The sequence below is a fragment of the Sus scrofa genome, chromosome 1, assembly GCF_054392235.1.
Source record: "Sus scrofa isolate SSC_HxYL_T2T_F1_AM1 chromosome 1, Sscrofa_HxYL_maternal_Yorkshire_Landrace_v2.0, whole genome shotgun sequence".
Taxonomy (NCBI): Eukaryota; Metazoa; Chordata; class Mammalia; order Artiodactyla; family Suidae; genus Sus; species Sus scrofa.
The window spans coordinates 51,282,166-51,354,254 of record NC_139383.1 but is presented as its reverse complement, the minus strand read 5'-3'; the positions used below and the strand labels follow the sequence as shown (position 1 = coordinate 51,354,254).

The 72,089-nt window shown below is 40.6% G+C and overlaps 1 protein-coding gene and 1 pseudogene across 6 annotated transcripts; both read right to left on the bottom strand.

Annotated features, from left to right (window-relative positions):
• Nucleotides 1-12,032: 12,032 nt before the first annotated feature.
• On the bottom strand, nt 12,033-31,442 carry OGFRL1 (opioid growth factor receptor like 1). 6 transcript variants are annotated; one of them, XM_021089526.2, is made up of 9 exons: nt 30,961-31,442; nt 28,559-30,016; nt 28,088-28,164; nt 26,865-26,951; nt 26,628-26,706; nt 23,626-23,704; nt 23,462-23,528; nt 23,212-23,357; nt 12,033-19,090 (listed from the first exon to the last, which is right to left on the bottom strand). In XM_021089526.2, the coding sequence occupies exons 3-9, from the start codon at nt 28,112-28,114 to the stop codon at nt 18,424-18,426; spliced, it is 1,152 nt and encodes a 383-aa protein (XP_020945185.1). In that variant the 5' UTR covers nt 28,115-28,164; nt 28,559-30,016; nt 30,961-31,442; the 3' UTR covers nt 12,033-18,423. The 6 variants fall into 6 exon arrangements, with proteins under 6 accessions (XP_020945185.1, XP_084872628.1, XP_013848091.1 ...); XM_085016502.1 differs by having other exon boundaries at nt 28,563-30,016; XM_013992637.3 differs by having other exon boundaries at nt 26,628-26,709; nt 30,961-31,099.
• Nucleotides 31,443-58,972: 27,530 nt separating this feature from the next.
• On the bottom strand, nt 58,973-59,860 carry LOC146406069 (coiled-coil domain-containing protein 112 pseudogene; annotated as a pseudogene).
• Between the last annotated feature and the right edge of the window lie 12,229 nt (nt 59,861-72,089).

Here is a 72,089-nt window from a genome sequence, read left to right as displayed (position 1 = left end):
CAAAACAAAACAAAACAAAACAAAACAAAACAAAACAAAACAAAAAAAACCACCCCATCAAAAAATGGGCAGAAGATCAAAACAGACAGTTCTCCAAAGAAGACATACAGATGGCCGGGAAACACTTGAAAAGATGTTTGACATCACTCATTACTAGAGAAATGCACATCAAAACCACTCTGAGGTACCACCTTACACCAGCTAGAATGGCCATCATCCAAAAGTCTACAAACAGTAAGTGCTGGAGAGGGTGTGGAGAAAAAGGAACCCTAGTACAGTGTTGGTGGGATTGTAAATTGGTGCAACCACTGTGGAAAGCAGTATGGAGATTCCTCAGAAAACTAAACATAGAACTACCATTTGACCCAGCAGTCCCACTCCTGGGCATCTATCCATAGGAAACCACGACTCACAAAGACACATGTACTCTGATGTTCATTGCAGCACTATTTACAATAGTCAAGACATGGAAACAACCTAAATGTCTATGGACAGAGGAGTGGATCAAGAAGATGTGGTACATATACACAATGGAATATTACTCAGCCATTAAAATGAACAAAATACCAGCACTTTTAGCAACATGGATGGACCTAGAAATTATCATGCTAAGTGAAGTCAGCTATACAATGAGACACCAACATCAAATGCTTTCACTGACATGTGGAATCTGAAAAAAGGACAGACAGGAGTTCCTGTCGTGGCGCAGTGGTTAACGAATCCGACTAGGAACCATGAGGTTGCGGGTTCGGTCCCTGCCCTTGCTCAGTGGGTTAACGATCTGGCGTTGCCGTGAGCTGTGGTGTAGGTTGCAGATGCTGCTCGGATCCTGTGTTGCTGTGGCTCTGGTGTAGGTCAGTGGCTACAGCTCTGATTGGACCCCTAGCCTGGGAACCTCCATATGCCGCGGGAGTGGCCCAAGAAATAGCAAAAAAAAAAAAAAAAAAAAAAAAGACAAAAAAAAAAAAAAAAAAAGGACAGACAGAACTTCTTTGCAGAACAGATGCTGACTCGCAGACATTGTAAAACTTATGGTCTCCAGAGGAGACAGTTTGGGGGGTGGGCAATGTGCTTGGGCTGTGGGATGGAAATCCTGTGAATTTAGATTGTTGTGATCATTATACAACTACAGATGTGATAAATTCATTTGAGTATTTAAAAAAATAAAAATAAATTAAAAAAAAAAATTGGAGCTGTAGCTCCCAGCCTACGCCACAGCCACAACAACGTAGGATCAAAGCCGCATCTGTGTCCTACACCACAGCTCACAGCAATGCTGGATCCCCAACCCACAGAGCAAGGCCAGGGATCAAACCTGCCTCCTCATGGATACTAATCAGATTCCCTTCTGATGCACCACAATGGGAACTCCAAATTTTTATGTAGTCCATATGAATGTTAGAAGGTAATCACACTTGAATGCAATCCTGTACAATTTTGTATGACACAGTGCTTCACAAGAAGCTATAATCCTTGTAACATAAAACATGGGAGATTCAAGATTATAATGAGAAAAGTTCTGACACTTCTGAGTATTCACATATGTGGTTAAGAAGATTATTTGTCCATATTTTCCCTTTGTTCCATTGCTTTTCAGATTACTATATTTTTTGTGTGAGAAGCAGAAGCACCTGAAATATAATATGCTGTCATATTAACACATACCCTGAATTATTTGCAAGTGTCTGCAACTGAGATGTTTATTTTTGAGCACAGAGCAGTGATCTGTTTTCATGACATGGAAGAGTGGTACTTGAATAATACACAGCCTGATTTTGAGAGAGCCAAATTAATAATGATTGAAAGTGAAAATTAACTTTAAAGTTATTCTGAGGCACTACAATCATGATCAGAAACATCTAAAACACAAAGAAAAATTGCTAATTTAACCTAGAATAGGTAATGATTTTCCAATAGCTTTTCCTCATGAATAAAAGTCTAGATAATAAAACAAATATTAATTAAAAACTTGCAATACCCTTTTCTTACAAAATTTTCAATGAAATGACTGGGAGGAGGATTATTTTTTATTATTGTAGTGAATAAAATCATAATAGGTAGTAAGAGTGACAAAAATCTGATACCTCAATCATGCTGAGGATTTTTAGTTGCCTATTCTTTGAAGAGTACTTGAAAATAGATTATCTTAACATATTCCATTTTCTAGGCTGATAAAAAGGCAAATATGACTATCCTCAATACATACTCAAGGAAACTGGAGCACAAAATTTTAATAGATTCCTCAAGACCACAGTCAACCATTAAATTATTCATATACATGTATACTTCAGTGCCTCTATGCTTTTCTTTTATCATAGGATTTCTTCCTTTATCCTCTCTCCTTCAAAATGTTATTTATACCCTAAGACCAAACTGGGAAAATAAATAAATAAGTAAAAATCCCTCTCTGATTCTTAGGCAGAAGTAACTGACCAGGCTGAGTGTTATTCACCAGTTTCATTTGCTTTAATAACTGAATCTCATCCCTTTGGATTTTGAAGTGTTTGCTTAAATTATGCCTAAGTAGAAGACAACAATGAATAGAAAATACACCAGAATTGTTAATAATGACTTTGTGTGGGAGTTGTACTCTGGGTAACATTTTAACTTTATATTTTCCAAATGTTCTGTAAAGGTCATATAGTTTGTGATTGGAAAAAAATGAGACAAAAACAAAACAAATGGGAAAAAAAAAGTCTTACGAGAAATCACTGTGATTCACAGCTAGGAAAAGGCAATGCTCCCAGGCTCAAACATAGAAGGGACTTTTGAGGAGAGGACAGAGGCCCTTGGATAGAGGAGGGACCAAAAATGCTCCCTGCCCCTCCCCAAGATTCTACCTCCTTCACCTATTATATCTAGGTGTGACTCTGTTCACCAGGCAGCTGTGGAGACAGAAAGCCCCTGAGAATATGCGTCAGTTTCAAGAAAGTGTGAGACAATAGGCCAAATGGACAGATGGCGTCTGAGGACAATATTCTCTCTTCCTTAAATAAAGTGGATGGAGGGGGAGGAATGACTTAGACCCTTCTTGGGAGAAGAGGTAGTGACGAGTTCATCTCAAAAGGCTGGAGCTCAGTTAAGGCTTCCTTGAGAAGTGAGTCTGAGGAAGGATGACATGGCCTGCTCGTGTGCTGGCTGGGGAAACGCCAATAAGAGGAGAGGTCTGGTCTGCAGGCAGACCCTCAAAGAGGAGCATTCAGGCACCTCTTTCTTTCCACACAGTCTTCACCGTAGAGCAGGTGTTAGAAAACTTTATCATCTTTGGATGCTTCTATACCACAAGGCAAAGACTGATCAAAGCTGGAAATGGTACTATTTGGCCACTTACAGAAAAGACACAGAACCAGATCTCTATATGCCATTTTAGATTGCTCTTTGCATTTTCTTTAGAGTTGGATTCCTGATTAGATAATAACATGTACTTCTTCATTATCTAATTTCAGTTTCTTTTCTTTTTTTCTTTTTTTTTTTTTTTTGTCTTTTTGCTATTTCTTTGGGCTGCTCCCACGGCATATGGAGGTTCCCAGGCTAGGGGTCCAATCGGAGCTGTAGCCACCGCTATGCCAGAGACACAGCAACGCGGGATCTGAGCCGCGTCTGCAACCTACACCACAGCTCACGGCAACACTGGATCATTAACCCACTGAGCAAGGGCAGGGGTTGAACCCGCAACCTCATGGTTCCTAGTCGGATTCGTTAACCACTGTGCCACGACGGGAACTCCTAATTTCAGTTTCTTAGTAGTAAAAATGTATCGATTTTTATGGATATGGTTATGTTCTAGCTACAAAATCTTTGCCTACCCACAAATCTTAAAAAATGTCTGTTTTCTTCCAGAAGTGTCAAATGTTTATTTATTTATTTATTTTTTTTTTTTTAGGGCTGCACCGATGGCATATGGAGTTTCCCAGGCTGGAGGTTGAATCAGAGCTATAGCCGCTGGCCTGCTCCACAGCCACAGCAAGGCTGGATCTGAGCTGTGTCTGTGACCTACACCACAGCTCAGGGCAACGCAGGATCCTTAGCCCACTGAGATGGGCCAGAGATCAAATCCTCATCCTCAAGGATACCAGTCAGGTTTGTTTCCACTGAGCCATGAAAGGAACTCCAAAGTTTCAAATGTTCAGACTTTAGGTCTATGATCCACTTTGAATTTGTTTTTGTGCACAGTATGAGTACTGTTCAATGTTTCTTTTTTTTTTTTTGTCTTTTCTATTTCAATATCCAGGTGTCCCAGCACTATCTATCGATAGTACTATTATTTCCTCATCAAATTACCTTGGCACCTTGTCAGAGATCAATTGACTGTATAAATGGTGGTCTATTTTTGAACTCTCCCTTCCATTCCATTGATCTATTATTTGCTTTTCCTTACACCAAGACCATAGTCTTGATTATTTAGCTCTGAATAAGGCTTTAAAATCAGGAAATGGAAGTCCTCCAAATTTATATTTCTTTTTAAAAATTATTTTGGCAATTCTAGGTCCTTTATATTTTCATATATCCATTAGGATCAGTTTGCCAATTTCTACAGTGAAGTCCTGGGACTTACGTTGAATCTATAGATCAATTTGGAGAGAATTGACATCTTAACAATGTGAGTTTTCTAGTTCCAGAATATCTTTCCTTTTTATTGACTTTTAAAATTTCTCTTAACGGAGTTCCCATCATGGCTGAGAGGTTAGCGAACCCAACTAGCCTCCATGAGGACACAAGTTTGATCCTGCCTCACTCAGTGAGTTAAGAATCTGGTGTTGCCTTGAGCTGTGGTGTAGATCACAGCTGTAGCTCAGATCCCGAGTTGGTGTGGCAGTGGTGTAGGCCAGCGGCTACAGCTCTGACTCAACCCCGAGCCTGGGAACCTCCATATGCTGTGGGTGTAGCCCTAAAAAGACAATAAATAAATAAATAAATAAATAAATAAATAAATAAATAAATAAAATTTCTCTTGACAATCTTTCCTAGATTTCAATGTAGGTATTTCACACGTTTTGTTAAATTTATCCCTAAGTATTTCCATCAGCCTGCCTTAGAAGCTGTCTGCTGCTGCAGAGAGTAATCTTATTATTGATTAGTTTATTAGTTTAATTGCCAGAATAAAAGTTTCTTCAAATTGGTGGTAGTGGAGGAGGGGTGGTAATGGGGGAAGGGTGATTCCCAATTGGAAGAATTTCCAGTTACAAAATAATTCCCCACTCTATTAGGAAAAGATATCTCTGGATGAAAACTCACTGCACCCCACTTGTAAGAATGTCAATACTTACAAGTTCAAGGCAGAATGCAGATGTGAACAAGTCTTGCTGGTGTCAATAATGAAGCTACTTGTTAGGATAATTAGGTCTTTAAAGGTGAAAGCAGCTCTTTTATGGATCACCCCCACCTGCAGAGCGATGTTGCAGTCACCACTCAAAAATTACCTGATTTATCATGGTAATGGGCACTTCGAAATTTTTTTCCCAGAGCTAGATATTTCTTTCCGCAGAATTCCCATACTTTCGTTTGAATCAGCAGTACCATTTGTGCAATTACAGAGCGCTTGTAAGAGGCCTAAAGTTTAAGAGCAGAAAGAAATATTTACCAGCGGAGTTTTACCTAGATGGACAAAATTCTCTTGAAAACACTTCTGGGAGGTTTGACTACCTTACTGATCTTTTTGCTTTCCACACAAAAATATTGATGACGGAGACAAAACTAACTTTCTGAACCATCAAATACTATATATTATTTCCCTCACCAAATGCCCTGACAGTTGTGTTATAGATTTTCCTTCATTTAAAAAGTAGATTATTCAAGATTCCTGAAATAATTATAATACAATGATAACATATTAACTTACATAGTGCTTCTTCTATGATATCAATTTTTGTCTCTTAACCATCAAATTAGATAAGGAAGGAGTAGGTGTTATTATCTAATCAGGAATCCAACTCTAAAGAAAAGGCAAAGAGCAATCTAAAATGACATGTAGAGATCTGGTTCTGTGTCTTTTCTTTCTTCCCTTCCTTCTTTCTTCCTCTCTTTTATTTTTTGAAATTACTTTTATTAAAATATGGTTGAATCCTCCTCTCTTTTAAATGTTGGGCTTTCAAAGAAAATCTCAGAAATACTCAAGAAACACCAATGACAATAACAGTTGTAGTTAATTGCTGTGTATTAGGAATAAACATTGCAATTCTATAACTTCCCGACTTCTCAAAGGTGAATATTCTTCTTCTCACTGTACATACAAAGAAACTAGAGCTCAAAGAGTGTTAGTCACCTTCCCCAAGGCCACAAGGCCAAGCTGCTGAGACAGAAGTCAAATCATAGAACCAAATCTCTATCACACAGATGCCTCCCAAACTAAAATAATTACTTAATTAATTCAACCGGAGGGTGCTGTTTAGCATTTCCAACCTGCATCAATTTAGAAATTATACATACAAAGAAGGCAGTACTGCATCACGAAAGAGCACAGAGCTAGGGGCTCAGACATCAAGACTTGAGCTAAACTCAAGAGAAAATTATGACGAAATCCAAGAAAACTTTTTTTCTTTCCAAGAAAACTCTTTAAACCTGTTTTTTATGAGTACATGCAGATGCCGTTGGACTTAATGCCTTCTAAAGTCTGTTCCAACTCTTGATTTTACTCCCCCCCCACCAAAAAGTGAAAGATTAAAAAAAATATCTAAAAAAGGGCAAACAAAATGAGGAATCACCCTTTTCACAAAGTCTAGTTTATCTCAAGTGTTTTTCTGAGTATATAACACACACAAGCCTTCCTTGGAATTGCTTGTAAAAAACGTTCATGGGGGTTAAAGGAATTTGGATAACCATTTACTTCATCCCTGAAAACGTCCATAGGGTTCTCAATGAAACCTTAAGGTAAATGAGTTTTTAGTTTCAATTTGGTTGTCAACTTGTAGAAAAAAGAAAACCTCACATCAAAGAAGCAATACAATTGGAAAATTAAATATTAAAGGAAATAGCCATTTCTTAAAGTGGAGCCTTTACTGTCAATCAGAATTTTGGTCTAAAATCTGAGTTCCCACCTAAAAGCAGGAGTTCCCATCCTGGCTCAGTGGAAATGAATCTAAATAGTATCCTTGAGGACATGGGATCGATCCCTGGCCTTGCTCAGTGGTGAAGGATCTCACCTGAGCTGTGGTGTAGGTTGCAGACGTGGCTTGGAGCTGGCTTTGCTGTGGTTGTGGTGTAGGCCAGCGGCTACAGCTCTGATTTGACCCCTCGCCTGGGAACCTCCATATGCCGCAGGTGCAGCCCTAAAAAGAGAAAATAAATAAAATGTAAAATCAGAGGAAACAAGTCAGCTCTGCTGTGAATTGCCAAAGCAATTACCTTCTGCCAAATGCTCCAGATGCTTTTCTTACAGAAATACTTCTGGCTCATACTCGCCCTTGTTTATTTCCATGCGTATAACTCAGCCAGGCACGGAAACAGGTACTCTGTTAATCCACTGAATGTGGTTTTTAAATTACTTCATCTTACTTCAAATTTTAAACCAAACACAAAAAGGAAGGACCGTGTCCTTCCTTTTTGTGTGTGTGTGTTTGTTTTTTAATTTTTTTATTATAGTTGATTTACAATGCTCTGTCAATTTCTGCTGTATAGAAAAGTGACCCAGTTATACATATATACACCTTCTTTTTCTCACATTATCCTCCATCATGTTCCATCACAAGTAATTGGATACAGTTCCCTGTGCTGTACAGGAGGACCTCATTGCTTATCTGCTCCAAATGCAATAGTTTGCATCTACTAACCCCAAACCCCGAGTCCATCCCACCCCCTCCCCCTTCCCCCTGGCAAATGCAAGTAAGTCAGAAAGAGAGACACCATATGATATCACTTCCCTTTCTCTTTTTAACCTCATATTTGAAAGTTCTGTTAAATCAGTTTAAAACCAATGAATGATACTTGCTACTAAGTGACCCAAGAAATCAGAAAGAAATTATGATCTAGGTTTGTCTCACACAGCATTTACATATTTATGAAATGTTTCAATATAAATCTTTGTACTGTCATACAAGTTACTCAGTTTGAAAGCTATTTGTCTTGTGAAAGACATTTCAGAAATGGACCCAGAAATAGATGTCCACATACCTATGCATCTTGTTCCAAGATATCACCGCTATACATTATACATCCTCTTTAATTCAGTGATGGTTGATTGAGTGTTTATTGGGTGCTGGGCCCTATGTTTACCTGAGATACAACATACACTATGGAATCTTGTGAAGGCTGCATTCTCTCTGAGGACAAAGGGAAAATTATGAGTCTTTGCACCAGATAAAGGTCTATGGAAGAAATGGGAATGCAAATGAAGAGGGGGACTGGAGACAAATTTAAGAAGCAGAATCAACTGAATTTTTGTCAGTCTGGTTTCCAGTTCAAGGGACTAGGTGATGTCACTTAATGGGATTAGAGGGGCGAGGGTGCAAGCAGTCCAGCCAGCCGCTCGTTATCCCAGAGATGAAATCTGAGGGAGCGGCTAGCGCAGAAAGGCCAATGGTCAATGGGTTCTTACCAGATGGAAATGTTGGAATCAATTTCAGAATCTGTGAACGTGAACACTGGCCATGTGGCAAATTACAGGGAGTGGTAGGAAAGCCTCTTTCATGGACGGGACTCTAGCCTTGGGGTGATGATGTTGCTTGGGTTGGCCCACTGTCCAGGCCAATGCTTTTGAATCCATTCTCATATCAAAGGGGTAGGTGTTCCCGTCGTGGCGCAGTGGTTAACGAATCCGACTAGGAACCAAGAGGTTGTGGGTTCAATCCCTGGCCTTGCTCAGTGGGTTAAGGATCCGGTGTTGCCCTGAGCTGTGGTGTAGGTCACAGATGCAGCTCGGGTCCCGAGTTGCTGTGGCTCTGGTGTAGGCCAGTGGCTACAGCTCTGATTAGACCCCTAGCCTGGGAACCTCCACATGCTGCCGGAGCGGCCCTAGAAAAGGCAAAAAGACCTAAAAAGAAAAAGAAAAAAAAAAATCAAAGGGGTAAAGGGAAGACATATTGAGAAGCAAGAGCCGAGGGCTTGGGCACCCCCCCCACACACTCTTGCATCTGCAGCATTTGAGGGAGGAAAGTCCTATCACTGCTCTTCATTTTCTATAACATTAGGATCCACAGGGTCTAACTGTGAAAGCCTATAGCAACCCTTCCCCCTTCTGACATTGAAACAGATGAAATGAGGGTGGATGGGTTGAAGTGAATGTTAGAGAAAAAAAGAAAATGTTTTCTTCTACTTATATTACTGAGAAGTTATTTCACATTTTACTTAAAGTATGTAGGGAGCACTCTAAAAGGATGAAGGGTTGAACAAAACATGGCCCAGGAACTCTGGTGACCCCATTGTGACTTCATAGTGTGAAGATACCTGCAAGTTAGAATTCTGAAAGTTGAATATATATTTAGCAGAAGATTATTCACCTTCCTGGTTCTGATTGTAAGAAAACAATGCCAAGTTAGTCGCTGAGTTCATAGGAGTGATTATATACACACACATTTTTAGTGTTAACTGTTAAGTGGCCTTTTGTTTGGAGGATTTTAAATTAAAATTTCCTGCCCTCAATAAGAATCTGTACTGCTAATGTCCTAAAATAAACTAAGATCGCTTCCTGATCCTGGTCAAAAGGCATCAGCTCTGCCCCCACACTCCAGCTCTTTCTTGGCAGAGAAGATAAACAAATTCAAACAATTATTCAGGAAGGAATAAAGGACCATTTTGTTTTGTTTTTTATTTTTGTCTCTTTCTGGGGCCGCACCCTCGGCAAATGGAGGTTCCCAGGATAGGGGTCGAATCGGAACTATAGCCGCTGGTCTATACCACAGCTACAGCAACGTGGAATCCAAGCCACGTCTGCGACCTAGACCACAGCTCAGGGCAACACCGGATCCTTAACCCGCTGAGCAAGACCAGGGATCGAACCCGCAACCTCATGGTTCATAGTTGGATTTGTTAACCACTGAGCCACAGTGGGAACTCCCTAAAGGGCCATTTTGTACATCCATTATAGTCACAATGAAGGAAAATTTCTATCCTATCAGTGTGTCTAATATAAAACCAATTCTACACAGCTAGCTTTTGCAGTTAAGAACTAAATTAAAATAATAAACAATGCCTAAGATGTTTATTTTGATCTATAAGCCTGGTAAACACATTAAATTGATTTCCATTGAGATAAATGCTGCACAATGTTGTGACCAAACTTCTCCTTATTTTTTTCTAGAACGCCAGCAGCCACTATAAAGAAGTGTCTTAACTACATCCCTGACATTTCTCACCCACAATCTAATCCTCCCAAGAAAATCACAAAGTAGACATTATTACTAGTGGGAAACCAGAGACCTGAGAGTTTATAGGACTCACCCAAAGCCACATAGCCAACTGTAAGGATGGTGCCATATGGACCCATCTATCCTCAAAGCCAGCTCTTCCCAGGAGTTCCCAGATGGTGCAGCAGGTTGAGGATCTGGTGTTGCTGCAGCTGTGGCTGTAGGTCACAGCTGCAGCTCAGATTTGATTCCTGGCCCAGGAACTTCCATATGCCTCAGGGGCAGGGGCAAAGGGTAGGGGAAGTCAGCTCTTCCCAGTTAGACAAATTGCCTCTTTGCTCACTCCTTTCCCTCCTTTGGGGCTCTTTCTTAAACCTTTCTTCCTGCCGACAGTGAAATCATCCATTCTGGGCTCTTGGACCACCTCAGGGTTCTAAGATGAGCTGTCAGGCCTCACTTGGGTCATCTCCTCCACCACTTCTCTGTTTCCTCCTTCCTCCAACCTCTTCCTTTTCTCAAGCTGAGAGTAGAACAAATAAGCTATTTCAGTCATAACAAATTATGTTACAACCACTTGAGAGAATCTGTATATTCCTTGGTAGTGCTGAGTATACAGTAATGTTATCGAAATAGTAGAATGCTAACTATTACAGCAAAATCAATAAACCCAGCCTTCCCGAGCAAAGTCAATCTCTCGTTAGTAACCTACTTTAAAATGCTCTTTCAGTTAATCTCACGAATTCACGGGGATAATCCCGAGGGCAGGATCATCGTTACTGTTCCCTATAATGTCTTTGTCACAATCACTGGAGCCTAAACTCACCCATGAGAGCCATCCTGCTCTTTCTCCAGGCTGGGATTTCCTTCTATCCCAGGAACACCAGCTCACCCGCTGCTCTGCACCCACTTGAAGCTTAAAATGAGGAACACGCTCTAAATCTCTTTTGCAAACTCTCTGCGTACTGGATTTTATATTCTTGAAGAAATGCAGGCTCAGTCCTGTCTTTTTCACTCTACTGAGAATCTCCATTCTCTAACGATCTTACGTTGCCTTTGGAAATTCAGCCTTTGGGGGAAAGCAAACTTCCCCATTTTCTGTTACCAGAATGTGTCTTCCCTTCCCTTAGGATGGTAATTGCTTATGTGTGTTGCTCTCTCCCTAAACAACTCATCCCCAAAGGCTGAAGTTAAAATCATGCTTGCTCACCATGTGGCTGTGATTTTCTGAGTTTCTCAATTACACACAATGTGATTTCATTCTGACTCTCACCACAGTTTATTCTTAGTTCTTTCATCTGCACCTTTCCTGCCTTGATGTATCAGTGCAGCCAAGCTCCAAGGGGATGCTTTTCCCCACCTTCATCCACACTGTCTTGTGGTCTCTCAGGCAACCTCCTCATTTGCACCTCACAATTGCATTTTTCTTAATCAAAAAATCATCGTTAAAAGGCTAGCCCTATTAAGTGAAGAAAACTGTCCCTTCCATTAGTTATGTATTTTCATCCATCTCTTTGAAACATGCTTTTAAAACTTTACAATAGAGAAAAGTAAAACAGAGAACATCCCAGTATTTACACGTGATCTGCCCTCCAAAATCTTGCAACAAAAATAACTGCCTTTATAAGTATGATTTCACCCTTCAAGTATTTAAGTATCCTCTAATACTTACTTTAGAGGATATAAGGAAATAATCTTGATCTCATACAATAACATTAAAAAATATGTCTAATCATAGGAAAACAGCAAAGTCACTTGTTCCAGCTCTTTAAAAATATTTTAATCATGCAAAATCAACATTATGGACTCTAACATAATGCTAGAATGTTAACTAAGGTGAAGTGGCTTTTATTCACTTTACAGGATGTGTATTTGGCAATAGTTATTAAAAATAATTACTTTAAAGGAACTCTACATATATTATTTCAGAAACAATATTTTTAAATACAGCAGTAAACAACAGAAACTATTGCTCTTTGTACATTTTTTGGCATAACACTGCCATACAGTTACAGAATTATAAAATAAGTGTCTCATAGTACCATACAGATCCAGAAACTGGTTACAACTCCTACCACATACACATGGTATTGGTGCAGACAGACATGCACAGCATTCTGTAATTCACCCTGCAGGAGACGACGGAGCCCAGAAAAGGCCCAGGGCCACCGGAGAGTCTGAGCTCATGTAGGAAGTAAAACACACATCTTTTTAAGAATCATATCCATTTTCCCAAAATACTCAAAATGGAAAGGACACAAGAGTTTCCCAATTGAAATGGACCCAGCTGGCAACCCCTCTTCTTAGGTAACCTGAAAAAAGACCAGATAACTTAGGAACCAAATACACTTTTTATAAAAAGGAAAAGAAAGAAAAAGCTTGTCACAAGATCTAACATTTTGCTCTCTCTCATCTGTTGCTTTTAATTGTGATGCCTCACAATGAAGACGCCATCAGTCTCCATGGTGTGGGAGATTACAGTCCTTTCATTACAAACCACCTACCACTGACCTCCTTGTACCTGCAGCCAGTCCCTCCACTGAACTTCTTTTTAGGAAAACCACCACTGGCAGAGGAACTAAACTTGGTGCCTGACCATTTGGTTTTTTTCCCTCAGTCTATGAAAGGTTTCAGCCTGCAGTGGAGTAAGTGGGATTCAGGCCTCAAGTACAAGCATGAAGGGGGACCATTTCCACACCAGTCCTGATCTCCTTGGCACCTACAACACAGAGCTGGCTCTGAAAGTGCGTCCCCACCATAGAGCTTTTGCAGACCACTGCTCATCTGCTTCCAGTAATTCTGGCATTGTACCAACCTATAATTGGTTATGAATATCTCTATAATGAGTTTCTAGTTACTGTTTCTAATTTTTTGTTTCATGTGTATCTTCCTTCTCACATGACACTAAACCCATCAGCACTGAAAAGTGTTCATCTGACTAATGAGTGCAGGACTTGGACGCTTCTTAGGACCAAAGCTCGCTACATAACCAGTCTCCCTAATCCATGTAACTGTTCCGCAAACTCCATTATAATTTAAAAACGAGGCTATATAAACTTTATATCTTCAATATGTTTTACATATTAAAATCTATAAGGTTTCTGATTTTTTAAAAAGTTCTTTCAGCATTAACAACTGAGCACTGACTGGTGTCCTTTCCTTTTCACTTCATCTTTAAAGAACACAGGATTCTTTTATGGAGACTTTTGTATAGATACCTCTGACAAGTTCTGATTGAAGATCAGAATTTTTGAACTGGGAGGAGGGGGAGTCAGAACTGATATTTCAGTGTTTCCCAAGATAGTTATAAAGATTCAGCTATAATTGAACTGGCAGGTATCCAATTGCTCACAAATTCTTAAACAGCTACAAAATGGTGGCAAATGAATTATAACAGATATTTTATGAAAATTGATACCCAGTGGAACTGTGTATGAAGTCCAAGGTGGGCCACCTTCCTCAGAAGTCAGCGATCAGGGAGCCTGACATCCTCATCATCCAGACAAGGCCTAAGGACCCCTCCTGCCACTGGGGAGGCTGTAGCCCAATGTCAGCCCCCTTCGCCAAGATCCGCTCTGGTTCTCAGTCACCTCCTTTCTCTGAACTCAGCCTCCAGGCAGAGTTCCGGCCATAAAACAAAGCAGTTAATTCTATCCTCCACAAGAAAACTTTAATTCAAGGAAACAAACATTAAGAAGTTATTTCCCATAAGTAACTAAAATAATAAGCTCCTCAACAGATGAAGAAAAAAAAGCAGAAGACGACAAAAAAAAATTCTAAGGAAAAATGCAAGAATGGTACCGTTTAAAGGTTTCTCATAAAACTATAGCAGAAAATTTTTCAAATTAATTTCAAATTCCCCCATCTACTAGATTTAAACTTTTAAATAATTTATCTAACACAAGTCTATTTTCTACATTCATCTGCATCTACAAACAAAAGTAAAACAGATAAATATTACTCATGGTAACTGAGAGATGTTTACAATGAAAATTGTCACAATTAGCAAAATTAAACAGAAACATAAATGTAACAATGTAGTTTATCTTTCTTATTGTAAACACTTTTTGTCAAAAAAGAACACATTTTTGAACATTGTGGCTAGAATACTTCCTTCTAAAGGGATGCTATTGACACAAATGGAAATTTCTCCAAAACGACAAAGCACCAAAGTAAATTTCATTAAAATAACTGATCTTCATGGTTTGGAATGTTCCTTAAAAGGCAAGATTTTATAATGGGGTGAAAATTTAAACTTCTGAATGAAAATCATTTACATCAGTTAAGGCACATCTGGATACCTCCAGGCATTCATAACTCTATGATCTTCTGTAATAAGAAATTTCTAAAACATGGTCTGCCCCCAAGCACAGTCTGCTGGGTGGGCTGGAACAGGGAAAGAGGCAAGGTTGTACTCACTGCTACCCTAGAGAGTCCTCACACAAATCTGTTCATGGTATAAACACTATAGGATTCACAGGTGAAAGAAGTCAATATACATACACTCCTAATTTTCCAGATCCTGCTGACCCAGGCCATCATTCTCTACAACTGCGCGTACATTTGAAATGCTTCCAGCATGTCTAACTCCAGCCTACCTTACATTGCATGGATATATCCCAAAAGAAAAAAAAAAAAAAAAAAGGGAGACAGAACAGAAATCTTCAAAACTATTCCTATAACTAAGAATCCCCACTCACCCCAACTAAACACAAGAAACTCAGAGGTGCAATCATAGTCAAGCAAGATTAAGACTGTCCTTCTTGTCTAGGGTTAGAAAATAAAGCTTGTAAATGAGCCTCAGTTATAGAAAGACAAAAAAAAAAACCCACAAAAAACAAACAAAAAAAAAACCCTGCCTGATTTAGTTACTTAGTAGATTATAAACTCAACCATAATTCTAGCATAAACTGGAAAAATTTAACTTTAAACAATTGACCAAAACTCTCTCTCCATCAGTTCAACAAATTTTTGAGCACTTGATAAGGAAGTTTACTTGCTAAAATTTTTTAAAGGGTGACTCAGATGTAACACTGTACTGTTTTTCCTTTTACATCAGATCATTTCTTCTTTCAGATTAAAGTTTGAAATCTAGATACAAAAGTAATTTTATAAACATGTTTATATTTATAATACTTTGCAAAAAAAAAAACCCAAAAAGACAAACAAACAAAACCCTGACAACTTCTTTAGTAACTCCTGAGTTATAAATTCTGTTTTCTCCTTGAGGCTGAAAAAAGGAGTCTCTCAAAACTAAAATTCAAAATAAAATTATACAATGTAATTTTTAAACGGAGAATTGGACCTGATTTAGAGAAAGCAGACACATTTTCACTTCTATCATGATTCTGTGAGTTTCTTACGAGATGAAGCATGAGAATGTATAATGGTACAATATTCTTAATGTTATAAATTTTTTCTCTACTGTACAGAAATATATCTTATAATTATATATCACATAATTATATATCACTTCATAGTATTTCAAAATATCTTCACATATAGTGTTTCCTTTGGGATATGAAAGCACAAAATATTAGAAATATATTAGACTAACCAAGCAGTATAACATTATATTTGCCATGAAATGCAAATGTAATATTTTTTCAATAGCCAATACTTAGTGTCCTTGCAGCTTACAGTACAACAATAAAGTCTATATATTTGCAAATATCAATAATGTTTTTAGTTACCTGGCCATGCTCCACTGCATCTTTATAACAGCTTCTCGGTAAATTTCTGCAAGCACATGGTAGTTTTTAAAAATATAAAACATCAGAGTCAAACCCAGAGGGCTATTTCATGTCGAACACACACATAAATACATACCTGTAGATTTACTTTAAAACTACTGAATGTATGAAGTATTTTTAATAGAAAAAATTCTCTATGTTCATATTTTTATCTGCAAAAGAATGTCATCCTTTCACTTGTTTCCACTGAACAATTTTCTCATAAGTTATTTACAGATTGAATGTAGGACTAATACTGTTATCTGTGAATATGCATTTAAAAAACAACATGGTGGAAAAAGTCCACTGTTTTACACGGAAACCAGGCAGTTTTTCCTCTTGAGACTAAATACTCTCCAATTAAATGCCCACAATCTAATCAAATCCCTAATTAGGAATAATAGTCTAAAAGTTAAATTATTGAATGAAACATTTTTACTTCTAACGGCTCTGAAATACTACTCATTTCTAGGTAATTTAGGTTATATCCACTTTTTTTAGTATCTGTCCACTGCTTATTAATATTTTTATATATGGTCACAAAATTTTAATATTATACACTTAAGAAGCAGTCTGAACACTTTATCAGGTATGCAAAGTTGGTAAGCTATTTTGAGTTAATCATATTCCTACAATTCAGCCCAATATGACAATCTACTCACATGTCCAAACCCTGTAAAACTGCAAGCTCAATGGGGACATTAGAGGGTCCATGTGAAAAAAGAAATTGAAATGCAAAAAGAATTATTTCCCTAAATCCTAATGTTAACTTCACAAAACAAGAGAAAGCAAAAACTGGTATATTATGAGAAATGATAAGGCAAAACTATTCTCTATTTATTGGAATACAATATATAACATGAGTGTTACCAACATTCATATAAAAAAGTCAAATTTGAGCAACAGTGATGTTTTATGTAAACTTCAAGGCAATAAAATCATACTTCTAAAGGAATACTATTGGTGTGTTTATTTTCTAGAAATCCTCTGCCAAAAATCCTCTGATGAATAAGGGTAACAGATGATGATATGATGTGATTAAAAAATAGGATAGAAAAATTCTCTGGAAGTCAAAGGTAACAGGACTTCCCTTCAAAGCCTAAGAAACACAAAAGCCAATTCCTTTCTAAATGAAATGTAGTGAAAAAAAATTTTTCTATTAATTGCTTTAACTCTATTTGTTGTATGCTTTGAAGTTCTCACCACAGCATTTGATTGTTTTCTAATGTGTAATAATAACTAGTAATATTATAGGAAAGAAAGTTATTTGTTCTTACCCGATATTAACACATTAAGTGCTTACTAAAACTGAATATATGGAATGTCAACTCTATTCCTAATTTTAAGGTTTGTCGACTTAAAAGACACAGCAAATTGTTTTGGTTTTTTTTTTTAAAAAGATACACTGTGGACTAAGCAATATTAATTTCATAGTCCACCTAACACTGAGATATTCATAGTTTTAGGGACCACTCACTCCCTTGCTGCCAGTACAAGGTGCATATCTTTTAAAAATGAATAATTTCCTTTCTTAGTTTTTAATTCTTTAGTCATTTGCATTCATAAACAAGCACTAAATTTATATGGCACAGCCACAGGAGGCAAAATTCTTTTCTTGGACTTTTGCATCAAAATTTGTTTTTAACACAACACAGAAAAACATTTTCATTATTTTAAACAAAACAAAGTTTCAAAATCATACAGTTGAAAGTCCCCTCTGTTTCACTTAAATGTCACTCTAGGAGACCATCCAAATGCAGGCTAGAAGGCTAACAAAAGTGGTAAATCAGGGTAGGGTGGAGAAAGGGGAGGAGGAAAAAGCATCACACAGCACAAGTGACAGATGGGGAGGGTCGATGACAGCTCCCCGGGAACATCCATCCCACAGATCAGAACTTAAAAATAAACAAGCTGAGGTACTGTAATGAAAAAATCCAAATTTCTTTCTGTATACATCTGAGAAGACCAAATTCTTTCTTCCAGCTTTTAAAAAATGAATCCACAAACAGGGCAAAGGTGTGGCAATAGAACAAAATAATCCTCTTGATTTTCTTCATGGAGAGTGTAGTCTTTCCAAAGAATTTATTGAATATACCAAATACTACAGATTATTTCTGGATACACTGAAAATAACTTAAAAGTGATTGTTGTGTTCAGAATGTGAAAACTCATGTCCTAAAGGTATTAACAGAATACATTCATTCACGGGGTCTTGTCTTAAAACTTCTTATTAAATATTACATTCGTTGTCAGTCCAGAATAAAACTCAAGCGACAAAACTAAATGCTGACAGCAGACGTCACAAACAGCTGGCTACAACTGGAGGCGTGACTTTCGTTCTTCAGGATCAATTGTACCCCACTGTACCGTAGCTTTATCCTCCCTGATCTCAATGGGTTTGTGGGCTTTCTGATGATTCACTGCAATAGTGTGTCATCCTGGGAACCTGTATCTCCAGGACTTTCACAGTCTTTGTTATGATTTTCACTTTCTTCATCTTTTTCAGAGGAAGAGGCACTCTCCCTTTTCTCCAAGGGATGAACAACTGTTTTTTCTGGCTGAGAAGTGGACCTGTCAGCATCACGGTCCACCTCTGTGTTTCCGGGCCCAGAGGCCTCACTGCCCGGCTCTTCGCTGGGCCCGTCGGCCTCTTCCCCAGGCTCTCTTGGTGCCACTTTTTTGTCTTCAGGCGTTTTGCTGTTTACATGCACAGCTGAGGAGGAAGTTTTGGAGTCCTTGGATTTTTTGTGCATAGACATTTGACTGTGATGCCCAGAGCTGGGCGGGGCAGGCGTTTTTGGAGCCTTGATGCCCTCGGACTGTTCTTTCCTCGGTGGTCCCCAGATAAAATTCTCCGAGGGCGTGTAATGTTTCTGGGCGAACCGTAGGAGCTTTCTCCTTTCTCTCCTGTCTCTAATTGTATAAACAAAATACTCCAGCGCACTCTGTTTGATATTGGGAATAGTATTTTCCACAAGAGCCTCATGAAGAATGAATTTTACAAGAGGAGATTTAAAACTTTCATATCCAAGCTCACCGAGGCTTTTCAGAATACGAGTGATTCTTAAATAGTTGTGCTGGGACCTGGAAGATGATTGAATAAAATGAAAATGGAAAATTAGGTGGGGAAAAGCAGGGGAATAAAAACTACTGGGAAAATATTTTTGATGGCTCTGTAAGCCATGGAAACATGCTCTGTGATGACTTCACCATAAAAGTCATATTAGACACACCACAAAGAAGAACAAAACAGAAGGTGTTAAGCCTCTAGGCCTCAGCAAAATGCCCATCTCTATAAAATTCAAACATATAACTTCTCCTTATTTCTCTAGGTTCCCATATTTGAAAAATATTTAGATTTTTTTTTTTCTTTTTATGGCTGCACTTACAGCATACGGAAGTTCCCAGCCTAGGGGCTGAACCAGAGCTACAGCTCCCAGCCTACACCACAGCCACAGCAAAAGCAGATCCGAGCCACATCCGCAACCAATGCTGCAGCTTTGCAGCAACACCGGATCCCTAACCCACTGAGCAAGGCCAGGGATCAAAACTGCATCCTCACAGACATTATGTCAGGTTCTTAACCTGCTGAGACACAATGGCAACTCCTGAGGAATATTTAGATGTAATACTTATTCCCACTGATGTCGAACTATTGTTTGTTAAATGCACTGAGGATTAGTTTCTAGCACACACAGGCATCACACCCATCACGGGTAACCAGTGCCAAGCACCAACACGTTATTAGCTAACAACTGAATGAGTGATTTATAGAGTCAGCTGGGCAGCAAAACCCACCATATTAATTAACTCAGAAGAAAAGCAGCAAAAATCTGCCTATCTAGAACAATTCTAACAAAGGAAGCAAAACTAACTTATTGAGTAGAGCAAAGAGCATGGTTTTACAGTCAGAACTGAATTCCCACCCTGGCTCTGCCACCTCCGGCTATGTGAAATCAGAGTATCTCTAAAGCTCATGATGCCCATCTGGAAAATGGGAGAAATGGCCCACTGGACTTGTAAGAATCAAATTAGCTGAAGTGTGTGCAGAGCATGTGGAACTCAATATATTTAAGCATCATTTAACATTATTACTAGTATTGGTATTATTCAGATTTGGTACTAAGGACTACCATATTTATACCTATCCCAACCTAATCATCTATTCTCTGCCATCTGTGGCCTTTCTCTCATCCTCTTTCCACATCACCAAATTTTAAATTTGGCATTGACTCATGGCACAGACTCCAAAGATGCCCCTTTTCCCAGATTGCACTGACATCTTTTTTTTTTTTTGTCCCCAAACTAACACAAAAGCTTTCCAAAGCTATTTTGCCACAATTTATAATCTTACCTCCTCAACCTCACTCAGCCCAACAGTTGTTTTATTACAAATGCCTGGCTGCATTCTAAAGGAATCTTAGGTGTATGTGTTAATTGTGTGTCATCAACAGCCCAGGTTAGTTATTTACCCAATGCTGCCACACAACCATCACTTGCTTCTAACTTCCCCAAATCTGTTTATACCTTAGAACTTTATACAAGCATCCACAAATACCAGGCTGGCTTCCACAAGTGCTTGAGGCATTCACTTAAGAATAACTAGCAATATACTGGGGAAAAGTGGAGAAGTATATTGAATTATTTGAGGGGTGAAAGGGTGTGCTTCCATAGCCTTTTATCTTATTTTATTTTTATTTTTGTCTTTTGTCTTTTTCGGGCTGCACTTGTGGCACATGTAGGTTCCCAGGCTAGGGGTCGAATCAGAGCTGTAGCTGCCAGCCTACATCATAGCCACAGCAATACAGGATCCCAGACACATCTGTGAGCTACACCACAGATCATGGCAACGCCAGATCCTTAACCCACTGACCAAGGCCAGGGGATCGAACCTGCGTCCTCATGGATGACAGTCAGATTTGTTTCCACTAAGCCCCGATGGGAACTCCATAGCCAGGAACTGCAATTAAACTCCTATTTAAATAGGAGATTTTGTTTGGAGTGACCAATGATTCGGGCTAACCAACCACTGGTAAAAAGACAAGTCCTGAAGTTTTCATTAACTCCATCCTTCTGGGTGAGGATGGTTTTTTTTTTTTTTTTTTTTTTTTTGTCTTTTTAGGGCCACCCCTGCGGCATATGGAGGTTCCCAGGCTAGGGGTTGAATTGGAGCTGTAGCTGCTGGCCTATGCCACAGCCACAGCAACACTGGATTGGAGCTGCATCTATGACCTACACCACAGCTCATAGCAATGCCAGATCCTTAACCCACTGAGCAAGGCCAGGGATGAAACTAGTCAGTTTCGTTAACCACTAAGCCATGACAGGAACTCCCCATGGTCACCTGTTCACTCAACTTTATTTCATTTCACTTTCATTCAATATTTTTTGTCTGCAGGGCTATATAAATATATTGGGTTTCTGCTTACTGTAAAAAACTCAAGATGTCATACAGAATGAGTTCTCTTTGTGGTTCAGTGGCTCAATGACCTGACATTGTCAATGTGAGGATGTAGGTTTGATACCTTGGGTGTTGCTATGGCTGTGGTGTAGGCCTCAGCTGCAGCTCTAGTTCAACCCCTGGCCTAGGAGCTTCCATATGCCACGAGTGCAGCAGTAAAAAAAAAAAAAAAAAAAAAAAAAGAATAAAAGTTGTATGCAATAACCATAGAAAGAAAAATGGTGGTAGAAAGAAAGGGAGTGGGGCGGACAGTAAGGATCAGACTCCTCAGCCTTTCCCAAGACAGATCATTAAATGAAAGCCTTCAGAAGGGCTGTTTCCAGCTACCAATTAGAGGATCCGACAATTAAACCCCAAGGAGGATTTAGGCTGATAAACCTGTTTTGTTCCTCATGTATTCATTCAACAAACTTTTACTAAATAAAATCGCTATTCCAACCAAAAACAAGTTGGAAATGGAGATTCTCTGAAATGACACTTTTAAGTACAGGGAAGATGAGAGGCTATCAGATCCTCTTCAAAAATTGATTTTTTCCATCCTTCGTGTCAATAGGCTACCTGCACCCAGCTTTCTTTGACAATATGACAATATTACATAGGTACTTTGAAAATTTGTCCAGAGATAGCCACCTGCATTGCTTAGGCAGAGGCATCTATATTTCTGCTATAAGTGCCCTATATAAACCAAATTATCTGGCATTATGAGCTAACGGGTCTTCTAGACAAGATCATAAAGCTTTATGCCCATATCTTGAATGTTTTAGTACAAGCTATCACTTTAATAGTATTGATTGTAAATAAAGTAAAAGGAAGGCTTAAATATTAATACTTATATTCATTTTTACCAAACAAGATAAAAGTTCTAGAAAAACACAAAAAATTTAGTCAACTGATGCACAAAAGTCTGTTTAGGGCAAAGAAAATTTTCTTAGGTTAACTTTAATTTTTTTCCCCTTGGTATTTGCCCAGTTCAGCTAATTACAATGTGCTAAAATGTTTTAAAGTTGTTGGTTTTACAGTCCAGCACCCATAAATCACCCTATAATTAAAAAGAAAAAAAAAAAGCCAGTTTGCATGCAAAGGAAATAACAAAAAAAAAAAAACCTCTGAGTATAAATACTAATGAAAGTTATAAATATCTAAGCAAAAAGATACAGCAAATCAATTCCAAATAAACTGTTAAAATTTTCCTTACAGGTCTTTGGACTTATTAACCAAAAATGGATTTTCGTGTTTTACCTAAATGGCAAATATTCTAATTTTCCCTCTTTCTTAGTAAAATGTATGAGTACATCTCAGTCTTATAAAATGATTTTTATTTGTTATAGGCTTAATTCATGGATTTAATCTAGGAAGGCTCCACGCCTGAGGAAAAACTGAGCTACAGAAGCCTACAGCTTAGGACAGAGAATCTGGAAAATTGTATACAAACAACAACTGTAAATGCCAAGAAACATAGTATGAAGAGAGGAAGTGAGCCTACACATGGCTGTGGACAACAGCAAGGTTTCAGGAAGAAAGAGCTTTGAAGCTGAGCACCTGTATTTCTACCTGGAATCTTACTCTTTCTTCTTCTTGCTCTGTTTTGTTTTAGAATACAGAATAGGGAATAAAACGCATTTCAAACTAGCTTTTGACTTCAAACTCCTGGGTCCATTTGCTGGTCTTTCCCATGTGCCATAGCGAATTCCATCCTAGGAAAACAACATGCCCATCCGGGATGAACTGCAGAGACTCTACTTACTCGTTCAGATGCTGAAACCTTTCCTGCCAGTTAACAGCCCGGGCAACATTTCCAGTTTTATCTATCAGTTTTATTCCAAAAAATTCTAACATCATTTTATAAGCCAGAAGGAACCTTCTAATTGCTTCTTTTGTTTTCTTGAACTCCTAATGAAAGAAGAAAAGTCAGCTGAGTGACTCAGAGTTACCAGGGCAATCAAAAGGCAGTATTATTTGGCTTTCTCACATTAAATGAAAAGAGCCTGCCTTACCTCAATTTCATACGTAGTTAGTTCTTTAGCGTAAAAGTTCAAGCCTTGTTCTCTCAGGGGGAAAAGCCTATGTTTTAAAAAAATAACATTTTTATATTGACGTTGTCTGGGAAGCACACATGTTTAAACAGGCCATGGTTCAAGAGAGAGTGCACTCAACTGACCATTGGATGTAGGTGTGGTTGTGCTCCAGCTTCTCATAATCTCCTTTCCACTTATTGAGAACTTCTTCAATGTAAACACCTAAAGAGTAAAGATTCAGAACATGAACTAGATGTTTAAAACATCGTTGAAGGCATCTTAAGATGAAATCACCTACACTTTACATTAAAACTTTTTAAAATTTAGTAACAGTACACAAGAACAATGCTTTTATTTATTTATTTACTTATTTATTTGTTTTGTCTTTTTAGGGCCGCACCCACAGCTCATGGAGGTTCCCAGGCTAGGGGCTGAATCGGAGCTGTAGCCGCTGGCCTACACCACAGCCACAGCAATGCCAAATCCTTAACCCACTGATCGAGGCCAGGGATCAAACCTGCATCTTCATGGATGCTAGTCAGATTCGTTTTTGCTGAGCCACGATGGGAACTCCAGAACAATGATTTATAAGTTGAATACCCCATGTTCAGGTACATAATAAGCCTAATTAAAATAAAATGTATGGCATCTCGAATCACAGAAAACTCTACTGGATAATTATTCTGAAGCAAAGGCTGGCAAACTACTGCCTGCCAAATGTTTTATAAATAAAGCTTTATTGGAACACAGCTGTGCACATTCACTTACATCGTTTATATTAAAACAGTAGAGTTGAGTTGCTGCAACTGAAATCATATGGCCCACAAAGCTGAGGATATTTACTATCCAGGCCTGTACAGAAAAAGTTGGCCAATCCCCACCATGGAGGGCCACAGAGTTTTTTAAAATACTAGATGGAATAAAGATGAAATGAATCCCAAGCAAAAAAGAAAGGAAGAAGACAAAGGTGGGAGGAAGAGAAAGATGAGAGAAGTGGAGAAAAGAAGGAAAGAGGAGAAAGAAAGAGGAAAGGAACAGGTGGTTAAGTGTCTCCTAGCTGTGGGACCCTTATTACGCTCTCACTGATTCTGCACAGGACTCTCAAACCAGAGTTATTAGCCTTATTTTACTACTGAGGAAATGATGTGATTTGCTCCAAGTCACTCGCTAAGAAAATTAGGAGTAAAACACAGGTCTTTCCGGTTCTAAAATGTTAGCCCTCTTCTTTACCACATCCTATTTTCTCCTGTAAGGACTTATTATAGCAAAATCCTCCTGCTTCCCAAATCTGTCTAGATGCTCACAACAGACCATGGGGCCATTTAGTCAATTTTATAGAAAAAAGACACAACAATGTACTATTTCTCTAAATATCATTCTTATTTCCTCCAGAGACCACAAAGTTTGTACTAGAGGCCTATTCTCCAGGTTTGGTAAAAAGGCTGTTTTTTAATCATCATCATGTTGAAACCATTATCTCCATAATTTCCCATTTTTTTCCCCTTCCATCTACCACTTCTCCTACTTAATAAGTAAAATACATCATTGCAGGCTTATGCTTACCGGCAGGAGAGTGTGTGTATACTACTGGGAGAAAGTGTGAGTTGACATAATTTATACAATAAACAAGAGTAATATTTTATGTAATCTTAACTAAAACTTCTGACCCCCACCAGTCTCATAAGATTTCCAAGTAAAGATTACCAAAAAAGTAATGCATTTCTTTATTACTATAAATTACTATCTTAAAAATAAATTCATTGTTAGAAATACAAAAATAATTCAGTTAAATACTGTCATTAGCTCTATGTTCAATGTTTTTAATATTTGAAGGCATTCATTTCTTTAGGTAAATTTTATTAAATTCATATCAGAGTCCAAGTAATAATCTATCATTGCATTTCTTCAAAAAGTTTTCTTATCCTCAAGTCCTAAAAAATGAATTTAATATTATTTCAATTAGTAAATAAAGCAGTTCATTTCCATGATTAGTAAAAACGACAGGACATTTTCATCTAAAGGGTTCTTAAACAGGGCCAACTTCTGGGCTACCAGAAATTAATAAAAGACAAGTGGATCTGGCCATTTCAGCAATGTTCTTAAGTCCTAATTCCCAACTGGTGCGTCTGCCAGTGCACACCAATACTCCATCCAAAATTTAGATACTCTCCAGCCAGTTAGTTCATCAAAGAAGGCAAAGTCCTACCATTTGGAAAGCTTTGCAATCGATGAACCTCATTTCCTAACTCACACACTGCTGCAGATTTGGCTGAGTTTCAACCGAGAGCAAAGAGCAGCAGCCAGGGCCATCTAGTTACCTTGTAGAGATAAGGGCTCCAAGGAGAGCAGCCAGGCTTGTGGTTTGACCTGGATAAAATTACTTTAGGATGACCACCATGAACCACAGCATGGTGCCGTGGTGAAACATGAGTATCATCATGGAGGCTACATCCTTTCACTATAGGTTTAGAAAAGATCCTAGTGGGGCAGTTGTAGAGCTGTGGAGGAGGGCAAGTTTATTCAGCAGAGCTGAATGGAGATCTACAGTGTATGCAGCTCCCTTCCTAGGATGTGGGGACACTGAACTGGGGCTGCTGGAGCTCCCTGCCCCTGAATCTGAAAATCAACAGGAATGGTTATTCTAAGTATGGACATCACTTTGCAATGACATTCTAAATATTTTTCAGGTTTGGCACAGTGAAAAGAACACCGAACTCTGGAACCCAGACCCAAGCCTACAATCAAGTGACCCAACAAGTCAGTCACTTAGCGACTTTCTCTTTAAAATGAGAAAGCTGAATTTGATCCCCTTAAAATTCCTTAATAATCTAATATGTTATGGTTCTAGAAATCTCCTCTTTTCCTCTCACAAAAATGACCCCCACTACCTTTTTGGATAGTAGTAGCCACTGTAAACAAGTAATGGGAAGGAATTGCTAATCCTCAACTTATTCCTTCAAAATTTGCAAGTAGATGCTCACAGCTCTAGGGTCTAGAATTTTGGGGGACACTTGGACTGCAGAGCAGAGTAAAGCCAGACAATGAACCAATGTGCTAAGAATATAATGACCATGGAATAAACAAAGAGTAACTAGCAATATCATTATTTAAAGTTTGCTTTTTACCAAGGTAGCAGATTACTCACCATCAGGCTTAAATGGAATTTTATTCTTATAAAAACGAAGATTGCTCAAGTCATTTTGATATCGGATATCTTTGAAGTTCTGCTAAAGGAAAATGACATAAATCAGTCTCCAGCATACGGACATATAAAAAAAGCCCAAGGACCTTTCTTGCATGTTAGCTCATTGGCACCACAAGATAACAAAAACAGAAGGAAAATATTTTACATTTTAGGAAAAAAAAAATACTTTAGTCTTACCGGGTACTGGTGCCGGTATTTGTACAAATCCCTTGCAGCATAAAAACTTCTCTTTGGTTTAGCAGTTGCTTCAGTGGACTCACTTCCCTAAAATAAAAAATGAAATTCCATTTGCACGTTGAAGCAAGAGAGTTCCACTGAGAAATTTCCAGAACAAACCTAGTGAATATCCATAAAGAAAGCCTAAAAAGTACCAAGCTGTCCAGATTAATGAAAACATTATAAATGTCCTTTTAAAATGTTTGCTAGCAACATTTGTTGGCATTCTTGTTTCTTAAGCTGAAGCCAATAATAACATTTGTCCTAAGGTATTTTACTAAATAAAAAACTTCATTATTCACCAAAAGCCTACAGAGGCCAAATATTAAGGACCAGTATCCATCAGAAACCGAACTCACAATGAATTCAAGACCTATATTTTACCAGAGGTTACACAAATGATTCTATGACAAAATTTATTTTCAAATACTTTACACAACACTAGAGAAGTGTTAATAAATCAATTCTACAAAGAAAATTGTCATTCCTTTTTGCAAAGCTTAGCTGTACTTAGAAGTCATATAATATTTGTGAAAAGAAAGGAGGCTTTTAAAATGAACTAAATAACTTTCTAAGCTCCATCCTTTACATCACCACAACACATACACCAATAAATATTGGTTAATTCAGGAATAATACAATGTGACATCAATTAACAAATTTAAAATATATACACACAAAGCAATACAAGCACTTCACTGGAATGAACTCCATATTGTAGTAACTTATATGTGGCAGTTTACTAGCACTATTTAAATTCTCAGCACAATTCCCACCCCCATGACATAATTTTTAACATGTAAGGCACAAGTCAATGGAATAAGTCTGTGTTCTCTAACTACATGTACTATTATAATGCATAAGAAAGTGGAGAGTTCCCGGGTGGCTGGCATGTTTTATACGTGGTGTGATTCTCACTATTACTACAAGCACAGAGATACTGACTTCAACAGCAAATTCGCTGATGTTTAACATTAGCTACTCCGTCACGTTACATAAGCAAGGAAAAGCTTAAATTCTGGTCCTTGTCACACGTTTCAAAATAGCTCTGCCTAGCAAGTTTCTGAATCTATTTAGCCTGAGCTACAACCCTATGAATCATCATCCTACATGTGTACAGAAAGCATTTTTCCATTTACAAAGCTCGTACACATCTATTATTTCATTTGATTCTTATAACCCACCTGGCAGGCAGTTAGGAGTGCTTCCATCTTAGAAACCAGGTAACCCAGGCTTGGAGAAGTTCAACAAGACCTAGTGCCTAGTGATAGGGCAAAAATGAGAATCCCAGGCTCTGGGCTCTAAATCCAGTCAATAGGGTATGAATCAATTTCAGCTCCACTAAACATGAAGGACCATTATAGAAACAGTGGTGTAATGTCAACAGCCCCAAAATGGGAGTCAGGATCCGTGGGCTGATTCTTAACTCTGCTACTGATTTGTGAGGCTTCTAACTGAATCTTAGTTTTATCCTCTGCAAAATGAAAATGACTCACGCCCACCTATTTCCCAGGATTATCACGAGAACGCCTGCCTCCTCCATCCTCTAAATGTGTCAACCTGCCAGCACCGTCCCAGCTCCTCCCACTTCCCATTCCTTAATCTCTCTGTCCCACCCCCTTTCACCTGCTCAGCCAGGGAATTTTGTTCCTTACATACTATTCCTAGTTCCTGGATCACCAAAATTTTCCTGTCTTCTGGGTCATCTCCTTCAGCAAACATGATGTAGTAACTCTAATCTTAAAATAAACATACAAAAATTGGGATCGACCCAAACCCCCCTCAATTACAGATCCATAGCTCTGCTCCCTTTTAGAGTAAAACATCACCAGGGCTCAGAGCCCCTGTCTATCTCTCTCTCCCATTCTCCTACGACCCACCCCAGTCAGGCTTTCATCCTCTGCATACCATCAAAATGGCTCTTTGTGAATGTCACTGACAAGTGTCGGTCTTACTAAACCATTTCTCAGTGCTCAACTCAGGCGACCTCCCTGCAGCCTCAGGCCAGCTGATGCCTCCCTCCTTCCTGAAACACTATCACATGCCACATTTGCCCTGGTTTTCTTCAGATCTCATTGGTCACCCCTAGTCAGCCTTATCTTTAGCTCCTCCTTCTCTTCACATGCTCTCAATAAAGGCGTGCCCAGGGCTTTTCCACATTTCTCATACTCCCTCATGACCCCATATCTTCCCATGTCTTTTTATACCACCAGTTACATGCTGATGACTCCAGTTTCAGACTGAGGCTCCACTCAGAGATATAACTAACTACCCACCAACTCCACTTGGATGTCTAATAGGGTATTAAACTCAAGAGGATTCTCACTTTAACCTCTGATGCTGTCTGCTCCCTAGACTTCCCCATCTTATTTAATGGCACTATCACTTATCAAATATTCAATTAGACTAGGAATACAGTGATGGTGGTGGTAAGAAGCAGTCAGTCTGGGATATCCCTTTTTTGGGAGGGCATGGGCTGCACCTGCTGCACCCAGAAGTCCTGGGGCCAGGGATCAAACCTGCACCACAGCTGTAACCAGAGCCACAGCAGTGACCACACTGGATTCTTAACAGGCTGAGCCACAAGGGAATTCCTGGGATATACTCTAAATATAGTTCCAATAGTTCTTACAAATGACTATGGGAAGTAGGGAACAGATGAGGTAAACAGTCAAAAGCAACAGAGAAAAGTAGAAGTTACATGGTGATACTGACAAGAAAAATTAATCATTAAAGGGGAAAAGAAAGGGTTGATTCGATCCACCCTTTATTGGGGTTGCAATTAACTTATCAAAACATTAATAATAAAATTGTTCTATATAGATGGACCAAGTTACTTGGGCTGAATCTTCGAGTTGGTATTTTTTGACATCTCAAACTTCTTCGGAAGGTTAGTTCAATGCGAAGCAAGTGGAAGGGAAAAGCACTGGAATACAGCATCTAATACTTCCCTGAGGTTGAATTTGCAAGGCAAAATGACCCAGCAGCAAGGTGCAGAGATACATTCACAATCCAGTAGACGAGAGGTTCTGATGCTGGTGACAGACATATTTGGCAGACATAGCTCCCTGCATGATCTTGGGCAAGCTTCTTCTTCTAAGCTTCAGTTTTCTCTAAAATGGGGATTGAAGACAGCAACTACCACCCCACCCCCAAAATTGCAGTTGATGGAAATAACATGTTTAGCACAGACCCTACACTAAGTCTGTTTCCTCCTGACCTAAACAGAGATGATCATCAAGATGTACGAGGCAGTCTTCCTGTAAAATAGGACTCATCTTCTCTACCCAAGAGCCCTGTGTTTGCATTAGACTTTGGGCTCCAATTTTTCCCACTCTCAGCCCCCTAAAGCTGATAACGAAGAGGGCCTGATGCAGAACCACCAGCCTGGAAGAGCTGCGAGGCACATTTCTTCATAGGCTTGGCTATGCAGTTTTTCCTTTTAAAATTTTCGGAATTATTTTCGGTCCATCAGAGGTTAAAAGGGATGTTTATTTCCTTACTAACCTCCCATCCGAATTGTAGTGGGGCAAATGACTTAAAGCACAGCTGGATCAACAAGTCTTCTGGGTGAAATAAGATTGTTGAAGCGTGCCCTGAACTCCAGGTTGGAAGGCCTTACTTGGAATAGAAACTGTGGTGTTTTAACGTCGGATGGGGACCTTCTACGAGAATCTCACGGCTGAAGAACTTGCTGTAGGGGAGAGGGCTTACTGCTCCATCGCAATCTCACCTCATTCTGGCTGATTTTTACCACTAACACGCACTGGACCGATTTTCACACTCCTCTGTGTCGAGGCAGGTTCCTCCCACCCCACCTTCCATCCCCTGGCTGGGCTACGGAGGCAGAGAAGACACCACTTCAAGTTGTGCTCTGCCCGCAGGGACTTCCTCGTCGCGCCCGGGTTCAGGCCCCAGGCCAGCTAACGGGAGGAGCGGGCGACCCCACGCAGGCCCTGAGCACGGGGCTTACCCGGTCTGTGCCCCTCCACGGAAACGTCCCTCCACCCCCACCCAGCCCCCCGCCCCGAGGCCCAAGGCCCCAGCGACCGCGTACCTGCTCGGCGCCCTCTGCCTCTGCGTCCCCGTCTGGCGCGGGGCTGGCGCGGGGCCGGCCGCCGGCTCGCTCTGGGGTTTCCGGGGGCTCCGCGGATTCCGGAGCTTGCACGGGCTCCCGCCCCGGGCCCTCGCTACCGCCTGGCCCCGGCTCCTCCGGCTCGGGCTCGGGCTCAGGCTCGGGCTCCGAGTCGGTCTGCCAGGTAGAGTCGCAGTCCTCCACAGTGGTGGGCTCGCGCGCGCTGACCCCGCCGAACAGGTTGCCCATCGGAGAGGCGGGCGGGGGCCCCGAGCTGCGGCTACGGGTGTGGGCAGCGGCGCTAGGGCCCGGGCACTGCCGCGGCCAGGGCGCTGGGCGGCACCTCGGCGCCCGGCCCGCACAGCCTGCGCGCGGCGAGCGGCGGCGGGCGCAGGGCGGGGAGGAGCCCACGGCCCCGGGGCCGCCGCCCGCGCCCGAGCCCGCCCATCGCTCCCCGCCTCCCCGGCCCCCGCGCGCGCCGAGCTCGCCTCTTGGTCCCCCGGAAGGCCCGCCCCCCGCTGCCTCTAATGTCCCCGAAGCGGATCAAGGTTTGCCGCCCCAGCCCGGGCACCTCCCCGCCCCTCGAGCCTCCTGATCCCGCCCAGCTCCGGGACGTTAGGGGGGAGGTGTCACCGTCTGCGGATGAGTCTGGTCCCCACTCCGCCCCCTAACCTGGCTAGTCCAAGAGAAAGAGGAACTGGCCGCAGCAGAGGAAAGAAGCTGCTCACCAGCACCAGGCACCACATCAACAGAAAATCCCAGCTCCCGCTACTGCAGCTGGGGCAGCCACCTGCAGTCCCCGTGGAGCAGAGAGTCAAACTTGGCTACTCCCTCAACTGAAGAGCAAAAGCAGCAAAAACAACCAGACTTTCACATTCATCTGTGGATGCTTTCACTAACACCCACTCTAAATCTGTGCTCAGAGTAGAATAACAACTCAGAGTCCTTGGCCCCTTGGTCTGTTCTCTAAATCAAAGGAGAAGAGATAAAACGGCAAGATCGAACAAGTGACTGCTGTAAACTTTGTATCATGACCTTACCTTGTGATTCTAGGCAGCCACATCTGCTGAATGTGTACTAAGAAAACAGTTTCGATATATAAGATCAAATCGCTGTACTGGAAATAAATAGTTTCTTTGTAAATGTTTCGTCGTGGATTAGAAGACCACATCAAGGATGATGGACTGTTTCTAGGGAAAGAGTTGGAAACAGGCTCCCCCTTCCACACTTAAGTCAAGATTGCCTCTCTTTAAGCACTGTGACTGTGGCTCCCTCCCTAATGAGTTTCTGACCTTAGACAAATCACCAAGCTACTTTAAACCTAAATTTCCTTATTTATAAAATAGGGCCAGATTTTCTCTTTAGGGTCCCTTGAAGCTCTGACTTTCTATGATCCATGAATGATCTAAAGCTAATAAGTAATAAACACATAAATAGATGAGACACACAAAAAGACTTGACATAAGTGCTTAATGAAGAAAAACTGGGGCTGCAGTAGAACACACCAATCCAACTGGTGGTATCCGGGATTTGGATTCATCTTCTACCCTCAGAGGACCAGAACACATTGCAGAAATAAATGCTGTCCATCTAGCCATAGGCTTTCCAGAAAAGAGAGTCTAGTGGTAGTTGCTATGCCCAGGTGCTCTAGCGCTTGGTCCATATGTAGATTAAAACTGTTCTGGTTTTAATCAGAACAGTTCTTTGCTCTCCTCCCAATGAGAGTCAGAGTCTAATTCCCCATTATTTGAATCAGGGCTGACCTTAGAGGCTTGCTTTGGGAAATAAAACATGGAGGATTTTCAAGAATAAAACATCTGAAACTTTCAAGGTTAAGCTATCAGGAACTTTGCATTTTCCCCTGAGGCCGCTCCTCTCGTGTAGCCCTGAGCCCCTGTATAGGAAGTTCCACTACCTTGACATCCCCATGTGGGAAAGGCCACTCTGTACGTCTTTTGGCCACCAGTTCCAGCTTGGCCTTGCTGAATCCTGATGGTTTTTATTGGACTCACCAGACCAGTCCATGCTCATGCTGAATACCTCTCAGTGTCCTCTACTGATGCTGTGTGAAACATGGGAGCCATCCAGCAGAGCCCTGCTCAAATTCCTGACCCTCAAAATAATGAAAACGATGAAATGGCTATTGTTTTAAGGTAGCAAGTTTGCAGGAGTTTGTTACACAAATGATAGAATGAAAAAATCTGTGAAAGCATGTACGTATTTGTATGTATAACTGCTGCAATTAAATTCTTACCTTTTCCGCCACCTTTTGGCAAATATGTCAGTTTTTATAGGGCTATAGATCTTGTGCCAGTTGTATGATGCATTTTCTAAAGAAAATAATTTTACATGCATGAAGTTTACAACAACCTTAAGTAGACATTTTAAAAAGTTGGTTTGGAGCAATAATTGATCACATTCTGTCCAATCTATGTATTTAAGAAAGTTAATTATGGGAGTTCCTGTTGTGGCTCAATGATTAACAAACCTGACTACTATCCATGAGGATGCGGGTTTGATCCTGGCCTTGCTCAGTGGGTTAAGGAGCCGGCATTGCTGTGAGCTGTGGTATAGGTTGTAGGTTTCTGTGGCTGTGGCATAGGCCAGCAGCTACAGCTCCAATTCAACCCCTAGACCCCTAGCCTGGGAACCTCCATATGCCACGGGTGTGGCCCTAAAAGGACAAAAAAAAAAAGAAAGTCACTTCTGGACATCTTTCATCTTTAGGTTCTGTATACAGGAGTTACCCTACCTGAAAACCTGAGCTTTTTCATTATCCTTACCTTTGAGAGCATTTAACATTACTGCATTGACACTAAGTAAGTATCTCTTTGCTTCATAGGAAAAATTAACACTTCATGCCAGGTGTCAACTTAAAAAAATTGCGCAAATGAGAGTTGGTTTTTTCTCTTTCTTTTTGGTAGTGCCAGAAGCATGCAGAAGTTGTCAGGCGAGGGCTTGAACCCGAGCCACAGATGTATCCAGAGCCACAACAATGGCAAGGATTAAGTGATCCTTAACTCATGGAGCCATGAGGGAACTCCGTGAGTTAAGTTTTATTGGGGGAAAAATGAGGACGATAGCCTCATTTCAGATAGCTGAAAGGCAGCATTTCAGATAGCTCTGAGAAATGGCTCCTGCTCAAAGGCGGTGAGAGGGGAGCTAGGATACACAGGGATAGGTTCCCAGGAGGACAGAGATAGACCCCCCCCCCAAATGTGACTGTTCACATCGGAGACCTGCTGTGGACACCCTCTCCCAGAAAGTAGACGCTCAAATTGGGCAGCAAGAAACAATGTCCTGCGGAAAACAACTCTTTGCATAGAATAAGCACCTGCAAGGATTAACTGCCCTCTGTCAAGGGACTCTCAATGCCCCTACCCCTCCCTTGACCTTCCCCTCCAACTTCATCGTTGCTGCCGCAAGTTCCCGCAGCAAGCTCCAGCCGCAGATTCCCACCACAAATCCTTTATAAGCCTAGCGCCTCCTCACAGTCAGAGCTGACGCCATCCTGAGCTCAGCGCGTCCCCCTCTGAAGCCTTAGTAAATCGCTCTTGCTTTCCCAACTTGGCCTTGCGCGTTCTTCCCTTGGCGAATCTAACCTTTGCTGCCGAAATCTGAGAGGGATTAGCAAGGGCACGAGAAGCTGGTCAGAGACATCCATAACCCAAAGATGGGTTTGAGTTTGCAACCCAGAGACCAGCAAGCATGGTAGCTCATCCTGGGCAAACCTCCGGATCCTACCCTGGTTTGGTACCCTGATCTAGGCACCTCCCCGCCAACGCTCTGGAGCCCAGCTAGGGAGGAACACCGAACCGGGAAGTTCGTCTTTCCATTACCAACTCTGCTTCCAGCACCTGCCTCCTAATTCTCAGGTGAGGAATTGCCACCTTTCCAGGTCTTTTGTCAGAATGGCCACTGGGCCCTGGCTCCCCTGAGACATCAGAGCACAACCCTCTCAGACAAATCCTAGCGCTAGGTCAGAAAACTCCACAACCACTCGGCCCTGGTTCCTCTGATCTGGGGACACCCACATCAGAGCACAGCCTCTCTCTCTGTTCCACTACCCAGGCTTTGGGGACACCCAGACTGAGGAGTGGCATTCCCAAAGGTGGTCCCTTACTTACCCTCCAACCCACCCCTCTTAGTCCTCTCTTTCCTTCTCATAATGGGGAACACTTCCTCCACTCCTCTGAGGAACTACCTCTTGGCTGCCTCTTAAGAAATTTAGATACTCTCGGACTAAGAGGAGACATTATGTCCAAGCATCCTAAATTCTTTTATAACACCTCCTGGACACAATATATATTGGATAATGGGTCTCAATGGCCCCAAAACAGCACTTTTGATTTTAATATCTTGTGTGACCTGGATAACTTTTGTCGCCCTGATGGCAAGTGGTCCGAAGTTCCCTGCCTTCAGGGCTTCTCTGCTCCCTAACCTCTCTCTGTTGTCTTTCTCTACCTTTCAAATTCTTCTTCTTCATTCAAAAGATTCACAGCCGCCTCCCTCCTATTCTGATGTCACCTCCTTTGATCCTGCAGCTCATCCTCCTCCCTCCACAAACCTAACATATAGGAGTTCTGCAACAAAAGGCAGGTAATGGGAACAAAAAATTACTCTTAATAATGGAAAACTAGCTATCTCCAGGCAAGGAATTTAGCACTTTTCTATGTATGGGACAATGCAAGGGTCTGGGCCCATTGAAGTCATTCCTCTGATTTGCACTTCAACTATCTGGGCTTGTGTCCTATGTTTACACATCCTCAGAGCACACCCTTGGGAGCAGCTGCACCCTGATGGCTGCTAGATAGCAGGTATTCTTTGTTTCTTTCCTGAGTTCCCTCAGGGCTCACCTACTCACCTTAGGAAGTGGCTGCAATCTCTGATGACTGTAACATTCTTTGTTTACTGATATGGCAGGCAATATTTTAATTCCCAAATGCACATACTGATTTATCAATATATATTCATTCTAATTGTTATTCATCCAATATATCTTCAAAGAATGTTGAATTCAACAGTAATATAAATACATATGGAGTGAGGAGAAACTATCATAATGGCCTATTATAAAGTGTAACTTCTGACTACCAGAATCTACACCAAGCTCTCCAGATACTATAGCCATGCTCTAATGTAACTATTTTCAACCTTCTCATGGTGAGGCCATTGTCAGGAGGACCTGGTACTTCAGTAACTAAAGTTTTTTTAGCTTGACTCCAGGACACAGGTGACATATCTTAAATCGTTTTTATAGCAACTTGTGTTTTAGGGACTTTAAGGAAGAAGGTTTATTGTTAAATAATTTCCTTTGAGAGCCTTTCAGATAAAAGGGTAGGTCAAAGGCCATTTTATACAACCTCAAGAGTCAAATTCTCAGTAGCTCCTGGGAACTTAAGACCTATGGAGAAAAAAATTTGCTGTAAAAAAATCACCCTCTTCCTCATCAAAAAAAAATTCTATTTCCATTATTTCCAAGGGGACAATTTTTGTTTTATTGTTTTGTATTATGAGTAAAAGTGTAGGGAGTCAATAACCGACAGCCCTCAATGGACTAGAGAAGTCAGAGCTGTCCTGACTGTATGCATCCTGTGTCTTCTGTGGCCTTTTACAGGCCACTGGACTACTTGGCTAATACCCCAAAGTATGAACGTACTATATTTCAAGGAATCTAAGAAACAATTGATTCTAAGATGCATCCATTCCAGAGATATTTAAAATGTGAAAAACTGCCCATTCTACAATGCAAGCAATACGATGTTTTGCTGTAAGAGATGTTTAACATTTTTTAAGGACTCACTTAAGAAATAGTTTACAATTCAAAGGCCAGGTCTAGAGCCACATCCAATACTGAGTATTTTCACACCTTAAGGCCCTTTATACAAATCACACTAAAATTACTCATAAAGTAAAGGTAAAAGAGTCCTAGAATTTACAACTGTTGAATTAGTGTATAATGAGATTATCAGTGGAGGTAAGTTGAAATTAATGTGATAAGAATTTGGTAATAAATCATCATTTGCATAACTAAGCAAATAAATTTAGCCTGTAGACTAAAAATAAAGCCACATTTAAATTTAAAAAGTAAGAACATTTTTTCAAAAACAATGTTTAGACTCCTGAGTTGAACAATTCAGCAGCATTTGGATCCATATTTGGTGGTTTATATTCAATTTAAGATGCTGTACTGAAAAGATCTTTTCTAGCCAACTTTTAATAAAACAAAATTTTCAAATTTTAAAAAGAAAATTAGTATAAAAGTTATTAAATATAGGAATTTCAGCCTCAATCAAAAAAGGAAAAGAAGAAGAGTTACCTGGTGACCTACTGGTTAAAGATTTGACATGCACTGCTGTTGCTGGAGTTCAATCCCTGACCCAGAAATTTCTGTGAGGCCAAAAAAAAAAAAGAAATTTTACCTATCATCTCCAATGTTATTACTTATTTTCCATGAATAAAAATAGATATATATGCCCACATTTCCTTTTTCCAGTTATTACTATTAAGAATTTATTATTTTATATAATTCTTGTTCTTAGCCCTTTAAATTTATCTGATCACTTAGAAGCACTACAGTAACTGAATAAGAAACGGATATATAAATACATTCTGGATGTTTCCCCAACTCAGAAGGATACTTGTTATTAAATCTATAGCCAAAGAATATGTGGTCCTTCCAGGCTTCTTCAGAGTTTCTTTTACAATTGGTCTTAATCTTGTGAAAAGAATTCCTGAGGCATGTTATAGGAATGGCTCTCTTCTGGGCTACTCAGAGCACAGCACCTATGGAGACACTTCAGAACCAGCAGACATGCTGTCACTGAGACCAGGGACACACCAGAAAGGATGCAGAGAGCCCCAAAGGCAAACATTCAGCACCCTATCCCAGGATTTGATGGCTGCTTCTATATGCCAGAGGAACCAAGCCATGCTCCTGCCCAAAAATGAGCATAGGCTGCTTAAGCCTTATCCAATCCCAAACTCTGGTCTGGCCTCCCAAGAGATGGCTGTGCCATTGGGAAGATAAATAATTTTTCTTTTCTTTTTTTTTTTCTTTTTTTTTTTTTTTTTTTTTGTCTTTTGTACTTTTAGGGCTGCCCCAGTGGCATATGGAGGTTCCTAGGCTACGGGTCTAATCATAGCTGTTGCCACCAGCCTCCACCAGAGCCACAGCAAAGCCAAATCTGAGCCGCGTCTGTGAACTACACCACAGCTCATGGCAACACTGGTTCCTTAACCCACTGAGTGAGGCCAGGGATTGAACCCACAACCTCATGGTTCCTAGTTGGATTCGTTTCCACTGCGCCATGACGGGAAATCGAAGAATAATTTTTCATAGCCTGTCAGCAACTCCACCAGGAGAGAACTTAGGCATGGGTATTGGTGGCAAGGTACAATCCATCCAGATGGCCATCTCTTCAAAGAGAGGCACCATTCTATTTGGCAAAAATGTTTCTTCCAGGCATCAGAGCTCACAACTACCTTTAGATCAATGCCTGGGGATTAGCTTTGTCTCCATTTGAAACTTTATTTTTTAATGGCTAATCATCTATTCTACCCAGTTTCCAAGATAGCACAAATGATCCTTACTTCTTGATATCCATGCCCTCAAAAAGCCCCCTTCTACCCTGGATGAGGACTGGCCCTTCTTGGCCACTAAAATATGATGGATGAAATAGCATATGACTTTAGAGGCTAGGTTATAAGAGGCGTTTCAGCTTCAACCTTGATCCCTTGGATCACCTGCTCTGGAGGAAGTCAGCTGCCTGAGGACACTCAAGCAGCCCTCTGAAGAAGACCACAAGAAGAGGAACAGAAACCCAAGCCAAGAGACAGTACCAACTTGTCAGCCATGTAAGAGAGCTACTTGGAAGTGGGTCCTCCAGCCCCAGCCATGCCTTCAGGTTCCTGCAGCTCCAGCTGACAGCTGACTCTCACCACATAAAAGCTGTAGCCAGATGTCAGCTGAGACTTCCTCCAACAATGAGAATTAGCCTGCGTAGCTCTTCCTGAGTTCTTGGCAAAACAGAAACCATGAGAAAGAATAAGTGATTATTGTTTTAAGTCACTACATCTTAGAGTGATTACAAATTATTGGAGTAACTGAAATACCATCACTGAGTCAACACCATTCACCAGCTTCATTTATGCCACAGACGTTTACTGAGCATCTATTATATGCCAGGCCCTGAGCTAGGCTAGGATACAAAGGTGTTCAGAACATAGCTGATGTTCTCAGTCCCTTAGGAACACAGATGAGTAGATATAAATTACTGTAGAAGATCTTATAACAAAATGTTATAAGAACACTAAAAGGCAGGGCAGGGGATGATTTTCTCCCCTTTGCCAATAAGAATTGTTTATTCTTTCAATAAAATGTACATAGTGCTTTCCAGGAATCAGTCACTGTGATCTGTGACAGACATTGATGAAAACATTCATGCCTACTCTCAAGGCCAGTGTCACAAGTTGAAGAGATACACATGGAAGGAAAGTTAAAACTAGGTAACGGAGTTTGGCATATTGTGACCTTAATGAGAGCAGTTTCCGCAGAATGGTAAAAATAGAGGATCAATTAGAATAGAAAGAGGAAGCAGTGGCTGCTGGTGTAAATTTTTTCAAAAATTTTTGTGGTAGCAAAAGAGAGTAGGGTCAAGGGTTTGTTTCTCCTTCCTGCCTGCACCCTGGGTTCCCTCAGTTCTGCTGGTTTTGTCCCCAGCTGTTCACTGCCTTCTTCATGGTGAGCAGACAGGGATCATCGTAAAGGCGGGCCGGCCTTACTCTGAGGACTTCCTGGGTGGAACGTACAACATCTGCAAGGCACAGAATCTCTAATCACCAGTGTCACCGAGGTGACCTTACTTGAGGACATTCGCTCATTAACAGAGCTCTCAAGAGACTGGTCCACAAAAACAGAAGGCCAATTTTTAATTCACAATGATAAGTGTAACTGACAGTTCCTAGGATATGCCTGTGTCTTCCCACCAGGGTTGTTAAGGGTTCCCCAGAATTCATAGATTAAAACCTAGCCTCTAATGGAGGTGGGGGATTTGGGAGGTGACTAGGTCATGAGGATAGAGCAATTAGGGATGGGATGAGTGCTCTTCTAAAAGAGACCTCAGAGGGCTCACTTGTCCCTTCTGTCACATGAGGGCACAGTGAGAAATGGAAGTCTGTGGATCAGGAAGGAAGCCCTTATCATATTTCAAATCTGCCAGGACCTTGTTCTCAGATTTCTTAGCCTCCAGAATTGTGAGAAATAAGTGTTTATTGTTTAAGCCACCAAGTCTTTTTCTTTTTCTTTTTTTTCTGGCTGCACATGCAGCATGCAGAAGTTTTCAGGCCAGGGATCAAACCTGTAGCATGGTAGTGACAACAAGCCATGTCTGAGATAATGCCATATCCTTAACCTGCTGAGCCACATGGGAACTCCGGTCTGCAGTATTTTTGTTGTAGCAGCCGGAACTAAGACAGTGAGCATGAAATCAGAGCAGGGGACACTTTAGGATTCAAAGCTGCAGCCTCCTCATGTCTATAATAGGGAACACGGCAGTGCACCCTCTAACCCAAGCACTGTTGTTAGGCACAGTGTGTCTCTTGGACTGTTTTTTATTGAAAACCCATCAATGAGCAAATGACCCACTGTTTATAAGTGGATTATTCAGGGAGGATAGTCCACATCCCTAAGAATCCATCCAACATGGCCCTAGCTGAGCTGAATGACAACAAGAGGCCAGGAGGGCTAAAGGCTCATGGCTTGCCAGCTGCAGGGCTGTAGGAGTTCCAGTGTGGCCAGCAGATGGAAGGAGCCCTGGGGGCTGGGAACCAGGACTGCGGAAACCACCGGGACTGTTTCAGTTTTCTGTTTGAGTTTTTGGCCAGTGACAGGCTGACTATCAGTCTCTCTGTTGTATGTGAATACCTTAATCCTTGATCAGGGACAGACTTCCTAGGACATCTTTCTCTTTGCGGTATTTGCTCATTTCAACTCAAGTCCATTTCATGCTGATTCAAAACTTAATTCTCCAAGAAAAACTCTACTTCTAAGTTCTTGAAGACATGCCATTGTTACCCCAGGTATTATTTCTAGTAAAAAATAGCAAATTGAAATGGGGTTGATATTTTTCTTCCTCAGAGGCTTATTGTAGGTGATACATTGTAAACATATACTTTATTATTTTTTTTTCTTTTGTGGCTGTGCCCATGGCATGCAGAAGTTCCTGGTCCAGGGGTCAAACCAGAGCCACAGTAGCAACAACACCAGATCCTTAACCTGCCGAACCCTAAGGGATCTCCTAGAGGCACTTTTAAATGCTCTTGAACAAATGATTAGATTAATGAACAAATGAACCTAACCAAGTAGCAGTGTGTTCTTTTATGACTTTCATCAAAATTTGTTAATGAACAGAGTATTAATACAAAGATAAGCCACCCATTTCTTTATCATTGGGAGCTCTTAGCAGTCCATGGATTTCAACTACAGCACATTCACTGACTAATTTTCTTGACATGGTATCTTTAGCTGTCTTTGCCATTAGGAAAACACAGAAAGGGGTGATTTTTGTTCTGAGTTTCAAAAGTGTAACAAAAATTAAATGAGATAAACATTTGTGTCTATGCTATAGGCAAGGTCATTCAGAAATCACTGGGGGGTGGGGAGGGGGGATCACAGAGCCTAGTCTGATCCCAAGTACATGAGCCATAGCTGACAAATATAAGAAAATAAATGTATTTTTTACCTCTGAAATAACTATTAAATCATTTTGTCATTTTTTCCTCCCAAACTAATGACATGAATAATTGGTTGTGACCAGTCCTTCTATTCATATAATACTGATTCTAGTAATCCATTTAAATGGAAACTTTTCACTCTAATTTCATCTTTTATGTTTTGTAAAATAGAAGGAACAATAAACTCAGAGTGTAATAGATTTCTGGGCTTGCACTTGCAAATTGTGGAAATTTATATGGAATAATTCCCAGGAAGGCATTTTCAGGGTTCTACCTTAATCAGTAAAATGCCATTCTTAGAAATTTATAGAAGAAACCAATCAGTCTGCACTGTTTTTAATGCCCAATGCAGAGGGAGATCCTCAATGAATATTAATTGATAATGACTGAGTACATTATATGAAATATTTTAGGGTGAGAAGAAGCAAACCTGGATAAATTCAATAGAGGAAATTGACCTAGAAATGTAAATTCCAGTTATTAAGTCAGTTGTGTTCCAGAGTATTTCAGTAGTCCTTCATAAAAATATAAATGCTGTAACAGTTGTACAGTTTGGTTACAAATCCAGAGGTGAAGATTGAGGTAGAAAGTAGAATTTTGCAATTTCTTTCCAGCCAAGTCCTAAGGGACTTTGCTTTAATTCCCACCACTCTTATTCCGACATTGTCACTCTCCTGTAATGACGCCTCCTTTACACACACACACACACACACACACACACACACACACGTCTTCTCAAGCTTATAAAAAATTAGTAAACTTGACCAGATGCTCCTATGGCTGCTATTTTAGTTTTTACCTTCCACTCACTACCAAACCTCTCTACAAGTGACAAATGGTCTGTTTCCACTTCTTAATTATTCATTCCCTCTAAAACTGTATTTCATTTCCCATCACTCTTCTAAACTGACACAAGTTATTGCCTAAGCTTTGTAATGTCTGTGACATGACATTCTGCTCCCTGTATTTACCAGGTGGGTAACCTATGTCATTTTTAAACCATTTCGGGATCCCACACTGTCCTCCTGCCTCTCCTTCTGTCACCTCCCAATCTTTCCTTAGTTGTCAACTCATTTCCTTGGCCGCCTCTTCTTTTCTCTGTACAGACTTTCTTAAGAAAGTCATCCAGTCATCACAATATCAACTCTAAAAACCTAACCTCTCTGCTGATGGCCACCCTTCTATACCTTCAACCTTGTCCTATATTGCGCTGCCTAGATTCTTTTGTTGGCCCAAAAGCCTGGAAATAAATCTCATTATGTAATTTTTAAATTTTTTTCACAGGTTGAACTCTCTTGATCACATCTTTTTTTTTGCTTTGTGGGGCCACACCTGAAGCATATGGAAGTTTCCAGCCTAGAGGCTGAATCAGAACTACAGCTGCTGGCCTACACCACAGCCACAGTAATGCAGGATCTGAGCTGCATCTGTGACCTACACCACAGCTCACAGCAACACCAGATTCTTAACCCACTGAGCAAGGCCAAGGATAGAACCTGCATCCTCATGGTTACTAGTCAGATTTGTTTCTGCTGAGCCACTATGGGAACTTCGATCACATCTTCTTAAGTTAAAAGTTTATTAGTGAAAATCAGGGACACAAATCTTCTAGGGAAGTGCATGACATCTATGTGTACATTGATGAAAATGCCAGGTTCACTGTAATTTTGCATTGCTTGTGCATTGCTCAGGAGGAGAAAAACAGGGGACACATCGCTAAATGTCACTGCATGTATTAAAACACCCTAAATGATTTGTCATGCATAATTGCTAATGTTTCCAGATTTTATGGCCAATCTATACTTCTGTACCTTTAAATGATTATGACATATTTCCTATGAGATCCTTCCTACCATCTCAAAGTCTCAGTGAAGAAAAATTATTGGGTACCCAGTCCTGGGCTAGGGACCAAGATGAATGACCCATAAATTCCATTCTAGATAGCCAAATCTAAAGTTCCCACTGTGGTGCAGTAGGTTAAGGATCGGGCATTGTCTCTGTTGTGGCTTGGGTTGCTGCTGTGGCTCAGAGTCAGTCCCTGGCCTGGTAACTTCTGTATGTCACATGTGCAGCAGAAAAAAAAAAGAGAGAGAGAGAGAGAGAGGAGAGATCCTAATCTAAGCTCAAAATCTTCTGAAACCAGAGGTTTTTCTAACTTCCCTGGTATTCTCTAAATCATCCAAGTTAAAAATCTTGGCATCATCCTTGATTAATTTTTCCTTTTTCATTTCTCATTCTGGTAACTCTTCAACATTGAGTTCATATTTTTTTTTCTTTAAAACCATTGTCCTATCCATCCATTTCTTTATGGTTCCATGGCCTATTGTTACAGTGCTGGTTTAAACCCTTAACACTGCAAATCTGTGCTACTTTGAGAGTCTACCAGTTGCTCTTTGGGATTCTACCAACCATGGAGTGTATCATTGCCAGAATAACCATCTCTAAGATTATATTTAAAAACAGCCTCATTCTCTGCTCAACAGCTGTGAAGTCCCCCATTTCGCCAAGATGAGAGGTTGCCTTTGTTGATCTGAATTTACAGAATAGATGAGGGGTTGGAGAGATTAGGAGTGAGGGGAGTGGTGAGTAGAGACAGTACAGGAAAATGTTGGTGGTTATAGAACTATTCTCTACCCTGGTTGTGTTAGTGAGTCTATGAATCTATCTATGTATTAAAATACATAGAATTATATATCAGAAATTATTTTATGATATGTTAATTTTAATAGTGACAAAAATAATAAAAACTTAAAGTGGTTACATATAATTTTAGAGCCATCTGTATTTGTATTTATGTTGCTTAGAATGTTTTGCTATTAAAAACAATCATGAAGAGTTCCCATTGTGGCACAGCGGAAACAAATCCGACTAGGAACCATGAGGTTTCGGATTTGATCCCTGGCCTCACTCAGTGGGTTAAGAATCCAGCGTTGCTGTGAGCTGTGGTGTAGGTTGCAGACATGGCTCAGAGATTGTGCCTGCCTAAGCCTGAGGCTTCAGAATTGAGAATGTCCTCTCTCCACCACCAGGCTCACAACCTGAGTGACAAGGGATGACTAGGGAGCTTCTGGAAGAGGGCCTGCAGCATGCAGACAGACCCTTCCAAGGTGCAGTGCAGGGGAAGGACCTAAAGCAGAGGGTGGAGCGGACATAGAGGAAAAACAACCAGCAAACTAGCGGGTACCACCAGCTAGCAAACTACCACCAACTGAAACACCAAAGGAAATCTGACATCTGCAGGACACCAAGGACTAGCCCAATGCCAAGTCACATTCTCACATGGAAATTCTAGTAGGACAGAGGCGTGCATTCCCAGGCATAAAATCTTATTTTTCTCATCTCTAAGTCCTAAACGAGGTGTCTGGATTCCAACAAAGAATTATGAGGTACAGAAAAAGGTGAGAAAAAACAACACACTGTCAAAAAAATAAAGCAATCAACAGAACCAAATTCAGATAATACAGAGATGTGAGAACTACCTGGTAGGGGATTTAAAATAACTTGGAGTAATGTGATAAAACTCTTGTGGAAGAGGAGGACAACATGCAAGATCAGATGGGTAATTTCAGCAAAGATATGAGAATTGTAAGAAAGGATCAACCCAACTGAAATACAAGAAATGAAACCACAATAACAGAGGTGAAGAATGCCTTCAAGGGGCTTATCAGTAAACAAAAACCAGTGAACTTGATAAGTGTTCAGTAGAAATTATTTAAACTGAAAGACAAAGGGAAAAAAAGTATTGAATCTCCTAGGTATTGACTCAAGAGAAGTGGAAACTTGTGTTCACACAAACACCCACATGTGAATGCTTATCCTATCTCTATTCATCATCACTCCAAATAATTTCCAGTCCATTAACAGAGCAAAGCAAGGCACAACCCCCATATGGGAAACCTATCCACCAATCGAAAGGACAGAACTGTTAACACTGGCAACAACGTCCATAACTCCTACATATATATATTTATATATATATATATATATATATTTTTTTTTTTTTCTTTTTGCTATTTCTTTGGGCCGCTCCCTCGGCATATGGAGGTTCCCAGGCTAGGGGTCGAATCGGAGCTGTAGCCCCTGGCCTACGCCAGAGCCACAGCAACGTGGGATCCGAGCCGCGTCTGCAACCTACAACACAGTTCACGGCAACGCTGGATCGTTAACCCACTGAGCAAGGGCAGGGACTGAACCCGCAACCTCATGGTTCCTAGTCGGATTCGTTAACCACTGCGCCACGACGGGAACTCTAACTACCTATATTTTGCCAAGTGAAAGTAACCAGACCCCAAAGGCCATATAATATGTAACTTTCTGGAAATGGCCCAAATAGAGACAGAAAAATAGAAGCTGTCAGGGTTGGAGGTGGGGCAGTGGTTGTCTGTAAACAGGCAGCCTGAGGGAATGTTGACGGGGACAGAACCACTCTGTCTCATGACTGCGCTTATGGATACATAGATTGAAGCATTTGCCATAACCCAGAGAATTATCCACTGCAATGAGTAAACTTTAAACAAAAAGATACCAGCATGTGGGGGGCATCCCCAGAAGGAATACAAGCTCTAGCAACCACCTAACAGGTGGGAAAGGAAAGAACCAACCTAATCACTTTAGAAAGCCTGAATTCTACTAAGAATAGAATTAAATACTATTGAATACTATTGAGGCTGACTCAATACAATTGAGACTGGAGACAAAAAACTGTTAGAAAGACATGCCATATTCTAGTTAGTAAGTGTGCTCCTCACAGAGATATGAGTTAGCAATTCTGAACCTACCTGTGGGAGCTAGATTGAATGAAAAAGTAAATATACTGTAAACTCTGAGAGCCAGGTTTCTAGATGTCAGAGTAAGATAAACCCTATCATGGTGGTATTGGATTGAAATTGGATTGGAAAGATAAATAGATGGTAGATAGATAGATAGATAGATAGATAGATAGATAGATAGATAGATAAGATAGACAGACAAATATATAAAGATATAGAATAAAGATATAGAATAAACATAAATGTGTTTACACATATATAAATGTGTATCTTTATCATAAGAGTATATGCATGGGATTAATATGTGTAAACGCGTATACACTTATTATCTGCTCTTGCTGATCCAAATTCTTGTCCCATCTTGAAGAGCATCTCATTGCCACTTCCTCCATGAAGCTTCCCAGTCACAGCTTTGCAGATTCCCATTCACCTCATAACTCCCTCATAGCACTTAGCAGATTTGTCCTGTACTTTTGTACCTATCTTAGATGTACTTCCCAATAGCAAATTCTGAAAGGTCTTGTTTGGCTTTTATCTTTTACGACACCCTCCATGATCTCTTAAATGATACAGGTCCTCAGAAAATTTACTAAAAGGGATTCAATATTCGAGATGTCTAGACACAAATTCATTTTTATTTTTTTGTCTTTTTGTCCTTTTTAGGGTGGCTACTGCAGCATATGGAGGTTCCCAGGCCAGGGGTTGAATTGGAGCTGTTAGCCTCCGGCCTACGCCAGAGCCACAGCACGCGGGATCCGAGCCGCATCTGCAAACTACACCACAGCTCAGGGCAATGCCGGTTGCTTAACCCACTGAGCAAGGCCAGGGATCAAACCCGCAACCTCATGGTTCCTAGTCGGATTCGTTAACCACTGTGCCATGATGGGAACTCCATCTAGATACAAATTCAAATGTCTGTGAATCAATGTGCCCTTGGGGGTAATGACTCCTCTTCAAGCTCAATTGCCCAGGGTCTTAGAAAGTCCAAAGGTACTCATAGGATTCAGTCCTAGGCCCTCAACTCTTTCCTTTGCATTCTCTTCAATATCATCTAGTCCCTGTGGCTATAGACTGAAAATGTACTATTGCTGACCCCTGAATGTATACCTCCAGCATCAAATTCTCAGAGAAACTCTGGCATCCTCCTGTGCCCCTCCCCAACCCTCTCTCCCCATCTGCCCCCACTTCATCAGGAAAGCCTGTGGCAACTCTTTTCCAGTTCTACCCAGTGGTCCACTCCTCTCCATTATTGCCAGTGTTTAAGCCATGGTCACCTCTCCCCCAGATTTCTAAAAGCTTCTGAGCTGATTACCCTGTCTTACACTCTTTGTTTCATTTCAACTCATTCTGTATAAAGCAGTGAGGATTATTATTTAAAAATCTAAATCAGATCCTGCATCTGTGGAAAATTCTTCAGTAGCTTCCGAACATAAAATCCAGTCATTTTACTTTTTTGTCTGTAACTACACACCCAGTCATGAACTTTCTCTCAGTTCCTCAAACCCAGCTGCCCCTTTCCTTCTTTAGAACTTTGGCAAACACAGTGTACTTCTGCTAGAGCAGAGCTTCTTCAATTGTCTGCAGTAAAGTATCAGATCTCCCCCCCCCAATCTCTTATGGACTTATACATAGTAAAATATAATAAAAATCAAATACTGGGGAAAAAAAAACAAGTTTTTTTGTTTGTTTGTTTGTTTTACTTAATAGACATAAATGTAGTCTATCAAATTCCGATAAATGTTTTCAAATTGTTATTCTCAATTTCTGTGCAGATGTCTTTATTGCTTATGAAGCGTCTGCTGACGGGGGCTACTGAATTAGAGTATTCTGTGTATGATGTTCCATCTGCACTTTAAGGTCATGGCTTGAATGTCACTTCCTCAAAGAGTCTTCCCTGCTCCATTCTGGCCAATTAGGCCATCCGCCTCTATAACATTTCCTATCACTGCATCCTATTTGTTTCATTCATAATGCTTATCTACATCACACACACACAAACACACATACATTTCTCTGCTTACTTTGTTCCCTGCTTCTTCCTCATAAACTCCAGATGGCAGGGGCTGTGACCATTTTTTTCCACTAATGCATACCAATTGCAAAGTCAAAAAATGTCAAATTCTGTTGGAGACTAATGAATTTCTCAGAGCCTTTAATGGGCTACAATGAAGTGTGAAATTCCAAGAGAAGGTTATAAAGTGCAGAGTTTCCCAAATTCCTATGACCAATAGACTCTTAAGATGGATTCTGTAGAGCATATTGTAGAAAGTAATGATCTAAAGAAACATCCAAAAATGTGTATACAAAACTACTCTTGCCAGATTATAGAGATTAAGTTGCAGTGATATTTTAATTTCACTCGCCATCATTATTTTGTGGATGGAGAAAGTAGATAATTGGAAGTACACCAAAGACTTGGTGGGATAGGGGTGTGTGACCCTCACTCACTTCTTTTTTTTTCTCAGCTACCTTTCTACTGTTTCATATTCTGAGGATGGAGCACTTATAATTAAACTTCCCATATTTCTCAGCCAGACGACTTCTCTGGATAGGTTCTTCCAAAAAGAGATGTTAGAAGGAGATTGGAAAAGGAAACACTTACTTCACTTTTTAACATTTTGGTTTGGACCCCAGTAGGTGGCCTCGAGCTTCCTAGGCCTTGTGGATGATGACTGGTGGCTACTGCTCTGGCATGGTTCACAGGCCCAACAGGACAAAATCAGCCACATGACCAGCCAGGTAGGCTCTCCACAGCCTCCTGTGGCTGCAGCAGCAACAACAGCAAGTTCTATAGTGATGTGACTTCCAGCCTTCAGCATCCTTCCGGATCCTTTGGCATCTCCAACACTGCCTCCTCCCTTGTGTTCCTCCAGCCAGAGCTGGGAGTAACTTGCTGTTGTCACTGACTCTTCATTAGCCTGACTTCTGCCTTCTGTTCCCATCAGATCTTCCAACACTGTTGACCTCAATCCCTTGTGCGAAATTCCCTCAATTCCTTGTGTGAAATACCTAGCGTGTTGTTCTGACACTGATTGATATGGGGCTAGAGTACAAAAAGGTGATTTTGTCTTCCAGATTGTTGGGAGGCAGTTGAATACTATACCCCAAGCTGAGAAAGAACTTTAAGACTGAAAAACCAAACAATTCCATAAAGTGTAATTACGAAGTTTATTGTGAAGAACTATTACACAGGCAGAATTGGGTGGACCACAAACCAGAGTCATCTTCAGTTTCACCAACAAAAGGGGTCCAGGGGGATTTAAAGGGGCCAAAGCTAAAAATAGAATCTGTCTACTAGGGAGAAGCACTTCCGCACCAGTGGGAACTGGGGGCTTTTCCTCTTCCCCAGAAATATCATACCGTTAACCACCTGTGTCAGCCAAAGGCATTCTTCCCGTTTTTATGTCAGATGAGGATAAGAGTAAAGGTTAATAGGGAACTTACTTGGCTTGGGCACGTTCCCTGTGCATGGACTAAAGCTCAGTCATGCAGAGAGGGGAGGGGGACTAAGACAGAGCTGACAACATGGAGTCAGTGTGTTTCAGCCACACACAAACGGATTGCATAAGAGTAGAGAAATGTCACTTGCTGTCTGATGTTAGTCTGAGTCAACAAGTAAACATTAGGAAAAATTCCAGAGCAAAATAAAAAATGAATCATGGGAACAAAACCATGAGTAAAAACAGGAACCCAGGATTTGAATCCCAGTCAGTCAATCACAGAGTAACTTCTGCTGTCATTTCACAGTTCTGAGCCCAACTATCTTCACTTCCTTCCTCCCTGATTTTTCCAACACCAAAGGGACACAAAGCCCGTAGCCCCACCATCTTTACCAAGATACCCAGAGCTACCCCCAGATAAGCAATCTAAGAAAATACCACTTGTTCATTCTACCAAAGCAGCTTCAGGACAGGGCTCGGCTCCTCATTTCCAACTCTCTCACCAACTGGACTACTGCCCAAACTCTGTCTAAGGAGAAAAGCAGGAGTTGCCACTATTCAACATTTATTAAGTGCTTCTTTTGTGAGGCACTGGGCAAGGATAAAACAAGCTCTCATAATGATGTGTGGGAGACAACGATGTATACAAACAACAGTAATGCTTTGAGTGAAACAAGAGCTATTGTGGAGGTAAAAATAAAGGCAACAGGAACTGGCAAGAGGAAGCAATGAATTCTGTGGGGATCCTTCTAAAGACTTCACAGACAATTGATGGCATACAGTAAAACATAGGGTTCACTGGGCTTCCTGAAAAGAGCTAAGACCAGAAAAGCGGAGTGGGGCCCTACTGAGTTGGCACCATCAGAGGCCACACCCACAGTATTACTGTTTATGGCACCAGGAAGCTACACGAGGCTTTTAAACTAAAAAGGGATGTGAAAGAGTTTTAAAACTTGAAATATGTAAGTATAGGAATAATGTTAGTTGAAGAAGAAATATTGAGCATTTCAATCTTTTTATGTTTCTGATATACTTAGAGTAGATACATAGGTATCCCAGCAGCAAGACATAATAAGCAAAAGAATTATCCCAAAATAATGACAGCCAGGTCAACTGAAATGCTGTTGGAAAGAAATCATTATTATTATTATTATTATTATTTGTCTATTTTTAAGGTAGCAGTTACAGGATATGAAAGTTCCCAAGCTAGGGGTTGATCTGGAGCTATAAGTGCTGGCCTATGCCACAGCCACAGCCATGCCAGATCTGAGCCACATCTGCAATCTACACCATGGCTCACAGCAATGTTGGATCCTTAACCCACTGATCAAGGCCAGGGATTGAACCTGCATCCTCATGGATGCTAGTCAGATTCATTTCCACTGTAACACGATGGGAACTCCAGGAAATTATTATGTTGAAGAATAAAAATGCAGTTGCTGGGGGGAAAATGTAAGGATAACCTGACCCCCTTGCTGTACAGTGGGAAAATTTAAAAAAATTATATAAATAAAAAAAATGCAGTTGCAAGAAAGAATTTACTATCTGCCTGAACAATCTAGAATGAAAATAATATTTTTTAAGTTTCCATATATTACTTATTTGGAAAGACACTGAAAAATAATAACAGTTTATGGATATAAAGAAGATGGAAATGTGATTCAATATTGCATAATAAGAAGCAAATTATAGAAAGATATTCTGAACTGATTTAACTCCTGAATATTCCATGATCAGGTAAGAAATGGTGATGGCACAGAGATGTTGAATGCCATTATATGAGAAATTAGTTATGAGCTTTCAAACTGAAATGGTAGCAACACTGATAAAGTCAGCACTATTCTGAGGTATATATAAATGAGGAACTCTAATCCAGGTGAGAAAATATGTAAACCCTCTCAAACAACCTGAGGATAAATGGCGCCCGAAATATCTCATTTACTTTTGATTAACACTGTATCAAAAAGATGGAGACAAGGTGAATCAAGAACTAAGAAAAGCAGCTTGTTATTGAGGAAACTGATTTATGAAAAATATTATAGGAACAAAATATGTGCAACTTTGCAGGGATAACTAAGGAATGATGACAGTCTATAAATATTTGAAAGGTATAAACATCCAGTAGGGGAGGAATTATTTAGCATGTTATAAAGAGCTATAATTATAGTTTATGGAATGAAATTAGACAACTAAGATTTAAAGCATTCGAAATCACTTTCCTTGGGATACTGGAGAACTGCATTTGAGAAGATAAATAGTGAGGCTTTTTGGAACATCTGAATGCTTTTGTCTGCTTTTTTTAAATTTTTATTTTTTAAAAAAATATAATTAGCATAATGAAGAGAGATAGGTATACATCTCTCCTTATACGTATTTTGTTTTTTTATTTTATTTATTTGGCACACTCCCCTGTTCTAAAAGAATATCAGGTGGCTCACTCAATTGTTTGGCAATAGAATACAGAAGACATAAACAGAATCCATCACTTCTTCCCCAATCAAATGTTAATCTTTTCCACTAGACCTACTTACTACCAATGAGCAAAACTCACTAACTGGCATTTTGCCTAAACATTACTACGGGATTGTAAAATCATTGATCTAGACTAATTGGAGTTATGTACCTAATTGAGGTAAAGACAGATGCTAGCTGCTTCACACTGAAATGAATGAAGACTTTATTTGCACTTGACACTAATTACTGTCTCTTTCTGGATTTGTTTCTTCTCCTGTGAAAGACTTAAATCCAGCCACAACCCCTTGGCTTTGCCACATTCTATATCTTACACTGGATGCCCTGCTATTGCCTCCAATCCAATTGACTCCAAATCAAATTCATTTGAGGAACAAAATAAAATGTGCTGCTCATTTTTTGTATGCTAGGCCTTGTGTTGCCAAGCTACAGACAAAAAACCATGATTGTGAAAGAAGCCTTTAAGGAGGAGCCCTAGATCTTATCCCTCCATCACTAGCCATCTCCCAGTTTTAGCATACAATGTTAGTTATAAACATCATCTAAGCCTGGATTCCCAAGAAGTACATGATTTACTGAGATTCTGGTGCCTGTGGTTTATTGAAAGAGCAGGGAAGAAAAAGGAGAAAGGCAAGCAAGACATGCAGAGGAAGAAGCTGTTAAGTTAGGCTGTGGTCCCAGCTGAGTCCAGCTTCAGCCTGATTTGTGGGGGGCTCTGGAGCATAAATTGTACTGATGAGCTGATCCCACCTCACAGCCAGAAGGACTGTGTTTTGCATGTGTATGTCCAATCACATGCTATCTCCCCGTGGAGAGATGTATGCGCATCCCTTCAACAATGATGCTCCTATTTTTTCAGTGGATGGCAATTTTCTGGAGAAGGAGGCAACTGTAAGTAATTGCCAGCCAGCTCTCAAAGCAAGTGGGGATAGATGTGCTATGTGGTAAAAGGCACCCAACTCGCTACCAGCCATGCCTACTATAAAAAACATCACAGCCCGGGCCACTCTAGGATCAGAGTGGAGTAGTCAGTAAATCTTGAAAATTTTTCCTTTAAACTTTTTCTGTGTGTATTTTTCCCTTCTTATTTCTTCCCAGTCACCATGTTAAGCAGTCCAAGTTCTTACGGACTCACACTTAAGCTACAATCACATTTTCCTAACTTGTCTCCAGAGGGAAAAAAGTGTCATTGGTGGGCAGAGCCATCAGGTGGAGATAGGGTGTCCTGGAAAGCTCACGCTCTGATGAAAGGCACAGCTGCTAGTTAGCTTCAGATGTGGGAAATTGCACCCAGTACGGCAGATCTTCTGACCCAGTGCTATCAGAAACCCAATTTTTTTGTGAAGTCTTCTAAATTTTATATGGGATAAGAAATGCTAGGTTATTTTGCTTTTAAGTTCTATGCAGTAAAAGAAAAAAACGTGTCTGTAGGTCAAATGGGCCCACCATAGCCTTTTTGCAAATTCTGGCCAAAAGCCAGGTGACATTTATATTGATAACTATAGTTCAAAGTGAAGGGAGATAAACATTTCAAAGACCACTCAGGTACAGTACAGCAGTGGTTCGGGAGAAAGGAACTAGAGCCCAAGACTTCATGAATAAGGATTTTTATCTTTATTAGGATTTTTACCTCTGGTTTCTAGAATGGTGCATGACATATAAAAATTCTAAACAAATGTTTGAATGAATAAATGAACAAAGGAGCAAAGAGAGGAATCTGTATCTTTATGAATGTCCATGAGGGCATAAAGGAGCCATGACATAGTCCATAACCAAGCAGTCACGCTAGCACTCACTAAGCACAAAGTCACATGCTGCTCTCTGAGAGTTCCGCCATTTGGGGTCACTCAGAACCTCCCCACTCTCCTTCTCTTTTCCGCCTCGCCTCTAGGGCAGAAAGAGCATGTCAGTGCAGTATTGCTAAATGTTGCTCCTGAGCATGCCAGCAATAGCAGCAAACAAAGAGAGGAGGCTGATAGTAGACTTGGTTCAGGTCCATTCATGGGTGTATTGCAGCAGTGCCCATCACTGCCCATCTCAGTTTTCCACAGAAGTGTCCTGTATCTCCCAGCGCATACTAGCCTGGGGAGCTTTTTGTTTTCAGGCATCAGAATCTTGACTCTGGACCTCCTTTGAGGACCTGAGTCAATAGCAGCTCTTGGAGTCACTGAAAAAGGATAGTGACTTTGGACTGAAATTCACCATCACCACACAAGGCTCTCTTCTTGAAGCCCGCACCATCATTTAAGCCCCACAGACGCCTGTGGAATGGACTTTGGCTGCGAAAAGACCTTCCAGAAGAGGTGAGCAGAGCTGAGGCCAGGGAAGCACCAGGCCCAGTTGGCTGCCTTCACAAATCTCAAGCCCTTTTCCAGAGCAACAACAACAACAACAACAACAGCGTTATGTTACTATTACTCTGTAAATATTGTTCACAGTTGAACCAAATAATGGCCTGGAATTATACTTCCTTCTCCAATTTCATGACCACTATCCCACTACTGGACAAGTCCAAGCATCAAGGTCAAATGGATTAACTTTTTTTATACTGCCTGAATGACTTAAAATTATGTAGCATTAGGTGACCAGAACTTTGTCAAATTACACTGTACTTCTGATATTTATATAATGTTATATACAAATTTTACTTCCATTAAAAAATTATGAAACATTAGGAGTTCCCCTTGCAGCACAGCAGGTTAAGAATCTGATTAGTACACATGAGGATTCAGGTTTGATGCCCGGCCACGCTCAGTGGGTTAAAGGAACTGACATTGCCTCCGGCTGTAGCATAGGTTGAAAACTAAGCTCGGATCTGTTGTTGCTGTGGCTGTGGTTTAGGCTGGCGGCTGCAAGCTTAGATTCCACCCCTAGCCTGGGAAATTCCATATGCCATGGGTTGGCCCTAAAAAGACGACAAAAAAAAAAAAAAAAAAAAAAAAAAAAAAAAAAAAAGCAACATTACAATTTCCTTTATTTTTAAATAATGACTTTTCTATATATTTTTGCCTAAAATTTTGAATTGCTTTCTTGCTTTTTTGCATCACCTGTCTTGATCATTTCCTTCACATTTTCAGACTTTACATTATCTTAGTCCACGAAGCTCCCTTTGTCCTGTTTGTTCTCTGTTCTTCTTTCCCAATCTGGCTGTCATTGTCTTTAGGATTCTGTGTACCTGTTACTCTAGAGCTTCTCTTTCTTGTCCTTCCAAATTGAAATCATTGTCTCATGAGCCTGTCACCCTTTTTCTTGGATATGCCTTTGTCTTCATGAAGTACATTCTCAGGTAACGTCTTTCAAAAAAGGTATGTATGCGGCAAATGATCTGATTCTTCACGTGTCTGAGTGTCTGTTTTGCTTTCTTTTGCTTTTGCCCTTGCCTGGGAGTGTGATAGTCACCTCTAAAGGGCATAGTTCCTCTTTCTTCTAGCCTCAGAGGTTGCAAAGGCCAGGCGATTCTTGCTCCTTTCTAAATGAATTTTTTTTTCAGTCAAAGTTCGCTTGGGGTTAATAGATGCAGACTATTGCCTTTGGAATGGATTAGCAATGAGATCCTGCTGTGTAGCACTGGGAACTATGTCGAGTCACTTACGATGGAGCATGACAATGTGAGAAAAAAGAAAGAATACAAGTATGTGTAACTGGGTCACCATGCTGTACAGTAGAAACAAAACAAAACAAAAAAAAAACACCTCTTATAATCTTTATTTGGTGCTTTGAAGCTTCCTGCTGTCCAAGGAACGTTCCCCCGCCCCCGTCCTTTTCCGGCAGGTACTGGAAAGAGGCGCGCCAGGTGCGCAGCCTGCGCAGGCGCAGTTCTCTCTGGCGTTGGCCTGAGGGCTCACTCCCCACGCTGCCTTTGGGCAAGAGCCTGTGCCCTGCATCTGGTGGAGCCTCCTCCTGGGGAGGCGTTTGGGCACTGTGACTTTGCGCGGCAGAGGGGCATGGCATCGGGAGCAATGGACTTTGACTGATGGGTGGTGTGACCAGGCCCTTATTGGAGGTGTTGGAACCTGGGCCTCAAGCACCCAGTCCCAGGTGCTTCTCCCCGCGCCGCCGTTTGTCCCTCGAGAACCGGTGAGATCTAGTCTCCGCTGAGGAGAGAGGCTGTGCGGCTGCCTTAGGGGCGACTGCCGAGTCCCGTGAAGTCTCCTGTCCGGGACTGGATTTCTGAGGACACAGCACTAGGGTGAAAACTTACTGTGGGGAGTTTCCTGCGGGAAAAGCAGGGAAGAACAATGATGTGCGGCCAGGAAGGAGGGGGCCATTACTAAGACGGCCACAGCTTCTCACAGAGCTAACTGCTGGATCCCATAAGACATCTTCACCAACTTAGTGGCAAGCTGCGCATCTCCACACGGTCCCCCTGGAGGGAACCAGTATTGGCGCCGTCCCATCTCTCTGCTTTTGGTCAAAGATTTTTCCAATGGGAAACTTCCTCCACAATGGCAGGGCATATTTATTGCTGCCACGATGTTCCTTGGCAAATAGAAAGGATCCCTGGGGTAAGAGGCAAAGTGCTGTCAGCTGTGTCCCTGGGTTACCCAAGGGAACTTGGTGACAGCAGGCACCTTTGTAGCAGCAGCAGCGGCTGTGACCTCACTCCATAACCAAGGGAGCAGCGCCAGCAACCCTCTGGAATGGTGCATGAGCCCGTTCCCGCACAACTACTATTTTGGTAGCTCTGGGATATTATTGTTTTTTGGTCCCGTTTTCTGTTCTGTTTTTCTCATTCAAGTTTTTTAACAGCTAAGAGCTCTTTCCTAGTCTCTATTTATACTTTTGTCAAAGTATCCTGTTCTTCTTTTAAGGCTGTAATACTTTCTCAATATCCATGAGAATATTGGTTTTATCCTTAGTTTTCTGCTGTGGGAGGCAGTTGGCATAGTTCTTAACAGGATGCACTCTAGAACCAAGTAGACTGAGTTCGAGTCTGAGCTTTGTTATAAATTTATGTCCTTGGGGAATTCTCTGTGTTTTAGGTTTTTCTTTCTCATTTTCTTTTTCTTTCCTTTTCCTTCAAACAAATAGAAAATGTTTATTACACGAAAAGCCACTAATTGGTAAATTATCAATGTGTTAAACTTAAACAAGCATTAACTTAAAACTCTAAAAAGAAATCTTTACACTTTTATGATTCAAGCTAACTTACGTCCAAGTTCTAAAAGTTGTAAATTGGGGGTTTGAAAAATGTCACTCTAGGAGTTCCCATGGTGGCTCAGCAGAAACGAATCTGACCAGCAGTCATGAGGATGCAGGTTTGATCCCTGGCCTTGCTCAGTGGATTAAGGATCTGGTGTTGTCAAGCTGTGGTGTAAGTCACAGATGCAGCTCAGATCTGACGTTGCTGTGGCTGTGGTGTAGGCCAGCAGCTACAGCTCCAATTCGACCCCTAGCCTGGGAACCTCCATATGCAGCAGGGACAGCCTTAAAAAGACAAAAAAAAAAAAAAAAAAAAGTTACTCTAAACTTGTCCTAGTTAATTTTGATATGCCATAAAAAACTACTGTTTTGTCATTAAACATGAATAATGTTTGTAACATAAACTTATTTAAATAGATTTTACTTCAGTAGTAGGCCAACATATAAATTAACTGCCCTTTTAGTGTAAACAGGAATTACTATTGGCAGTGTCAATATGGAACATAATACCTGTCAATTCACATGCAATATAATGAATAATCATTGATTGGGCTAGTAATTTTTAAAGAACCCAGCTCTGTGTTTCCCCACAATAACTGAATATGCTAACATTCCCCTCAACTGTAATCAAGTTTATTATTTCATATTCTTCTCTATTTTCTTTGTCTCCAGATTGGAATAGTCCTATGTGGAATATGTAGAAGTGACCCAGAACTTGATGATCCTACATCTTTGTTCCATTCTTGCCAAACTTAGGTAAGTTTGTAAAGCCTAGAGGAATCTACTAACATGTTTTCACTCTTTGCTTGTTTTTTATAATTTTTCTATCTTTTTGTTCTATCTTTTCTTTTTCCTTTGCCTAACAAGATTTTCAAATTTATGTAAATCTATTTCTTAAGACCTGAAAATTTTTTTATTTTTTTATTTTTTTAAGGGCTGCACCTGTGGCATGTAGAAGTTTTCTGGCTAGGGGTTGAATCAGAGCTACAGCTTCCAGCCTACACCACGGCCACAGCAATGTGGGATTCAAGCCACATCTGTGACCCACACCACAGCTCACAGCAATGCTGATCCTTAACCAACTAGGTGAGGCCAGGGATACTAGTTGGGTTAGTTACTGCTGAGCCACAATGTGAACTTCTGAAACCTGAAAATTTTGTCAGCAGCAATTTTCTTTTTTCTACCTTTTCTGACTTTTCACTTGTTTCTTTATCAAGCTCAAAATTCTTCCTCTTTTTAATTCTTCTTCTGGGTGCAACTTTCTAATAGTCATCTTCGTGGATACTGCCATCGGTGTTCTTCTGCTACTTTTGCTCTTCCTCTTCTTTTAACTTATTTTAAATATGAGAAACATATCTATTGCATTTAGATACTTTTCTGTTTTTCCCAAGCTGCAGCTGGCAATTTGTTTCTTCTTTATTCCTCTTTTTCCTTTGATCATCTTTTTATTATTGTGAAGAAACAGATATATCCTCCATCTATAACTTGAAAATTTCCTCCTTTTTTGCTGCTTTTAGTTTTTAAATTCTGAATAGATTTTTTTTTCTTTTTCTCTGCAGTCAGAAACTTTTGTATAATTTTTTTTAGTGTTGCATTTCATCCTGTGTTTTTCCAGATAATGTTCTAAATTTTCTTCCATAAATGTTGTCTTCTCTTTGTGTTTGTTTCTCATTTTATAAACATCTGGTGATCACAGTCATCCAGTGCCCATGATGCCCTCCTGTTTGCTGAAATAATTTTTCAAAATCTACCATTTCTCCCAGAAGAGTATGTAATGGTACTTTGTCTATATGAATCTTGCTTGACATTGTTCTGAAAGCTCTCTGTTTTTCTGAGTAACCCAAAGTCCGTGTATCAATTCTTCTGGATAGACTCTCAACTCATTTTTAGTTTTTTTTTCTTTCATAAGCTCTTCATATATCAGTCTCTGCTCTTATCAAAAAGTACTCATTACATTTTCAGTTTTTGCTATTATTTTTCTGAGCTTTCAACAAAATCGGGTCTAAGTGTCACTTCTTTTAACCGATGCTGAAGTCTATACATCATTATGTATTTTGGCCAGTTGTTGCTGGATTTTTGCTTTTTCTAGTTTCCTCCTGATAATTTATTTTAAATTTTTCAACTGCAGTATGCCAAATAATGATATCTTTTTTCTCCCCAGGGGAGGAGAGTTAGAAGTATCTGTTTATCTCTTTCTACTAATAATTTTATTTAAAATTTTTTTCTGTTGTATGTGTAATCTTTGCTTTTTGGTCCAACTAGCTTTCTGCTTCAAAATTTGAAGGTGAAAAGGTTGAATTCGATCCCACATACTAAAACAGCCATCATTCTGTGTCATGGTTGCCATGAGTATAGCCATCTTTTCTGATAGAAAAACTGTGGCCACACTGGGTGTGCAGCCTAGGGCTTTACACAAGGGGGACTGCAAAACTAGCATGATTTCCTGCAAGCAGATGTACCTGAGGGAGAGGGAGAGGGAAAGCTGTGCTTTGATTTCTTCTTTCATAAAGTGGAGTAGGAAGACACTAAGCCTACCTCCTCCCACAGGCACACCAAAATTACAGTGAAGTATGGAGCAACTATTGATGAGAATGACCTAAAGACTTTCCACAACTAAACATATAAAGAAGGAGCCACAGTGAGACAGCTAAGAGAGAAGTGGAGACATAATATAGTCAAGACCCACACCACCAGGTAGGTGACCTACAAATCAGAGGATAATCACAACTGCAGAGGTTCTCCCCAAGGAGCAAGAGGTACGAACCCTACATTAGGCTCCCCAGAACGTCTGGCTTAGAAGGCCAGCAGGGCTTGCATGAGGGAAAGCCAGAGAGCTATAGGGAACAGACTTCACTCTTAAAGGGCACACAAAATCTCACATGCTCTCAGTTGCAGAGGCAATAATTTATAAGAAGCTTGGTTCAGACCAACTTGCAGTTCTTGGGGAGCTTCACAGAGAGGGAGGAGGCAACTTGGATTCCCACTGGGTGTATAGATGCTAAATGCAGCCATATTTGGGAGTATGTTCTATGACAAGGAAGCTGGTACCACCAAGTGCCATTTGGAGTCCTCTCTTTAGCCTAGTAGCACTAGGGACATACCCACCCACCAGTGGGTGACAATAGCCTGGCATGCCCCGGGCCACACTCTCTATTGCACCACAACCTGGCACCACCCACCAGCAAGTTGGTACCAGCCCTGGGGCCCTCTGTGCCCTGCCTCAAGCCACACCAAGACCTGGTTATACCTACACGGTGGGATGGCACCAGCCCTGGGACACCCCCACCTGAGTCTTGCAGCCAGCCATTCTCGGACCTGGCCCTGCCTACCAGTGACTTGGAAGCCACTGTACAAAGCAGAATCTGGTAGTAAACTGTGCAAGGGGGCCAGTCATGCATTACCAGAACACCCAAAATAGTTGGTCCTACCACAACATAAGTGCTCACACAACCTATACACACAGAGGCTCTCTAGAGGATATAGCTTGGATTACCAGAGGGATATGTGCTGCTGAGCACCATAAGATGACTCCTGCATAAAGTTATTTCTCAAGGATCATTCACGAATCATAACCGATATACCTAATACATAGAAATAAACAGAATTAGGAAAAATGATAAGACAAAGGAATATATGCCAAAAGAATAAGGACAAACCAGAAAAAGAACTAAATGAAGTTGAGATGAGCAATATACCCAATAAAGAGTTCAAGGTAATGATCATAAAGATGCTTAATGAACTTGGGAAAATAATGGATAAATACAGTGACAAGTTTAACAAAGAGTTATAAACATAAGAACCAAGCAGAGCTGAAGAATACAATAACCAAAAATAAAAATACACTAGAAGGAATGAACAGTGGATTAGATAATACAGAGGAACAGAACAATCTGGAAGACAGAGTAGTGGAAATCTACCAAGCTGAACAGAAAAAAGAAAACAGAATTTTTAAAAATGAAGATGATTTAAGGGACCTCTGAGACATCATGCATACAAGTATTTGCATTATAGGGTCCTAGAAGAAGAGAGGAAGGGGCAGAGTAATGATTTGAAGACATAGTAGCTGAAAACTTCCCTAACCTAGAAAAGGAAACAGACATCCACGTCCAGGAAGCACAGAAAGTCTAAAATGAATTCGAAGAATCTACACTAAGGCATAATTAAAATGGAAAAAATTAAAGATTGAGAATCCTAAAAGAAGCAAAAGAAAAGCAACTAGTTAACTTAAAAGGCAAATCCCATAAGACATTCAGCTGACATTTTAGCAGAAATTATAGGCCAGAAAGAGTGGTGCAATATTTTTAAGATGAGGAAAGGAAAAACATAATAATACAACCAAGAACATTCTACCTGGCAAGGCTATTATTCAGATTTGAAGTAGAGGTAAAGCATTCTATAGACAAGAACAGCTAAAAGGGTTCAGCACCACTACACTGGCCTTACAAGAAATATTAAAGGGAAATAGAAAAGTCTCTAAGTGAAAAAGAAAAGACCACAATTAGTAATAGTAAAAGTATGAACAGAAAATCTCACTGGTAAAGGCACACATACAACAAAGCAGTAGTTCAACCACTTATAAAGCTAGTAGGAAGGTTAAAAGAGCAGTAAAATCATCTATATCCACAACAAATAGTCAGGGGATACACAAAACAAAAAATGTAAAATGTCAAAAACTATAAACATGGGAGGGGGGAGTAAAAATGCAAGTTTTTTAGAATATATTTGAACTTAAGAGCTCATCGACTTAAAATAATAATAATAATATAGCTATATATGAACCTCATGGTAACCACAAACCAAAAACCTATTATCTGTATACATAAAGAGAAAGGACTCCAAACATAACACTAAAGATAGTTATTAAATCATGAGAAGAGAGCAAAAGAAGAAGGAACCAAAAACTACAAAAACAACCAAAACCAATTAACATTGTGGCAATAAGTACACACCTATCAATAATTATTTTAAATGCAAATGGACTAAATGGTCAAATCAAAAAATATACAATGGATGAATAGATTTTTTAAAAATCCATATATATGCTGCCTATAAGAGATTCACTTCAGATCTATAGATGTACAGACTGAAAGTGAGGGGATGGAAAAAGTTATTCCAGGCAAATGGAAATGAAAATAAAACTGGAATAGCAACACTTATATTTGACAAGATAAACAAAGACTGTGACAAGAGACAAAGAAGGACATCATATAATGATAAAGGTATAAATCTAACAAGACATAACTACTGTAAATATATATGCACCCGACACAGGAGCACCTATGCAGGTAAAAAAAATATATAACAAATATGAAGGGAAATATTGACAGTAATGCAATGATAGTAGAGAACTTTAACACCCTATTTACATCAATGGAAGTATCATCCAGAAAATCAGTAAGGAAACACCGGCCTTAAATGACACATTAGACCACTTTGAATCAATAGGTATATACAAAACATTTTATCCAAATACAGCAGAGTATAGTCTTTACAAGTGCACACAGAACATTATCCAGGGTAGATCGAATGCCAGGTCACAAAACAAGCCTCTGTGAATTTAAGAAAATTGAAATTAGGAGTTCCCATCTTGGTGCAGTGGTTAAGGAATCCGACTAGGAACCATGAGGTTGTGGGTTCGATCCCTGGCCTTGCTCAGTGGGTTAAGGATCCAGCGTTGCCGGGAGCTGTGGTGTAGGTTGCAGACGCAGCTTGGATCCCGCGTTGCCATGGCTCTGGCGTGGAATGGCGGCTACAGCTCTGATTCGACCCCTAGCCTGGGAAGCTCAATATGCCACAGGAGCAGCCCAAAAAAATGGCAAAAAGACAAAAAAAAAAAAATTGAAATTATTTCAAGCATCTTTTTGAACCACAATGTTAAGAGACTAGGAATCAACTACAAGAAAAAAAATTGCAAAGAGCACAAACATGTGGAGGCTAAACAATATACTACTAAATGGATCACTGAAGAAATAAAAAAAAAATACCTGGAGACAAATGAGAGTGAAAGTACAATGATCCAAAATCTATGGGACAGAGTAAAAGCAGTTCTAAGAAAGGTTTCGAGTGATAGGAATCCACATCAGGAAACAAGAAAAATTTCAAATAAACAACCTAACCTTACATCTAAAGGAACTAGAAAAAGAAAAACAAACCAAACCCAAAATTAGTAGAAGGAAAGAAATAATAAAGTTTAAAGCAAAAGTAAATCAAAAGACTAGAAGACAATAGAAAAGATCAATGAAACTACAAGCTGTTTCTTTGAAAAGTAAAATAATTAATGAAACTTTAGCCTGGTTCATTAAGAAAAGAAATGAGGGAGTTCCTGTCGTGGCGCAGTGGTTAACGAATCCGACTAGGAACCATGAGGTAGTGGGTTCTATCCCTGGCCTTGCTCAGTGAGCTATGGTGTAGGTTGCAGACGCAGCTCGGATCCTGCGTTGCTGTGGCTCTGGCGTAGGCTGGTAGCTACAGCTCCGATTCGACCCCCAGCCTGGGAACCTCCATATGTCACGGGAGCGGCCCAAGAAATGGCAAAAAGACCAAAAAGAAAAAAAAAAGAAAAAAAGAAATGAGGACCCAAATACATAAAATCAGAAATAAAATAGAAGACATTACAACTGACACTACAGAAACACAAAAGATTATGAGATTACCATAAAAAATGTTACACAGAGAGGACAAGATGGCGGAGGAGTAGGGGGACACGCTCGCCCTCTCCCACAAACACATCAAAAAAAGCACACCTACAGAATAAATGACTCACACAGAACAGCAACCAATCGCTGGCAGAGGAACCTAAACTCCAATAACGGCAAGAAGTTTGTGACATTATTGGGCAGAACAGGAGAAAAGAGGAGAGTGAGAGAAGGTGAATCCGAGCGGGACGGGCGCTCCCGAAAGGGAACTGCAGAGGAGAGAGGGATCCCGCACCCTGGAAAATCACGTACGGGGGAAAGATCAAACGAACCGGAGGAATCTCCAGATGCAGAGAAGAGTGTAGCAGTAAGTTGGAGTACAGAAAAGCCGATCAAGAACCCAACGGACCATCTGAACTACAGGCACAGTCACCAAAAATTGAGACGCCTGGGTGGGGGCTGGGCACCGAATCCTCGGCTCCAGAGGTTAGTCCCCGGGAAAGGGCCGGGGGATGCCTGGGGGGGGCTGGGCACTGAGACCTCGCCTCCGAAGGTTAGTCCCCGAGAAAGGGCCGGGGGACGCCTGGGTGGGGGCTGGACACTGAGACCTCGCCTCCGAAGGTTAGTCCCCGGGCTGGGGGGGCGGGGCAGAGCGGAAACTGCTTGGGAGGTCTAGAAACCATTTGACAGGGCAGAGACTGCCTGGGAGACTAGAAAACAAAGCTGTCGCAGAGGAAGGGAACAATACTCCAGGGGCGGGAAAGTGGAAAGCCGCATCAGAGGGAACCTGGGAGAAGAGCCTGGTCTGCGCCCGTGCTGGGGAGGGGAGAGAAGAAGGGGTGGGTCCCCACAGAATACCCGCCACGCCACAGCAAGCTTACAGGCCTGCTAGCTAGCTGAAAGCTGTGCTTCCCAGTGCATCCCCTCCCTCCACCCCCGCCACCCACTACGCTCTCACCGGACCTGGGGCTGCCTGCCATCCAGGAGGGCTGGCCTCAACAATTGCCTGAAGCCTACCACCGCAGGGGCTGTCCCTGCACAGGCCTGCTTGCCCTTTGGAGGGGCTACACTTCCGCAGAGCAGCACCAAACACCACCAGCCCCCGAGAAAAGGCCTGCAGCCCAGAAAAGCTAGAACAAGCTTAGCCAGGCTGTGAATAGATCGGCATAATTCTCAGACGGCTTTTCTGAGTCGGGTTGCCCCAGGGAGGAGGCTCTTGGGTTTCCAACGGCCCTGCTACCCGCCCAAGCCCCAAGGGGATGCTCTAGTGGACCAGCTGCATAGGACTACCAGCTCCAGGCAGGACCCCCTGGAGCCCAGAAAAGCTGCAACAAGCCTGGCCGAATTGGGAAAAGATCTCAGATGGTTTTTCTGAGTCGGGCTGCCCTGGGGAGGAGCGTCTTGGGTCTCCAACGGCCCTGCTACCCACCCAAGCCCCCAGGGGGTGCCCCACTCCCATGAAATAACTGCTCAGCACCACCAGCCCCCTGGAAGAGCCCCTGCAGCCCAGAAAAGCTGCAACAAGCTCGGCCAGACTGTGAAAAGATCCACCTACATTCTCAGGCTGTCCTTCTGAGTTGGGCTGCCCTAGGGAAGAGCCTCTTAGGTTCTCAGTGACCCAGATAGCTGCTCCAGCCCCCAGGGGGTGCTGCACTCCTGAGGAGCAGCTGCCCAACACCACCAACCCCCTGCAAGAACCCCACAGCCTAAAAACACCAGAGCAAGCTCTGCATGACCAAGTGAAATCTGCTACCATCGTGGTGTGGACCTTCCAGTCCTGTCTGCCCTCAGGAAGTCCTCCTTTGCTTCAAAGAAACACTGTTAGCCCCATCAACACTCCAGAAAAGCCACACTGCCTCAAAAGAGATTGACCAACAACGCCAGCCCTCAGGAAATATTCCACGGCAGTGACAAGGCAAACACTGCCCGATAACGGAGAGTACAACTCCCTCAGGAGAAAGAAAACAACAAGCAAGATGAAGAAGCTGAGAAACCACCCCCAGTCAAACCAACAGGAGAACTCACCTAAAACAGTCAACAATGAAACAGATCTCTGCAGTCAGACAGACCTGGAATTCAAAAGAGAAATAGTGAAAATACTGAAGGAATTAAGAGAAGATATGAACAGTAATGCAGATACCCTCAGAAAGGAACTAGAAAATATAAGGAGGAGCCAAGAAAAACTAGAACATTCATTTGCAGAGATGCAAACTGAACTAGGGGCAGTAAAAACCAGAATGAATAATGCAGAAGAACGAATCAGTGATATGGAAGATAGAATAATGGAAATCACTCAATCTGGTCAACAGACAGAAAACCGAATCAAAAAACTGGAAAGCAATATAAGAGACCTATGGGATAATATAAAGCGGGCCAATCGACACATAATAGGAATTCCAGAAGGAGTAGAAAAAGATAAGGCGATGGAAAATATATTTGAAGAAATTATCGCTGGAAACTTCCCAAATCTAAAGGATACTGGATTCAAGATACAAGAAGCACAGAGGGCCCCAAACAAACTGAACCCAAACAGACCCACACCAAGACACATCATAATAAAAATGGCAAAAGTTAGTGATAAAGAGAGGATCCTCAAGGCAGCAAGAGAAAAACAGAATGTTACCTACAAGGGAACCCCCATAAGAATATCAGCGGATTTCTCTACAGAAACACTACAGGCCAGGAGGGAATGGCAAGAGATATTTAAAGTGCTAAAAGGAAAAAATATGCAACCTAGAATACTCTATCCAGCAAGAATATCATTTAAAATAGAAGGGGAAATAAAAATTTTTCCCAACAAACAAAAACTTAAAGAATACAGCAACACAAAACCCAGGTTAAAGGAAATATTGAAAGGGCTTCTCTAAACCAAAAAGAAAGGAAGGAAAGGGAAGAAAAAAGAAAAGGAAAAAAAAAAAAGAAGAAGAAGAGGAATAACTAGGACTGAGGAAACCGCAATCAGAGAGCAGTCACTCAAATAAGCCAGCATACAGATTTAATCATGAACATGCTTCAAACAAAATAAAATTAAAAAGAAAAAAATAAAAAAGAGTCATCAAAACCATAAAATGTGAGCAAGGGATGTTAGGAAGTAAATAACCCTTTTTGTTTGTTTGTATGTCTCTCTTCTTAATTTTAATATAGTAATGAAGTGTTTGAACTTACAGGACCTTCAGGCTAAAACACACAATTATGGGAAGGGGTTAGCATACTTAAAAAACAGGGCAACCACAAGCCAAAACCAAATATTGCATTTGCAAAAAATGAAAAAAAATACACTCAAGCAGATAATAACAGGAGATCATCCAACCAAAAAAAAGAAGAAAGGAAGAATGGAGAACCATAGAATCAACTGGAACACGAGGTTCAAATGGCAATAATCATCTATCAATTATCACCTTAAATGTCAATGGACTGAATGCCCCAATCAAAAGACACAGAGTGTCTGAGTGGATAAAAAGGCAAAAACCTTCAATATGCTGCCTACAAGAAACTCACCTTAGGACAAAAGATACATATAGATTGAAAGTGAAAGGGTGGGGAAAAATATTTCACGCCAATAGACATGACAGAAAAGCAGGAGTCGCAACACTCATATCAGACAAAATAGACTTTAAAACAAAAGACATAAAGAAAGACAAAGAAGGACATTATTTAATGATTAAGGGATCCATCCAAGGAGAGGATGTTACTATCATCAACATATATGCCCCAAATATAGGAGCACCCAGATACATACAACAAATATTAACAGACATAAAGGGAGATATTGATGAGAATACAATCATAGTAGGAGACCTAAATACCCCCGTCACATCAATGGACAGATCCTCTAGACAGAAAACCAATAAAGCAACAGAGATCCTAAAGGAAACAATAGAAAAGTTAGACTTAATTGATATCTTCAGGACACTACATCCAAAAAAAGCAGAATACACATTCTTCTCAAATGCTCATGGAACATTCTCAAGAATCGACCACATATTGGGACACAAAGCGAATCTCAATAAATTTAGGAGTGTAGAAATTATCTCAAGTATCTTCTCTGACCACAATGCCATGAAATTAGAAATCAACCATGGGAAAAGCAAAGAGAAAAAACCTACTCCATGGAGACTAAACAACATGCTACTAAAAAACCAATGGGTCAATGAGGAAATCAAGAAGGAAATTAAAAACTGCCTTGAAACAAATTATAATGAAGACACAACCTCTCAAAATCTATGGGATGCTGCGAAAGCAGTGCTCAGAGGGAAATTTATAGCAATCCAGGCCTTTCTCAAAAAAGAAGAAAGATCCCAAATGGACAACTTAACCCTCCACCTAAACGAATTAGAAAAAGAAGAACAAAAAAGTCCTAAAGTCAGCAGAAGGAAGGAAATTATAAAGATCAAAGAAGAAATCAATAAAATAGAGACTCAAAAAACAATAGAGAAAATTAATAAAACCAAGAGCTGGTTCTTTGAAAAGGTGAACAAAATTGACAAACCCCTGGCCAGACTCACTCAAAAGAGGAGAGAAAGAACCCAAATCACCAAAATTATAAATGAAAAAGGAGAAATCACAACGGATACAGCAGAAATACAAAAAACCATAAGAGAATACTATGAACAACTGTATGGCAACAAGTTTGACAATCTGGAAGAAATGGACAATTTTCTAGAATCTTACAGCCTGCCAAAACTGAATCAAGCAGAAACAGACCAACTGAACAGACCGATCACTAGAAATGAAATTGAAGAGGTCATAAAATCACTCCCTACAAATAAAAGTCCAGGACCAGATGGCTTCACAGGTGAATTTTATCAAACATATAAAGAGGAATTGGTGCCCATCCTCCTTAAACTCTTTCAAAAGGTTGAAGAAGAAGGAATACTCCCAAAGACATTCTATGAGGGCACCATCACCCTCATTCCAAAACCAGACAGAGATACCACCAAAAAAGAAAACTATCGGCCAATCTCACTGATGAATATAGATGCAAAAATTCTCAACAAAATCTTAGCCAACCGAATCCAACAACATATCAAAAAAATTATACACCATGACCAGGTTGGGTTCATCCCAGGTTCACAAGGATGGTTCAACATACGCAAATCAATCAGCATCACACACCACATTAACAAAAAAAAAGTCAAAAATCATATGATCATCTCAATAGATGCAGAAAAAGCATTTGACAAAGTTCAACATCCATTCATGATCAAGACCCTCGCCAAAGTGGGTATAGAGGGAACATTCCTGAATATAATCAAAGCCATTTATGAGAAACCCACAGCAAATATAATCCTCAATGGGGAAAAACTGAAAGCCTTCTCACTCAAATCTGGAACAAGACAGGGATGCCCACACTCACCACTGCTCTTCAACATAGTTTTGGAAGTCTTAGCCACAGCAATTAGACAAACAAAAGAAATAAAAGGCATCCATATAGGAAGAGAAGAGATCAAACTGTCACTGTATGCAGATGACATGATACTATACCTAGAAAACCCTAAGGACTCAACCCCAAAACTCCTTGAACTGATTAATCAATTCAGCAAAGTAGCAGGATATAAGATTAATATTCAGAAGTCAGTTGCATTTCTGTATATCAGCAATGAAATATTAGAAAAGGAATACAAAAATACGATACCTTTTAAAATTGTACCTCACAAAATCAAATACCTCGGAATACACCTGACCAAAGAGGTAAAGGACCTATATGCCGAGAACTATAAAACTTTAATCAAAGAAATCAAAGAAGATGTAAAGAAATGGAAAGATATTCCATGTTCCTGGATTGGGAAAATCAATATTGTAAAAATAGCCATACTACCCAAAGCAATCTACAGATTCAATGCAATCCCTATCAAATTACCCATGACATTTTTCACAGAACTAGAACAAACAATCCAAACATTTATATGGAACAACAAAAGACCCAGAATCGCCAAAGCAATCCTGAGAAACAAAAACCAAGCAGGAGGCATCACTCTCCCAGACTTCAAGAAATACTACAAAGCCACAGTCATCAAAACAGTGTGGTACTGGTACCAAAACAGACAGACAGACCAATGGAACAGAACAGAGAATCGAGAAATAAACCCTGACACCTATGGTCAATTAATCTTTGACAAGGGAGGCAAGAACATAAAATGGGAAAAAGAAAGTCTGTTCAGCAAGCATTGCTGAGAAACCTGGACAGCAGCATGCAAAGCAATGAAACGAGAACACACCCTCACACCATGCACAAAAATAAACTCCAAATGGCTGAAAGACTTAAATATACGACAGGACACCATCAAACTCCTAGAAGAAAACATAGGCAAAACACTCTCTGACATCAACATTATGAATATTTTCTCAGGTCAGTCTCCCAAAGCAATAGAAATTAGAGCAAAAATAAACCCATGGGACCTCATCAAACTGAAAAGCTTTTGCACAGCAAAGGAAACCAAAAAGAAAACAAAAAGACAACTTTCAGAATGGGAGAAAATAGTTTCAAATGATGCAACTGACAAGGGCTTAATCTCTAGAATATATAAGCAACTTGTACAACTCAACAGCAAAAAAACCAATCAATCAATGGAAAAATGGGTAAAAGACCTGAATAGACATTTCTCCAAAGAAGATATACAGATGGCCAACAAACACATGAAAAAATGCTCAACCTCGCTGATTATAAGAGAAATGCAAATCAAAACTACCATGAGATACCACCTCACACCAGTCAGAATGGCCATCATTAATAAATCCACAAATAACAAGTGCTGGAGGGGCTGTGGAGAAAAGGGAACCCTCCTGCACTGCTGGTGGGAATGTAAACTGGTACAGCCACTACAGAGAACAGTTTGGAGATACCTTAGAAATCTATACATAGAACTTCCATATGACCCTGCAATCCCACTCTTGGGCATTTATCCGGACAAAACTCTACTTAAAAGAGACACATGCACCCACATGTTCATTGCAGCACTATTCACAATAGCCAGGACATGGAAACAATCCAAATGTCCATCGACAGATGATTGGATTCGGAAGAAGTGGTATATATACACAATGGAATACTACTCAGCCATAAAAAAGGATGACATAATGCCATTTGTAGCAACATGGATGGAACTAGAGAATCTCATCCTGAGTGAAATGAGCCAGAAAGGCAAAGACAAACACCATATGATATCACTTATAACTGGAATCTAAAACCCAGCACAAATGAACATCTCCTCAGAAAAGAAAATCATGGACTTGGAGAAGAGACTTGTGGCTGCCTGATGGGAGGGGGAGGGAGTGGGAGGGATCGGGAGCTTGGGCTTATCAGACACAACTTAGAATAGATCTACAAGGAGATCCTGCTGAATAGCATTGAGAACTATGTCTAGATACTCATGTTGCAACAGAAAAAAGGATGGGGGAAAAACTGTAATTGTAATGTATACATGTAAGGATAACCTGACCCCCTTGCTGTACAGTGGGAAAATACAAAAAAAAAAAAAGAAAAAAAAATGTTACACAGATAAAATGGAAAAACTAGAAGAAGTGGACAGATTCCTACAAATGCATAATCTCCTGGGACTGAGTCTGGAACAATTAGAAAATATGAGCAGACTGATTTCCAGTAATGAAATTTAATCAGTAATAATAATAATTAAGAACTCCCACCCCCTACAAACAAAAGTCCAGAACCAGATAGCTTCACAGGTATATTCTACCAAACATTTAAACTATTCCAAAGAATTGAAGAGAATGGAACACTTTCAAACACATTCCATGAGTCCAGCATTACCCTGATACCAAAACCAGACAAAGGCACCACAAAAAAAGAAAATTATAGGCCAATATACTGCTGAACATTGTGCAAAATTTCTCAAGAAAATATTAGCAAACCAAATTCAACAATATTTTAAAAGATCATTTTCTGTGGTCAAGTGAGATTT

Excerpts from the sequence above, each read along its gene's own strand:
- OGFRL1 (XM_005659255.4), bottom strand. The coding sequence starts at position 31,227 with ATGGGCAACCTGTTCGGCGGGGTCAGCGCGCGCGAGCCCACCACTGTG. Across the intron at positions 26,710-26,864 it reads AATACCGGCACCAGTACCCG|CAGAACTTCAAAGATATCCG; the intron begins GTAAGACTAAAG and ends ATTTTCCTTTAG. Across the intron at positions 23,358-23,461 it reads TAACTACGTATGAAATTGAG|GAGTTCAAGAAAACAAAAGA; the intron begins GTAAGGCAGGCT and ends TTCTTTCATTAG.